Below are 72089 nucleotides of genomic sequence, written 5' to 3' on the forward strand. Positions count from 1 at the left end.
TAAAGGTATATATGAAAAAGGGAAAAAATACTACAATTATAAAATTATTGATTGGAGCACAGAAACATCAGACATCTGTGATGATTGCTTGTTGGTGGAAGTCATAAGCATTATCATTAGCAAAGCCATTTGCAATAGCGTATGAACATACAAATGTTTCCAAATAAATCTGAACATCAACTTCTGCCTTCTCTAGATGTATTAACTGTAACTTTATGCAAGCTCCCGACACAACCAGACGCAGGTTACATTTTCCGGTGTATTGCATATCTTTAGGTGCGTGATAAGATTGCACACACAGGAATATCTTATGTCCATTACAATGTAGCCAAAGTAAAATAGAATTTAGAGATTGTAAGGTATTGTAAGACATGAAAGGCAGTTCGTTAAAAAACACAAGTAGACACTACAGTATGCACGTCTCAATTTTAGGTTAGTTGGCATTTTCTTGTTTATGGGGAACCCTAGAAAAGGCCAAATCCTAGATATCAATTCACAATTTAAATGTTCTGTTATTTGAAGACAAATGGAATACTCTTGCTTGGATTACCCATGGTTTCAAATACACCACAACATAGCAGTTTTTTCCAGGAGGTTCAGTTTAATTGGTCCACTCGGGACACGACAAAGAGTTCCTTCACATTGTTTACCTGCTGACCTATGAGCTCAAAATACAAGCAGCATTTTCTAAATATAGCTTGCTTTTAACGAGTAACGATGGGTAACACTGTCTTTATTTATTTCCAACTACCAGCAATTGTGGCACGTCTGTTCCCACAGAGGGTTGGTTGTCAGGCCACACACGTCCCTAACATGGAGGGGAAGTGGCCTGTTGGGAGAAACTATAGTTTGACACAGCTTCTGAGGGATAACTGAAGGGGAACAAAGGGTGTTTTTTTAGCACCTTTTCTAGACTTTTTACTGGGACAGAGATCCATTCACTGAAGCGAAAATGGGGGCGGGACAAAGGCACATAGCGTGTAGCGTTAGGTCCTTCCCAATGAAAATGTTTACGGCAAATTGTATCACACTCAACAAACACTGCAAATACAAGTATAAAAAGGAAACTAGTCACTTTTTGAGTCCCAAGAAAGAGCTACTGAACACTCATGTCCTATAGCCAACCAGCCATGAGGGTTCAGCATTCAGAAATAAAAGGCTATCATTATCCCAGATAACTGCACTCCTGGCAACAACGACAACAAAACACACACACTAAGTTATTTAGCACCAACCACATGCTCATTAAATCTTTTAGTTTAAAACACTATTGATATTTGAAGATTGGGCCTCACACCTCATTTTCCCTAAAGGCAAACTCCATCAATAAGAATAGGGTAGATAATTTGCCTTGACTGGATAATTACAAGCTGATTCCGATGGAGCATCTTAGCGATGCATTCATTGGTGAGCACTGACTGATATCCTAAAGTAAATCAATTGCTGAATTTGCTATTGCAAGATGAGGACAGATTAAACTGAGACAATGACAAAGTCATCATGGCATCATTTGCAGGACATCAAGAAACCGTTATTTAACAGTGCTCCCACACAGAGTCTCCCAGCAAGCCTGAGAGCAAACACAGAGTCGATTTGGATAATGCCCAAACAAACCCTATTCCAGTTTACCCAACCTACCCCCCCCCCCCTCAACCCCCACCCCCAACAAAATAAAAACAACCATCTGACCGGCAGCACATTGGCTGGAGCCCTCTGAACAGAAGAGGTTCCCACTGCCTTCTTTAAAAAGGGAAAAGTTCTTGATTCATACCAACAAGTCTCAGTTCATAAATAGCTGGACTTGAAGATGTCTGTGTGTGTGTGTGTTCTTTAGGCCCCTTTGACATTTTTGGTGTGAGGTCTTGATGCCAGGCTGGCATAGTAGGCACACTGTGAAGGGTCACACTGGCCAGGGGGTCCCGTGGGCCCGGGCTGCCCGTGGGGTCCTGGGTTCCCGGGCTCTCCCTGAGTTCCTGCCGCCCCTGGCATCCCGTCTTTACTGTAGCCTGGCATACCAGCAGGCCCTGGTGGTCAGAGACATTCAGAGTTAGCACGTCATCCCCACCCATGGAGGATACAGAGTGACACAGTGATATCGGTCATGGATGAATGTTCCTACAGTCCTACAGGGAACTTTACCTATGGGACCAGCCGGACCAATCTCTCCTCTCTGTCCAACTCCAACTTCTCCTTTTTCTCCTCTGCTTCCTCTCTCACCTGGGATGAATACATTTATTAGAAGGTCTTTGATACTGCCCAATACCACAGGGTTGGCCAATGATAAAGGAATGCATTCAAATGCATTCACTTCTATAGCTATTTTCTTCTACTTCAACTCCAGTAGGTCGTGGGTGTACCTTTAGGGCCCAGGGGTCCCCTGATGCCGTCTCCTCCGTTCTGGCCAGGCATGCCGGGCTCCCCGGGGGGCCCTGCTCGCCCAGGGTTGCCGTCTTTGCCTGAGGGTCCGGGCGGTCCCGGGCGACCGGCTGTGCTCTTCACATGGGCTGGCTGCACCTGGGCCATGAGGTACGCCAATTTGGCTGGGGGGTGTAGCACACAGACACAGATTACGGATAATTATATCGGGTAGATTACAAAATAGTCCACAGTCACTATCGACAACGAGCCTTACCATCTAACTGCTTTGACAGTTCTTCCTGTATGAGTCGTCTCATTTGCTCCAGTGACACCGACTCTCCCTGTGGAAGACCTCAGGGTGATTAGTTAATCTGTACATTGTATCAGGTGGTGTGATGTTCACCAGCCCCACCAGGGCAGGCCCAGTGAGGGTGTTTCTGATGTGGGCAGTGAGAGTTAGGATGGTACTCACTCTTGGGCCTGGAAGACCTGGGTTTCCTGGTGATCCTTGAGGCCCATTGGGGCCCGAGTCTCCAGGGGGTCCTGACATGCCCATCATCCCTGTGTGGCCCTTGCGGCCGGGGGTTCCGGGGTTACCAGGCATACCTGGGTCTCCTGTGGGGCCTTTATCTCCTTTGGTACCCGAATCGCCCTTGAAAAAGGTCACAGTCACAATTGGTGGTCTGGCTTTTCTAGAGAGCACAGTGCAATTTGAAATGGTGTTGAAATATGAACTACAGCCACTGTGTTAAACACAGTAGACCTATGTTGAGGTGGGAAACTGTGGAGCCCTCTGTGACTTGCTTGTAAAAAGGGCTATACAAATAAACATTTTGATTTGATGGTTACAGGTGTTATAGTCTGTTTCTCTCTGACATTTAGTTGTTGTTTTATTGCACTCACCCTCTCTCCTTTGATACCCCGATCACCCACTCTGCCTTGCATCCCCTGTGAAAGAGACAAGGAGATGAGTATTAAGTAAATAATAAACTAAACTATTTGTTCATTGTTGTTTTTTTTCTAAACAGCTGCTTACCTGCTTTCCCTCTGGGCCGATGGGACCAGATGGACCCTGGACGAAAAGACAAAAAGTAACTCTGAATTCAATAACCAGCCTGACCCCATCAGAATTACCTGGACAAATCTGAAATCTGCTTATGGTCTGACATCACTCTGAACATCATTCTGAACATAATAAAGAAGACTGGTGATAACATTCATGTAAAAGGAAGCAAAATCCCTACTTACCGCAGGTCCTTTTGGCCCACTAAAGCCTGGTAATCCAGGGTTTCCAGGCTCTCCCTTCACTCCGGATGGACCCTGTATTTAACAGGAGGACATGGGACTTATCACATGGTCTGCACATGGTCTACTGTAGCCTACTGTAGCTGCATACCAACAGCCACACTCATTACGAAGGATTCTGTGAGATTAAAAGTTGAGCTGAGGTTCTTAGGAGTGTAGCACAAGCTAGATTCAGGTCTCGTAAAACAATCTTGCGGTGGGACATGCCAGCTGCAGCAGATTAATATTAATATTTACAAGAGACCTGTGGGTCTGCTTTATACGTGCAAATTCACCTCACATTTACTATTATTAAATGCTCCTGTAATGTAGAATAGATTCACTCACTGGAGTTCCAGGAGATCCAGGCTTCCCTGATGGACCTGGTTCACCTGGTTTGCCCTGGAAATAGAGAGGAAAGATTGGAAAGACAGAGAGAGAGAAATGACAGCGGAAACAGAAAGACAGATGTGAGTGACATTTCAAAATACAGTCTGTCATCAGTGTCTCAGACGTCTCCTCTGACGTCTGCCTGGCACTGTGCTCTACCTGCTTCTGTGTGTTAGCCATCAGCTCAAAAGGTTGTTGGCTGTAGATGATGACTCACCGATTCTCCTCTTGGACCCATGAGGCCCTCTGGTCCTGAGGCTCCCTGGTTACCCTTCAGAAGCAAACAAAATGCTGACAGTTCACACGCTTATTGCATACTGATAGCGACATCATTTCAAAGTGAATATTATGGCTTCTCTCACGTCTTTTCCAGGTGAGCCCTCCCGACCAGGAAGTCCCTGTTTTCCATCTTCACCCTGTTTAGCGTGTGAGGCAAACGCAGATGTAAGTCCATCGATTTGTTATGCAACAGAAAATAGTCTACAATCCATTGACGAAGGAGGGGAGGGAAAGGGTTTCAAATCTACCCTTGACCCCTTTGGATATATGGATTTATGGTGCTGGGAATTGCTATGTGCCACATTCATCTGATCCAGTCTATAAAATCTGTGAGATTGACATGATTTAGACACGGCGTGATCCTCTCTTATCTCTGAGGGATTTGGCGGTGAGTGCACCAGGAAACTGCTCTAATGAGTCGTCTGCAGTCAGACTGGAGCCTGGTGTTCAGAGAAGGCCGCAGGGCTGTGAACCTGGCTGGGGCTGCTGTCAGTGACTCAGTGGTGTCTTTAATGAGCCATGGTATTGGTCACACTTTTGCATTGACAGAAACGTTTCCTGAGGGGAGTGAGATGAGCAATGACAAAGCAGCAGGTGCAGTAGGATTTCACAAGAGCGGGCTGGCTTGGAACAAAAAGGGCACATGACATTGCTAGTCTTGATCCTGACTCATCTTATTTTCGGTGACAGACGGATATTGCTACATGGGTGTCGACACACTGACCTTTGACCCTGGCTGCCCAGGTTCTCCTCTGTGGCCCTTGAAGCCCTGCGAGGACAGATGAGGAACGTGAATCATACTGACATCTTTATAATATGAGTAACCACATAGAATCAGTATTCTGATGGCAGGTCTGGACTTACAGGCAGTCCTCTGAGTCCACTGTTGCCTGGGGGTCCGGGTTCACCCTGCTTACCCTGCAGAGAGACACATCATTGAAGCTCCACGAAGAAACAACGCACTTCTCGAACAGTAGATCCCAACCGTCGTAAAAACCAACATATCAATGAATTGAGCTTCAGCATCTACTTACATGCTCTCCCTGTTCCCCTGGTCGGCCATCTTTGCCCATTTTCCCAGCCATTCCCTGCAGAACAGGAGAACGAAGCATTGAGCCTTAATACGACACCGCCATGCATGACCCGTAAACCGATCCTCACTCGTTGATTAATATTGTTGTCTTACCATCAACCCTGGCAGACCTGGAGGTCCCTGGATGCCTTTGAGGCCCTCCTTGCCCTAGTAAAGCCAAACATAAACACAGACAGGCCGCAGTCTCAGAACCCTGGTGATTAATACCCGATGCTGCCAGGAGCTTTGGCCCAGTTGACACACCCCCCAGAGGGGAGGAAGCTCCGACAATGAAGACAAGTGTGTAATAGGTAGCCCAAGCATGTGGCATCGTGACGCTAACCAGACCTTTTCTCCGGGGGATCCCGGGGAGCCAATGGGTCCAGGCTGGCCGTCTGCACCCTGGATGGCGGGACAAGAGGAAGTCAGATGAAACAAGTGAACGTATTAACTAGGCGTACAACAAGATAATAAAAAAAAGAAACATTATTTGTGAAAGGTGATAGCACTCACAGGTTGGCCCGCAATGCCAACAGGTCCTGGGTGCCCAGGGGGTCCTGTGTGTCCCTACACACACACACACACACACATAGATGTAGTGACATACCCAAACATGGCATGACATGACCTGAAAAATAAACATGAAACAAATGACAACAACAAGAAAGTGAAGTCTTAAGTATTAAGAAGCTGTCCTACCTTTTCACCTTTGTCTCCTGGTGCTCCTCCAGGGCCTCGATCTCCTTTCACACCCTGTAGGAGAAAACCATTCACATTACCTGTCTGTGGCCTGAGTGTGCAAGGCACATACTGTAGCATGCTAAGACGTAGGCTGTAGCATGCTATGTCTTTGGGTCTCTTGTTGATATTGAACTCGTTAGTTTTGATGTCAGGGGCATGGTGGAGAGGGTGTGGTACTGGCCTTGGTTCCATCAGCTCCTGAGGGGCCCGGGGGGCCGCTAGGGCCCGGCTGGCCCTATAATGACAAAGCAGCTCATCAATCTCTGTCCGGCTGAAAGGGTGTGTCCAGACCCCTGAGCCAGACCATCAAGAGGAGTCACGTCCTAATCATTCACTACTGGCCCCAGAGGAGTCCAGCCTAATGATGCAGACACAGATGCCTCTCTCTGTCGCTCACCCCAAGTATGATTGATGTCCAAGCCAAGCCGATGCTTCTTCTGAGGTGTGAATATTCTACTTTTGTAAGACAGGGTGAGTCAGTCATGCTTTGGGAAATGAGCGCGGTCGCTCGTTAAGTTCTTACTTACTTGGTAGCCATCTTGTCCGTTTTTCCCCGGGGGTCCTGTGTGTCCTTTGTCTCCGGGGGCTCCTGGGAGCCCAGGGGGGCCTGCGGGGCCTGGGGGACAGTCTGAGCACACATCCTGAAAGAAACACAGTCACTTGGCAGTGGGGGAGGAGTCTGTTCGAGTGAAGAACGCACTGTTGAACAAGATGGAGGGCATAACAGAAGCCAAGGTCCACTCACCTTCAGATTCAAATCGGACAAGTCTGCTGCCTTCCCCTGAAAACACATAACCATACGTTGAACCGGTTACCATGTTCAGATGAACCAGATCACTGGCTACCAATGCTTCAATGGGGCTGATTTGACCTAACAATGAACTGTGGCATGCTGCTAAAGTTATTTCTTGCCCATCAAATAGCAGGGTGTACTCACTGGCTCTCCTTGAGGTCCTTTGTCCCCTGGTCTTCCTGGCAAGCCCTGCAATCCAGACAATGGAGAGACGTGAATCACAGCTGTCATCCTTCAACCCCACAACCCAAGTCGGTACTATCTCCAGGTGATCAACAAAGGACATCTTAAACTGCCAATGAGGACTCGTTGGCCTAATGGTACAAGTGTTTTTCAGTGTCCGCAAGGTGGAAGAGGAGAGCGGTGAGAGACGAAGCCAACAGAGGGTGAGACGTTCAGCTGTGTGCTGATGCAGTGTACGTACGTTGTGACCTGCAGGACCCTGAGGACCAGCAACCCCTGTGGGTCCTCTCATGCCCTGAATCATAAAAACAAAAATACAATGTAGTCGTACATCTGACAAGTCCTAGTGGTGCCAAGTTCTAAACATCACAATGATACTTACCTGAGATCCAAGTTCTCCTCTGGGCCCTGGGGCTCCCTAGAAAGGTTAGATATATATCAAAACATGTCAAACAGTTTGACTATGTGTACTCTGTTCAAGCATATTACATTGTATTTTTTTATGTACCCTGTGAGAAGCCTCTTTGAGTATCTACTTTACAAATTGAATGTATTATTATGAGTGAGTGTGTCTTCTTACCGGGGGGCCAACTTTGCCTTCTCCTTGGGCACCCCTGTCTCCTGGCAACCCCTGCAGTCCTTGTGATCCAGGTTGACCCTAGAAAGTAATCAAATCGATGTCAGTTTCTCGCATTATCTGATGTTATTAGCATCATTGCTATATCATTGAATTAACTGACTACCATAACACATACTCCTGAGGTCATAACATCCCATCACACAGAAAGTATGGACGTCCTCTCATTTGGACAAAATAAATGTATAAAAAGACAGAATGGTTGCAAAGTTACTAGCCCAAAACCACTGTCCATTATGGTTGACATAAAATAATTCCTGCGTCTCAGAAGGACATGGCTTAGATGTCGGGCTTCTGGGGAGGCCAGTTTCACAAATAACAATTTTGCTTTCATCTCTCTCAAAATAATTCTCAAACCAACTTGTGTATGGTAATTGTGACATGTGATCATGGTAGATGGTCTGACAACACTAGTGCAGTGTGATTTTTCCCTGTCTGCCCCCTCTAACACAAAACCCCTCTCTTCCTCACTTGAAAGTTCTGGCATGGTCACAGTGGGCTGGTCACACAAATTGCTTTTGTTCCCTTTTGAAAAATTGATTTGTTTTCTTATACGTGCAAAAAAAAGTGGATGGGAGTTGCCATGCATGCCAATAGGCCACCTCCAGGAACAATCTAAACAGGCCAGTCTCTCTACCCCCTTGTCATCCTCTATTCCCACACACCTTAAGTCCAGGAGGTCCTTGGATTCCCAGTGGTCCAGGTTCCCCCTGAAAAGTTACAAATTGCCAAACAATTATCCTACGTACGGGCAAGATCTAAACAGATTTAAAGATTGACAGCAATAACATTTCCTCCAATTTTCACATAAACCAGCCTGAATTGTAAGTGTAACATCCTTGTTCATGTATAACTTGTGTATTGTTGCCTGCGGGGTTGAATATTATTGGCTTGCACCTGACAACAGTTAAAAGGGTGCGTGTGGACATCCCTGCTGAGGCCCACAACAGTTTAATGTGATCCATTTAAACGGTGTACTATTTGTGTTTTTGCTTTTTCAGCACTGTCACCATATGTTTGTGGTTGAAAAAATTAAATAGGTTTGGCTGAAATATGCTTACTCCAGTCACTGGTATACCTGCCATGTGAACCTGTGCTAATACAGCATGCCCAGCAGCCAGTATTAAACTCCCTAAGCTGATCCAGCACTCTCAGCCTGTACTATTACGGACTTTCCGTACCAGTAAGGTACTGTACTTTCGAGATTGAGGTTGTAAGTGACGCAGTTGCTTGATTCAGAAGAGAGAATTCAAACTATTTCACGTCATTGAAAGGCCAAGGTGAGATGTGCCAGTCTACCTTAGCACATTTGCAAGTGAGATACAACATTTTTTATTTCATGACTTACATTCAGTCCGTCTTTTCCCTTCCCCGGTGGCCCAGGAGGTCCGACTACACCAGGCTCTCCAGGGGCCCCCGGGGGGCCTGCACGTCCGTCCTTTCCCAGCTCTCCCTGCAACACATCACCATGCAAAGAGCCAGTGACTCAGAAAAGAGATGGCCCTGTTCTATATTGAGAGTTCCAGTCTCCACTCTTGGAATAAAGATGCAATGACTGAGGTGTGAGCCTGGATAACATGACAATGCACCAGCACACCCAGAGAAGATGTGGGTGAGTTTAGAATATGCTTGCTGTGAAATCCAATTTTGGCATGAAGTCCTTACATCTACACATAGAAACATAGCATGTGGCACTGGCTATGCATCAAATCAATTGTAAAAATCAAAGGTCGCACTTATTCTACCCTATACAGTATCTGTTCCAACTATAATGGTTCTAACTTTGATCAAATGGGACATTTGGATTCAGACAGGACGAGGTGACCCACCCTGTCTCCTCTTTGTCCTGCTAGGCCAGGAGGCCCGAGGGTTCCAGGGATTCCCTAGAAACACAAAGGTGAAAGTCAAGAAAGGCAGTATGGATCGCATGCATTTGTAATCCAATGAATTTTCTATCTGCCAAAAACGTCAGTTCCGAGGAAATCAACCTACCACGTTGCCTGGTAGTCCGCGAGAGCCTTGAGAACCAGTCAAACCAGGAGGACCCTGAGAGCACAATGAAAGTCAATAACAACAGTCGACAAAGTCAGAATATCATAACACAAACAATCACAATGGTAAGACAGAACCCAGACTCACCGGATCTCCCACTCGCCCTGTCTCGCCTTTGGGGCCGATGTCACCTTTCGGACCCTGGGGTGAAGTCAAGAAAGATCATTGTAATAACAATACTTTTTGAACAAGCTAGTACAATTATCATTGATGTCATGGCATTTGATCAATTATAATATTTGGTTGATAATGATTTGTATACGGTAGTGCTACAACTAATGCAGGTGTACAGTATCAGGAATAAGATGTTTACCTGAGACCCAGGCAGTCCCTTAAAGCCTTGTTCACCAGGCAACCCTCGTGGACCCTTTAAAGAACAAAAATAAGTTAGCTAGTGCCTGTACATTGTCGACTCTGTGTACAGTAAATACTTACATGAACAAATAGATGACTAATGTTAGCAATGACAAGATATTTGATTTTTGGAGAGGGCCACCTGTTTAGCCTGGAATTATTTCCTTGAATCAATCGCAGTTGAATTTAACTTTGGAGTGAACAATAGCTAAAGAAATGTAGGATAGGTGGCAAGGCTTATGTCAGTGTAGCATGTTGAACCACCTTCCATATGAGTTTCATTTACAGGTTCTAGACTCTTCTGACATCTAGTGGAAAGATTTAGACATTGTTACATTAGTGACAACTCACCAAGTCTCCTGGTTTTCCTTGTTCTCCCTTTACACCTTGCTCTCCAGGTTTACCCTGTGAAGAGAATACAATATGCTGAATCCATCTACAAATAAACAATCACATCCAGCTAAAACTGACATATGTATGCACTATTGCAAACATTAACTTTATGCTGTAATGTTCATTTTTAATTGTTCCCTCAGTACAGTTGCACATTACAGTTGCGCAAATGCATACAGCTATCATAGTTTTGGATTGCCACATTGAACAATTCTTCCTCATAGAAACAAGATATTGTTTTAATTTATTATTTATTACATTGTAATGTTGTATTGCACTTACTGGTTCACCAGGCTCAGGAATTACATTGGCAACCTACGAGAAAATGAAACACACAACTGTTTTATATGTCATACAGCATACGCCATTTTGAAAATGCAATTTCGTGATGAGCAACGCTGCATGTTGGTGTTACTGTCTGTTAATTAAGTAGGATTATTATATCAACATCCTCCAACACGACTCACGTTTCCTGGTATCCCAGGAGCCCCTCTGGATCCTGTATCACCCTGAGGAGAAAGACAGAGGAGCTAGTGCACCATCACTGACTAACACTAATGAACTCATTACATCCTGTATCACCCTGAGGAGAGAGACAGGGGAGCTAGTGCACCATCACTGACTAACACTAATGAACTCATTACACCTTCATTAGGGTGAACTGATGTAGCGATGTATTTAAATACATAATGAGCAGCACATGCTGTCCCTGCCACAAACTGTCTCTCACCTTGTCTCCTTTGTCACCTTTTGGCCCGAAAGAACCATCTTTTCCCCTGTCACCCTAAAACGAGGGACATCAGGATAAAACAGAGACATCCTTAAAAGTAAATTAGCTGAGGAGAATATGGTGCTTTTCAACACCGTCACAGTGAAGAGATTTTGAAATGGGTGTCAACGTACGTCGCTAAATGAGTCAAATGTCAACAATTTCAAATGTGGTCGGAGACCGAACCCACCTGGCTTCCTTTCTCTCCTCTTGGCCCAGCAACACCTTGTTGTCCAGGTAGACCCCCCTCTCCCTGCAACATCACACACAGACACGAGACAAAGGGGGCATCAGGTGACCAATTTCCTGAAATTCTTAGCTTGGAATACTGCTGTAACATAAGTGGGCAGACACGAACATACCCTCTCTCCTGGAGGCCCTCTGGGGCCAGGAGGTCCATCATCACCCTGAAAGTGCAACACAGATATCGGAATGACTCATCGGAAAACACATTGAGATAATCAGTAATCCACTGACTGGAGTGAGTGCTCTCACTGCTAGACAGGTTCATTGAGCAGTGGCACTTTACCTTAGGTCCAGATTTACCAGGGAAGCCATCTGTTCCAGACTCTCCCCGAGATCCCTTGTTGGAGATATAAGGGAAGATGATCATTTGGTTTTCAACAGAAGGGTGTGGTAAATATGTTAATCAAGAAAAAGAAAAACTGTAGTGATGGAAAACATTATGAAAGGTAAGTTAAAGTTACATATCTCTGTGTGTATGTATGTACTTATGTATCCATGCATGTACATTATTGTGTAGAAAAATGTTTAATGGTCTCCAAAGTGGGGTCTAATGTGAACAGTAAGGAATAGGGAGAGCAACTGACCTTGGCCCCATCATTTCCTGGAAAACCATCCAGGCCATCTTTACCAGGCAAACCCTTAGAAAAACAACAAAGAAGGATTTCAGTGAGAGGAAATAAAACGTTAAAGCATCAAAACCATGGTGGGAGTAATCCTGGAACCGACAATGAGGAAGCATGAACTTACGGCTTTTCCTGACTCCCCTGGTTTACCAGAAAATCCAATTTCACCAGGTAGACCCTTAATAAGGAAGAATGAAAAGAAGGTTGACCGTTTCCAAATAGAGTATAGTAACCTAGTATAAGGAAGAAGTGATTTGAGTGAATGCAGGACGACTGTAAATCTTGTCCTGTGTTGTCTTTCACCCACTTACAGGTGGACCTGTTTGTCCAGGGTTTCCATGTTGCCCTGGAGGACCCTGTGCACCCTGTTGATAAGTGATAAAATACCATCAATAAACATGGTTGTCATCAGTCTAGCAGACGTTTGTAATAGTATGTCCTTTCATCCACCACTAGAGGGCAGTGTAGGGATGTACAATCTTTGCAACTTTAAACCACAGGCGAAAGTAGGGGCAGTAATTATTGTTCTCGTAGCAATATGGGATATTGATGGCAATGTGCATGAGTGTAGGTCCTGAGTTGTGCAATTTCCTTAAGTTACTGTTTATTGGAGATACTGTTAAGAGAGAGGTCAGGGATGTCTGTGGTCTGCAGTGAGTACTTAAAAACCGCCAAGATGCCCAGATAAAAATGCATAGACTGGAATGGAAGGAATGGCAGCCATATTAAAAAAAATCAAAGTCTCCTTACAGGGGATCCAGGTAGGCCATCAACACCTGGTAATCCACTCTCTCCTTTCTTTCCCTGTAAAGAAACAGATACATCTTAAATGGCCAAACACCAACATGATGAGGCGGGGCATACATTCGAGTGACTACAGGATAATAATATAGGCACCTGCCCTGTAGTTGTAACCTTGCGAGAAAGTTAATATAATAATCCATCTTGCCAAGTTCCGAGTTATTCATCTGATCCCGAACCACAGCGGTTCTGATCAATCAGCATCATATGAGGAACTACTGGTAGCTGCGAGCTGGGTTGAAGTTAGCCCATGATGGACGGTGATAGACGATGACTGTTCACCCAATCACCTACCAAGTATGTTTTGAAAGTGCCTGCCCTTTTACAAACAGTTTCCAAGGTCAACTTCCCAGATGTGTGGGAAGTGTAACAAACCATCTAGTTACTTTAGTTGAACCACCACCACCGATTTGCTTTCAAAGACTTCCATATCAACTGTAATATGCCGCCCTCTGCAGGCTGTCCTGCGACACTGCATGTGTTTCACCTGGAAGGCCTGTGCCGTCACAAGGACATGGGTGGGTGGACAGTTCTCAGTTCCGGGGAGGGACACAGATGACTGTTGATGAGGGCCACAGTGAACGTCAGAGCGTCTCGTCCCGTGCCTGGTCAGCCAAGCGGCCGGCTCAGCTGGTTCTGTCCGCCCCGCTGGTCGAGCAGACATCCCTATTATCACAGCTAGCACCCTTCAGTGAGCTCACATCCTCCTCACAGACTCAGACCAGCCCCCCGCCACGCTGGGCTTCACAGCAACAATACACTGAGGCACTTTTAAATGCAGAAGCACTGGCGAATCAAGCCAGAGAAAATAAAAAGGTGAGGAAATAGGTCAAACTCTTGGTCTGTTTTCTGCATCCAGTGCAGGTCCATTATCTACTCTGGAGACTTTCTGCACGGCACATTCTGTGTACCTGCTGAGGAACCTACTGCTTCTGATTACCCTGCTGGAAAACCTACAGAACATTCAGTAGCTATGACTACAAATTTCTACCCGAAAAAAGGGGTTGCTGAACATGTGACATTTACAGTATCTGATTCTGCTGATGATTGTGGTGGAAGAATTGCATTGGTTATTCCCATGCCTCCAACATATAAACGTACCACTAGCAGTTTCTTATGTGAAAAGAATAAGATGAATAATCTTGTGTTCAAAACACTTACCCTTTGTCCAAACTCTCCAGGCTCACCAGGTAAGCCTAATCGTCCAGGTTCACCCTAAAGAGAAAAACACATTTTGAAAGTAAGTACAAGCTCACTGACAGACATTAATCGCCTGCTACTATAGATTTTCAATAAAGGACAGTTGAGTCCTTTAGCTGAGTAGGTGAGTCTTAAAACGTGAGTCTTACAGGAGGCCCTGGGGGTCCGTCTCGTCCCTGGGGGCCAGCAGGGCCAGGGGGCCCCTGAAAAACAGTCAAGACAGGAAATTTGTGAACATCTGGCACAACGTATGTACGTAGGTCCTCTAATAACGTTCACAGTTCAGTGTTCTCACAGTTCAGTAGACAGTATATTCCAGAAGTAAATTGTTTGTTTAATAGACACAGAAAAAAAGGACAGATAAGAATAATAATTGTATTAACTCACAGCTTCTCCTTTCAAGCCTTCTTTTTGAACCTGTTGAGAAAGTGTTGTTAAGACATGTCAGCCGAGTAGATACATTTTAAGATTATTTAAATGCTAGTGTACCTGACATTTAAATATATTTTTGGGGACTTACCACATCTCCAGGTAACCCGGCCAGGCCCCTCTCTCCCTGAGGGAACATTTAAACAGTAAGAAACCCCCTTTCAAAAGGTGCGGTAAATCACAAGATGATTTCTTTGTGTGTGAGTGGTGTGTGTGCGTGTGAGTGAGTGAGAGATTGTAAACATGTACACTGCACAGTCAGTAATTACTGACAGACAGATGAGCTCAGCTATCTTCTGTGTCAGACAAATAAGGAGGCTGCCTTGGATTAGAATAGGGAAAGCAAAAGAAGAATGTCTGGAAAATAGAGACAGTGACTTATAAACTAAGAACAGCAGACTGGAGACGCTGGCAGCTCTTCACTTCTACAGAATGCTCTAAAATATGTTATTTTTTGTTCAGAAAAGGTGTAATAAGTACAGATGAGAGACCATACCTTATCCCCTTTGATGCCGCTGGGCCCAGGTGTACCAATCAGTCCTCTCAAACCCTATTCAACAAAAAGAAGGTCAAATAGACAGGTAACTGCCAATAAGATAAGTGCCTCATTCTTCTCGGGTGAACGGCAACTCGATAACTCACATCTTTACCAGAAACACCAGGCTTTCCAGGCAATCCATCCAGACCTGCATCTCCCTAGGAAACAAGGATGAGTTCAAAGAAATCCACATTCCACAGGAAACAGGAACAAGAACACAAACCCATGTTGTGTAGCAACATGTATTTATCATTTGGCAGTTTAGCAGCTGGTAGGAGATGATTCACATTACACATGTGTGTCAGTCAGGTTTCCTAACATACAGTACAGGCCCCTTGACCCGAGCCTCACCCCTATGCCCCCCTCTGTCTAACCACTTCCCCTGTCACCTCAGCTGAGGTGAGCGTTTCTCCAGGCCTCACCCCCCAGGAAGCTGACTGACTGGGGGACTGGTGGGTTTTGCACGGCTGCTCTGAATGCACGAAAACAAGAGCAGTTCCATGGAGCCCAATGTTATGCTTTCAGAACCTGCTACATGATTTAAAGTCAGGACATGACTGTCCATGTGCTTAACATATTTGTGTCGTGTACTAAGACAAGGACCTGCAGAGACATCCTGACAGAATTTCTTCACAGGAATTAAACACATTTCTTTCTGACTGGCATACTATAATGTATGTGTATTCTTCCTGTGTGCATGGATTACATGTTGATGTTTCTCAAGTTCTTCCACTACAAGTGAACAGTAAAGTTACAAGAGTTTGTACAGCCGAAGACAAAACATTCTCAAACCTGTAATAAATTCATGATCAAAAGGCACCCACTCCACATATGAACAAAGCTAGATCTCACAGTCACAGATGTGGTTTATTAGCAATTTCATACTTTCACAGATTAATAAATTGTGAACAACACTTTTTTACGATGAAGTGAGAGTGTATATTTTAGTATGTTCTTAGATATCCACAGAAAGCCTTCGACACATGCTGCAGTAGCCCTGAAAGAACCATATTTGAGTGGAACGCCCCCTCAGGTCCCAGACAGGAAGTTTGGCGAGTGCATCAAGGAAGCACATCTGTTTGCACCATTACTCCTCTAAGTTCCCCCTTCCTCTGGGATGAATGTGCTCTCTCTGGCTTATGGAATTAACCCTCTCAGGGATGGAGAGCCCACTGCTTGACTACATGAAAGACATGAATAACCACTGCTTGACTACATGAAAGACATGAATAACCACTGCTTGACTACATGAAAGCCATGAATAACCCGGGCCTACTGCAGATTTTCTGGAATTTAGGTATGTAGGCTCGGACAGAACTTACCCTTGTTCCTGATGTTCCTTTTTCTCCTTTCACACCACTGGTCCCCTAATGTTGAATAAAATAGCACAGTCATGAGGGTCAAGATAAAACCCAATAATTCTTTTATTTTATTTTAATTGGCAGATTGTAGTATGCTGTACTCACAGAAACACCTTTGGGTCCAGGTGTGCCAATAGGTCCAGAATCTCCTTGAACTCCCTGAACAAAGAGAACAATAGGATCAAACATTCAAACATAAATGCCAACATACATAAACTTAAGGTTTGACTAAACCATTTGCACCTTGAAACAGATTAAACAGCTGTAATGTTATTTGCTCTGACAGGGTTCAACTAACTTTGGATGCACATAGATCATGTAGGCCCATAAACGCCCAGAACAGCAACAACAGCTGTCACCATGGAGACCTTGGGTTAGAACACCCTCGGAGCTGACCTTGACTTGTGACCTCATTCTCATTCTCTTTGCTACTGGTCAGGGTATATGACCTGTTTGTCATCCAAGCTTTTCCTGGAGTGTTTCTAAATCGTAAGTCCAAAATTATTTAGTTTGTTATGGGGAAAACATGTGTTAAAGTCGTTCATCTTTCCAGTACTCAGTAGTGAATAGGGGGGCTATCATTTACTCTAGTTCTGCCTTTTTCTTTGGATCGGGCTCTCGGACAGAGACTGTGTGGTCACAGATCATTGGCCGACCCCATCAGTGCTCCACCTTCTTTCCTCTCTCCAACTATTTAATCTACTATTTGGTCTACTTTCCAGGGAAGGTAAACCAAGCCAGTCACATTTCACCTGAAATCGATAACAGGCAGAAAGGTATTTGTCTGTCTGAAGTAAGTACGCCCACTAACACAACAAGAACGTCTTTAATACAAAAACAGACTATCCGAAAACATGCTGTCTGCTTTGTTAAATTGCAAAAATACCCACAATTCTTCCAACTAAGCTGGAGATCACGATGAAGTCATTCTGAATGAAAGACCGCTCACTCACCTTTGGTCCCAATGGGCCAGGCAGACCTGGGTCACCTGCAGCCCCAGCTTCACCCTGTCACATGAATTGTGGTTAATACAATTAGATGGTAGACTTTCCACTGTAATCAAATAATGATGTAAAGAGAACGGTGTTTACTTTGGTGCCTCTCTCGCCCTGTTTTCCAGCAAATCCAGCTACTCCACTGGTTCCCTGTGAGAGATTTTAACCAACTTAGATTTTTTTCAGAAAAGTGATTATTTTTCAGAAAGCACAGCATTCAAATGGGCTTCGGGCAGAAGTCTAAACTCCTCACCTTCTCTCCTTTTTGCCCTTTATCACCTAATGAGCCCTTACTGCCACTGTCACCCTGTGGAGAAAAAGAAAGGTGTTGACTTTGGTTGGTACATATTTAATTTGAAGGGTCTGTGTGTTGGGACAAACACGTTCAAAACGACAACATGCTGTGAGAAAACAGGGTTAACAAGGTTAAGTCACTGAACACAGCTTAGTAAACAACTGTTAGAGAACTGGTTTACACGCAATATGACAAAATAACCGAACAAGAAAAACAAAGAATACTACGTTCACATTCAAAACAATCAAAGCACATAAAGAGACTAGGACATTCACACACAAGACTTTTGAGCAATGGTTCAAGGGCCAAACTATGTGGATGTCAGTCGGTTTGGTTCACCAATCACCACTGAGGTCAGTTCACACATGCAGTAAGGGACAATCTCAACACCTCAGCACCTCAAGGTCAATGGATTTCTATTGTCTTTAAACGTTGTCGTTTTGGTTTGTACTCTGATGTCATTTTCTGTGCTGAGGAGTTTCCCTTACTTTAAAGAATAAAACTGAAAAGGATGTTAATTACATGGTACCACCAAACCTTGGCCAACCAAGGACTTTACTGTACTTCATAAACCACTTCACAAGTCAAAGAAAGCTGCCCTTTAATTACTATGGGAGACGCTTTACTTTAACACACATCACTTCTTCATCAAAGAGACCATGAACTAAATAACTTCATTATACTACAAGCTTTAATGAAATTATATAACTCTAACCAAAAATGTGCCCTTGCTGCAAGGGAAAGTGGTTTTTAGAGATTCTAGCTTGCTGAAGATGCAATTATACATAAGTGGAGAAGGATATATTAACTTTCACCTTTTAGAAAGTGCGAGTGAGTTACGCGTCAGGGTGTAGCACACCAATGTCAGGGTTTTCATCATTTGTAATGTTACCCAGAACAAACAGAAAGCTTGAGGCTGGAAAAACAGACAAAGTAGATAGACCGAAAGATCGAACAGAAAAAGAACAGCCCACAAACATTTAGGAGTTTGTAGTTTCATGCTGTTTTAGCAGTAAACTCCTCAATGCACATCAATATGTTAGCCTGTCATTTATTAGAATTCATTGTAAAGTGTTGCTTTTAATTTTTAATTTTGGGCCAGTCAGTGCTAAACATGTCGAGAAAATTCCAGATGAAGTATAATGTCTTATGTAGTCAAGCAGGCTGCTTGTTTGTCGACGTAGCCTAAGTGCATGATATGAGAGTTTAGACTTGATCACAGTGAAGTGGAAAGTCAATACAAAGATATACAATCAAACATCCAACACCACACTATTGAGGTGAATCTCTCAACACCACAATGACCAAGTCCAAAAAGCATGTGAATATGGAGCAGGAATAGGCCATTGGGCCTGTGTTTTCAGCCCACACAACCATTTTAAGTATAACTCTCTGGACTCCCGAATGATACATGCCTGAGCTCTGGACTAAAGGGAGAAATTATATACTGAAGCTTTCAGCTGGTACTGCCAAACTACACAGAGCATTTGTTTTTGACAGACGTGAGGAGCGTCTGTGTGGGCCAACCTTTAACTCTGTTACACATCCTCTGTGGTGACCTGTCCTGTAATTCTAACAATGATATAGTTTTAAGTATTTTCCTTGACGCCCCCTCAAAGTATTTTCACAGTGCTTCTGAGGTTTTATGTCTCTATCAGCACACATTGGCAGTCGATGCCTGACAAGTATTAGTTACGCGTGTTGATACGTATGTATGTATTATATTGCATTGATTTGAGGAGTTTGACCGTTAAAACCATGACCTTACCTTGAGACCCCTGTCACCCTTGACAGAGATAACTTTGCCCTGCAAATAATCAATCAACAAGGATCAATTATTATCGAGGCTTTTGAGAGAAAACAGCAGAAAATAATATTATAGATGAGGAGAGCAATATCATAAAAATGATCTTGGCTAAAGTAAAACTACGAAGACTAATAATGTTGTACTATAGTCCACACTAGGGGACAATGATGTGTGTTCCAGTGAGCATGCTAGAACATGTGTGGCATTGTTTATTTTTATTCAAATGTGTTTATTGAAGTGGGATGTTAGCACAGAAGGATTATCATACAGTTTCTCCTTTTTGTCCGTTCAGGCCAGGAGGTCCAGCTGGGCCTAAACTGCCAGCATCACCCTGGAAACGCACGCATGTGGCATTACGACACAGATCGGTCGAGGAATTCGAATATATTGTTACCACACAAAAAAATGACTAAAGATGAGCATTATTTGACCTTTTCACCCTTGAGACCTGCAATGCCAGGTACACCGATCGCTCCCTGCAGAAAATAAACATAAAAACTTTGGAACTTCGGAACTAATAAACGACAAAAAGTCCAAGTTTTCATAACTACAAGCTGGTAGAAAAACTGTTTTTCGACAGAAAGTGGACACCGGCCTGCAGAGTAGGCATCGTACCCTTTCACCAGCGGGACAGGAACAATTGACTTCGGGTCCTCTTTTTTGCTCCCCACTTGTGGGGGTGGGGGTGGGAATCAGCACAGGGGGTGCCTCTGTCACCACCTGCTTGGGGCACTGAAAGGGCACCGAAATATCACTCATCAGCTCCACTCGTGATGCCCACACAATTGCAGAAAACAAAACGATCTACCTTGGTTCAACTGCCTAAGACAATCCAGTGTGAATGACATATCTTGGATTTGAAAGGAACACTGAGATGGGGGCCAGAATAAAGGGAAGTGTGGAAGGCCAGGCATCAGACTGACGGGACCCAGGTGCACTCACCGGCCCAGTGGGCAGATCACAGCAGGACTCCAACTCGGCATGCTTGGAATCACAGTAGATCATCATCCTCTGGAGGTCAAACTGGACGGAGGGAAAGCGGAAGACATTCAAACGCATTTCAGTTTCCTCGTTCTTACTTTCCAGAAGAAAATCAAAACTGACAAATGGGCCATCTCTGTGCATTTGCTAAATGTACAATACAGGGAAGGGGACTCACATCTATTGGTACACTGTCGTACAGCCTCTTTCCAATGACAGTCTTCCCTTGGATGTCGATATCCTCCCTGTCCTCTATGGGCAATGTCTGGATTTTCTTGCAGTCCAGGAAGAGGGTCACTTGCTTCGCCTCTACACTGAGAGCAATCTTGTGCCAGTTGCGGTCAAATAGGTTGTCCACTTCTGAATTCTTAAACACAGCTCTCACTGCATCCTTGGTCAATCCTACAGCGTTGTATTCCACTGCCTTGTTTTCACCGTCGAGACGGATAGACACCTAGCAAAAAGAGAGGGGAATTTTGTGCATTTTAAATACTGCTGCATAATTTTACAAACAACAGTCTAAAATGGGTTGAGGTTAACTTAAAACAAGAAGGGTTTGCTAACTTGATGGGCCCGAATATAGCTGCTTCACAAGGTACAAACCCCTTTGGCCATTACCCTCCAAAATACAACATACCTGAGGAATACCATACTTGTCATAAATCTGCCAGAGGTACCAATCTTCCCTTCGTGAGGTCTTTCTGAATTTGAATGTTGTCACAAAGGCATATTCATCTGGTAAGCCTTGGGTGAATACATCTCTGTACAAAGAAAGGACAAAAAATCATTAAGTCACAGTCAGTTTTTCAAATTCCTCTGTGTGGCTTATTTAGTCTTTCTCTCAGCTATTAACATGCATGTGTTTTGAATGATTTATGTAGGTCACAGAAAAGACAAATTAAGCTATTCTACTGGTCTGTGTGGTCAAAAACAAGAACACACTACAAAAAGGTAGGCCCTGGTGTGGGTGTCCAAAAGGCATATGAAATATTTCCTCATGTGCTTACTCTGTTTGCTGTACAATGGGCATGGTCCCCAGACGAACGTAGGAGCTTTGACCCTCGTCGACTCTTGTTCCCAAAACGTCATCAACTTTGAAGTAATCCATGAGGTCAAATCCTTCAGCACGGGAAACAGAACATGTTGATGAGTCAAATTGAACAATTGTTCATTGTTCCCACTGGACACCACTAGATGGGGCACTTGGAACGAATTAGTAACACTCCCTTTTGCCGTTTTTTGTGTCTCATTCAGGCTTTGTTTGAGCTATCCACGATGAAGACAACGTAATATATACATTTCTCAGAAAGGTAAGTTTCTTGAAGCTTTACGGCTTTGATATTCAATGAAGGCCTGCGTGTTTTTTCTTGTGCTACTTTCAAACAAATGCTAGTTCATGGAAAACAGAGTCAAGATATCAGACTCACTGATTATGTTCTGGTCTGCAATTTATCAGCTGCCAGATGACTTAAATACATCTGATGCCTTAAAAAGCTACCATATGTAATTATGACTTGGTTGTCCAGTGTCTGTGTGTGTGTGTGTGTGTTGTCCAGCAGCATGCATGTCATTTTAAATGGCTGAGGTTTTCTGGGTAAGCCACCCCGCTATATAAAGGTAGTTTAAAGAGGGCACTCCCTTATTCAACAAACAAGTTGCTATGGTAATCCCGGCAGTGACCAGGCGTTTACCAATGTGGCCAGTTTATCTACATGTGATCTCATCTCACTGAGGGAAATGGCCATATAGTTTGGCTTGGATTTACTGGGAAAGTCACGGAAGGGCTCTGTTAGCAACAAAGTGGGTCAAATGTTTGTACTTCAGGCTTTTCTTAAAGATGTGTCCAGTTTGTTCTGTCAGCATTAAGAAGATGTTGTCATATATATGTAGACTTCCCTTATCATGGTGTAGGACTGTAGCTAGAATCAGTAAGTCAGGTTCACACCGACAGTCCAATTGATCATTTATACCCATTCAGGAAACAAGGCACGTCTGTGTGATACTTTTTGATTCAGCTTTCTCAGGCAGATCATGAAGCCCATCATTATGACTGCAGTAATGTGAGAGCGCAATATGCAAACGCTTGCTCAGATCTTTGTAAATAGCCTGGAAACAGGTGGCAATGCACAGGCTGCCGCCAGCAACAAAGCGAAAAATAACATAAAACATGTGGCCGATAAACATGTGAAAGCCCTGCCACCTAAACTCATATTGTGGCCAGCTGGTAGTGCCAACTGCCCAGATTTATTTCTAGACTACCTCCAGTGATGTTTGGTCTTCTGACAATTGTTACGTTGCACTCCAGATCATAAAGCATGAGCTACAGGACTGTGTCTGATGCTTTTCCTTCTGGGTGAGTTGAAGTGATGGCCACTACCTATTCAGTGGAGAGGTTTTTACGGGGTCTGACTCCGTTTTTTTGGGTTGTCGCCGTGCATCATGCAAATGCTGTCCGTGCTGTTTCTGTGGCTTTCAGGGACGAGCTCGAGTGCAGACCTGTAATTTGGATTGGCAGCAGAAAGTGTATAATCAAGCCCAAAAGTTATTTTGAACAGCCAAAAAAAGAAGAAGAAAAAAAGGCCAATGGGGCGATCACCGCGGGAAAGCCAGATGAGTTCACTGACTGAGAAAACCAACCGTATAGAGTGCATTCTTCTGATGTGAACAGATGGAAGCCTGGCTCTAGACTGCCTAGGGACACCACAACACTTTGTCTTCCGACTTTCAGTATTCACTGTTGGTCACACCAGACTCCACATGTTATGGATCAGAAAACTCAAATTCACAGGTTGCTTTCCCCTCTGAAAAGTTACAAGCTTCTACAGCATATGATGCCATTAACTTCATCTAGTTGCATGGGCTCACTGACAGACAAAAAACAAAGAGGCTAACAGCAAACAACCAACTGTAACGCGTTCCTTATGTCACGCGCTGCTGAAGTGATTGACACTGACTGGACTTCCAAGACCTCCAATTCCCTTGCATATCATACATAGGATATCTGTATGCAGGCTTCTTAGAGCATGAATGTTGCCAGCCTACACAGTTAAAGTAATACTGAGAAATAATACCCTGAGTCCTTCACTGACTTCCTGTAAGTTCAATATTGTATAGGATTTTCACAAATAAGATAATTTCACGACTTGCAATTTATGTTGTTGTTTTTTCCAGACACTTCATAAAACAACCTTGGATTGCAGTGATTCATTTTGATTTCTCCTTCCATCATTGCTGTTTACAGCAAAGGGATAACCGCATAATTAGCACTGAGCTCAGAATGTGATATTTGTCTAGTCAGAAGTAACCATAAACGTTGTCGTCTACAGGATATCAATTTCTGCATCTCACTCCTGCATTTTATTTCTTAAACTGCTCTGCAACTTTTATTTCATTTTTAGCTTTTTGACTGTTTTTAATGTCTTATTGAATGTTATTGAATCTTATTGAATTGATGTGTTTGTTTATGTGAAGCACTTTGAATTGCCTTGTTGTTGAAATGTGTTATACAAATAAACTTGCCTTGCCTTACACATCAGAATCAAACAGCTGCTTTGCCAGAATTCCTCAGGTTTAAATCCAGCACTCGTTCACCTTACATGTCGTTCTCCATAGCCTCGCTTGGCACTTACTGGGCCTACTGTATGTTGATCACAATCAGCGATTGCCTTCTGTCTAATAGATCCTTAAGACATACTCTATGTGTCCCTACTGTAAATGTACTGATGACAGTCACAGGTCTATGATGTAGTGTCCACCTGATTGAATAACGAACATCTGTTGGCTGTGTCATCTATGTTTCATTATAAACAATGTCAGATATTCATATCGTTCCAGTGGAGACAGACAAAACGTTCCACTACAATACCATTTGAATGTTCAGCTGACAAATGTTGACAGTAAGACGTGCCTACTGTGACCAACAACCTGATATCCTTCCTGCAATGACTGACAACTCAGTGGCTTCAAACACAGACTCATTTATTTTGCCATATACACTGTTGATTCGTAACTGCCTCTGGAGATGTTTCGAAAATATGAGTGATGCAATAGCCTGACATTTGTGCTTCCTGTAGCAAGTACAGACACTGATGCAGCTACTGCCAAAAGGTTTTTAGGTCAATTAATGTTTTGGCAGTGAGACTAATACTGGTGTTGCCAGCAGCTTAATTAACAATACCAGTAATGACTTTGAAGTCTGTGTTGTTAAAGAGAGAGAGAAACTTTGGCTGTTTTTGACAGTTCCCTTCATTTCTATGTAAAGACATTGTAGCAGTCAGACATCCCTGTGTGGGTCTGTTTTTTCTCTTAGTGTGATGAATGTGAGTGGGAGGTATAGACAGGAACTGAGATCCCCAAAGGCCTCAAGACAACATCCTACTTATCTGGTTAAGCGCTTCCCTACATTTCTCAGAAAGTCAGCCACAGGTATTGCAGACAAAAAGAATCTGCTCATAATGTCATATTAATTATCCTTTGAAAGCAGCTACATTATTTACAGATAGCAATTGCATGTTCAATGGAAAACACCCAAAATGATGCGCTTCCTGAGAATAATAAATTAAATGTTATTATCCTGGCATTGAAAATGAAAAGATGATCAGGCTTTTGGGGTTTCTCTGATAAAAAGAAATGGATCCGCATAAGTACTAGGGTGCAGACATTTTCCCAAGCATTTTTCAAGTTCAGATGTGATTGAGAAGCTGGTATAGTAATTTATGAATGAAAACAATTCATTCAACATCTGGATCCTTGAAGACAAAAACATTTGTGTTGTACGATATATCCATTACTATGGTTATCATCTTTTGGTCAGAAGCGCATATCAGCCATTTTGTTCACAATTGTAAAAAAGGTGGAAAGAATTTGAATACATTTAAACATTTTACCTGGAACCTCCTGAAGTCCATAACTGGTGCTGTTGGGTTTGAAACGGTCTGGTTGTACCTTCATGTTTGGACACAGTACATCTGAAACACAAACACAAGACTTCGGTTGGCAAAGACTGTCATCCACCATTGGAACTGTGTCAGTTGTGAGGTTTGTTCATGATTTTGATTGAACAGACCGCATAATGTTGGATAGTAATTCTTGCATAGGAGTCGCCAGTTGAAAGACTGCAGTATCTCTGTTTGGAAATACCTCAGAGAAAGTATGGCACAATCAGGCAGAGAAGATGTGGGGACCATGGTTCCAGGAGAGTAGTGGGCACATGCTTTGGCCTCAGCGGTGACAGTTTTAGACTCTCACACACACATTTTTCAGAGGCTTGGGCCATCCAAGTGATGCCAGTGGTGACAGTGAGAAAGGGAACACCATCAGGATTCGTTTACATTGGCGCAGGAAGCAGGACAATTTTCTATTTGCGGGAAACTTCCCGCATTTACTACTAAGGAGCAGGCTCAGTTGAAGTAAATAGCAAAGAGATTGTTTTTCCCCTACATTCCCCGCCCCGCATTGCTTCATGCAACTTGTACATCTGTTGTCAGAGTCACTTCACTTGCACCAAGCAGTAAATGTGTGGTTCTGTCTGTCTGTCTCTGTCTCTGTCTGTCTGTCTGTCTGTCTGTCTCTCTCTCTCTCTCTCTCTCTCTCTCTCTCTCTCTCTCTCTCTTTCTATCTCTCTCTCTCTCTCTCTCTCTCTCTCTCTCTCTGTCTCTGTCTCTGTCTCTGTCTGTCTGTCTCTGTCTGTCTGTCTTTGTGCTTTATACAGGGCTGCAGTAGGCTGACACTCAAGCTTCTGTAGCCTTTTTTGTACCTGATATCACGCAGCATCAGACCCTATAATTAACTTTAATCACAGCTTGGAATGACTTTGTTAATTAGCCAAAATAAAATTAAACTTGACTGTAAAATCACTTTCCTACAGACGACTCTATTGACACTGACCTGTTTTGCATGATTAAATTAGTCATGTAAATTCGTCCTTGGGAAATTCTTCCTATTGTGAGTGTCACTAGAAAACATGTGAATATGTTTATCTGAAAACAGACCAGTAAAGCCCATTTGTTTATTTGATGTGGCTAATTGCGGGGGGGGGGGGGGGGGGGTCATGTTCAGTTATTACCTGCTCTGTGTCCTTGTTGTGTATTGTTCAGATCTTCATCAATCTTACAAGAATGTAAAATATACTTCTAACTGTACTTTCAAGTCTTTAGTCCTTATAGACACACACATGTAGTTAGTTAAAATGTGCTATAACCCTGGGTGCTATCTTGTGAATGGATGTCTGTGCGTCACTGTGTTTTAAGATGACACTGTAACTCAAACTGAGCATGCTAAACAGCCGAGCTTCTCCCTGGGTTTGTGGCTCTGAGGCTATAATTTAGAGAGCTTGCAAGTTAAAATTGAAGAAATACAGGGCTTTAAACTTTAAGGGCACACTCATTTGGTGTTGGTTTTTCATATCAGAAGCTACTGCTTAGTCACAGACTTATCACCTTCAAACTTCAACTTAATCTGCAGTATGAGTGTATACAGTACCAAGTGACTTCTACATTAGCATTTTGCCTATTTTAGTCTGTAATGTAAGGGTTTATATTCATATGAGCTTATTGTCTATTACAACAACTGCTCTGTATGATGTTGTGTTGTGAATGAAATTAAGGGTCACATGAGGTCATGTGTTGCTATACCAGTGTTCTTACAGGAAGCTACTGTAACTTAAAACCCTTTGCACTGAAATGTATTGTCCTGTATTACGTGAGGATAAATATAAGATCTTACATTGTATCATTCTTAAACTATTTTAGTGTAACTATTTATGCATGTTAAATGACAAGGACATCTTTTAACCTTAATTGAAGGCATGGGCATTGGTTTGTTTACAAAATTCTATACTTTTGGTTGAGATGTGGTAGATGAAAGGTGAAAACCAATGACGTAGATGTTAAACTGCAGTGTGGGGCCCACTTGAAACATAAGAACTGTAATTTTATGAGCGAAAATAACTTGTAGTACTCAGTGTGCCCATTGAACTGACCATCGATATTCTTAGATATGTAAACTTGGTTATCCAAGAGATTAAAGCATTAAAACTGTCCCGGGAATGCAGCTATGTCCCACAAATACCCAAAGGTATGAACCATTATGACAAGTCGTCATGATTCACGCACTCAAAAGGTTAGTGGAAGATCATTGGAATGTGTGGGCTCAAAGCACAAGGTCAGGGTTAAGGGTTAAGGGTTTTAAAATGAATCTAAAAGCTCTCTGCCAAACTCAAACGGTGTAGTGTCACTCTACAAGGTCACCTGATTGAAATAAAGAAGAAAGGCTCTAATTACAGAGTAAGTCAGGATACTTTCTCCAGGGAGTGATTGCCACCATCACCCAGTACTGTAACAATGTAGTATTAGAGCCAACTGTCAATACTTATCTCTGTAGGATGAAACCATAATCCCAAGTGACAGGAGTATAATTGTAGCATTTAAACATCCTTATTTACAGTTTGTGGCCAAGACTCCAGGCATCCTTTGCTATCCTGTCCGGCTAATTTTAGTTGGGAATGCAAACTCTGGAGTGTGGAGCATCCACTCTTCCGCCTAAACATACAGACACACACTTCTCCACTTTAAGTGTTGTTAAAGGCCACATGATATTGAGAGACTTGTATTATTGTTTTCAGAATTATTTACAGTGGCTACAAAAATAACGATTGATTCTTTTCTCTGGAACAACTTCTTTGCTGGGTAGGTTGTGTTGTACTCTGGAGTAGACATTGAGGTTAGAATAGCTTAGAGTTAGACTATCCAGTGTTCAGCACCTCCTAACCAAACTTTAACCCGGCAGTTGGTGGGGCAACTGGCCGCAAAAATGTCTTGGTTAGAGAACTGTCATTTACAAGCAATTTCTGCATCTCGCCCACCTCAAACATATAACACCCTGTCAGTGACAGGAAGGTTAGGACGAAGCAGGCCCAAGGGAACAAGCTGAGTGATATTGTGCGTGTAATTGCAGAAAGGTGTTGGGTGGGGTTTTGGTCAGGGTCTTAATGTATGGTTAAGCGTTTAGAGTGGGATTTAAATGGGACTCATGTTCAGAGAGATTTAGATTCAACACTTATCTAAGGCTTTGAGGTCTTCTTTTGAACACCAATCCCGTAACTTAGACGTTCTGCTGATCTACTGTAGACAGTTTTCCTGGTTGTTCTTGTGTCTATAACTTTTGGTGAATAATCAGTGATGACTCACTCTCACACAGCCTCCTCCTCAGTCTGCCTCTGATCTTATCGATGGCATTGAAATCAGTCACATGGAAAACATGGGCGTTCTTTGGCTCCGCCGCGATCTCCTCCAGCTCTTCCTTAAGTGCCTCCCCGATGCCCACTGCAAACATGCGGATCCCTGCCTTAGCGGCTTCCTTGGAAGGTTCTAGAACGTAATCCTGGCTTCTGCCGTCTGTCACGAGAATGGCCACCTTCTGGATGCCTTTGGCCGCAGGCCTGGCCCCGGCCCGCTCGGTGAAGATGTTTTTGGTCGTGTAGCTGATAGCGTCCCCAGTCATTGTATTCCCTCCAATGTAGCGGATGTTGCGGGCGGCTCGTTTCACCTCCTCCATTGTCTTGAATCTCCCTAGGTTAAACTCTATAGTAGGCCTGTCACTGTAACGGACCACACCGACGCGTGTCTTTTCCTCGCCCACGTCAAACGAGTCCACCAGGTTAGCCACCCACTGTCTGATCTTCTCAAAGTTCTCCTTTCCCACGCTGGAGGAGGTATCCAGAATGAACACCAGGTCATAATTTACATTTTTGCACCCTAAAAGAGAAAAACAAGTAAGTAGTTAGTAATTAATATTAACAAGTAAGTCATATTTTGATCCTTCCGTTTGATTCTCATTCATCCTTTGTAAGTACGGCTGGTCTTACCTGCCCTTTGGGCATAAACCCTTTCTCCTGAGAGGGTTAGGGCCAGAATGAGCAGGACCAAGGAAGCCCTAACTCCCAACCGCAATTCCATCTTGACCTTGATTATTTTTCTTGGTAGCTTAGTTTGTGATCACCATTAAGGTCACCTACTGTATTGCACCTGTGTGGATGACAAATAAAACCATGAACTTTCTCAATGTTCAATTGCAGGTAGAGTAGAAGGGGTCTACATTCTTCATGCTTAACTTGTGTTAATATGTTGTTAGTGAGATGTGTAAAACATGCCTTGTATTTTACTACCATACTGTAGGTGTTATGGTGGTGTAGTGACAGGTGACAGTTCTGTTAATAGGTATCCTATAGTACATCAAAAGTCTTTTCACTCACGTACTGTACAGTGCATGGTAGCATGTGATGCCTGAAAACACTGTTTGTGGTGTTTTTCAGACTCCATGATAATGCTAGGTCATGCTTTCAGGAAACTGGTTTTAACCCAGGTCCAACACTACTCTGTCATCAGTGGCGTGAACGTCAGTGATGTGGCAAACTCCAATCAGACTTACAGTAGCCTAGAATACGAGCATTCTTTTGGATGTCCCCCTTGTGTCCCCTAGTAGGTACATCTAGCTTGTACTGTATGCTCATAGTACTTGTATGTGTTACCAAAGTGACTGACCTGTTTGGCAGTAAAAAGAAAAGTAGTTTTGATGCTGGCTAGGCACTTATCTGATATTCCACTGGGCTATTTTTGCTTTAGACCACTTGGTTTTAGTTGCTCTATAATGAATAGAAAAAGGGCTCCTTGCTGAAATTGATGTAATTAGTGTTTAAAATCTATGAATATCTTTCTCCCCACAGGAAGAAAGATATTCAAGGAACTCAAATATGTCCCTCCCAAACTATTTAACTTTACAGTGGGTAGTATTTGGCTGTTAATTCTCCAGGGAACTACATCCCAGGCACTATATTACACTGTCCACAGTAAATGTGTTTACTTTAATCATTTACTCATTCGGGACAATTTTGTTAAGTGAATGTTTAAAACATGCTCTTTTGACTTTGTCCGCAGGTAAATCCAAGGCAGATTTCCTGTGTGAAAACTGAAAACTGTTTGGTCTGTAACCAAAGGCCTGGTTCCAGTTCCTCTTTCTATGACTAACCTGGGATTACAACATAGATGTATCTACCAGAAACCTGCTGTCCATCATCAGCCAATGTATAAAACAGGAACAATTTTTCCATATGCAACCCAAAGGAAAAAAAACAAAAACTGGAGATACCACAACCTTCTGTCTGGAGGAGCATGTAGACTGCTTGAGGTCAACAACACCTCTCACAAACAACACCAAAATAATCCAAAGACACCCATGGAAGTCTGCTTTCCCAGGGACCATATCGGAGAAATTATGATCGATCTAAAAAAGAAAGATTTAATTCCTACCTGGATTATCGATTCACCGGAGGTCTCTTTCTCTCCTTACCCCCACCTTCTGCATGTGCACTTGCTCCCTTCGCGCAGTATTAAGGAAACATTGTTCCTCAATGATGAATCAACTCTCCTTCCCAAGTGCCAAAAATGAAGATCCAAATAAGTATAAAAAATCCAGGGTGACAATCCAGTGTAAAGTGTTGTTTAAAAAGTGAGGTGAGCTCAAGCAACAACCTTTTGGATGGGAGGAGGGAGTGGGAGGAACAGAAAGGGAAAGTGTAGGGTTTCACTGGGGGAGCGAGGAGGCTCACTGTGCTTTGCTGCTGTGCTCCACACACATAAAAAGGCTGACAGGCCCAGCCAATTATAGACCCAACTTTCAGGATATTTTGGTCTCTTTTTTTTCTTCTTCTTCCTTTATGGCTGCACCCATCTGAAGTGTTGCCCTCAGAGACAGGCACAGCTTCTTGGCGGCCACATGGACTGTCCAACCCTGCCACTGTGATAGCCACAACGGAGCCGCCCTGGAGATGGTGGTGGGCAGGGCCGGCCTCTGCCTCCCTCAGCCCTCAGACAGACACAAGCTCATGGGGAAGGGTGTGTTTAAGACTCCATGATTGAGGAACCCTTGTGCTTAAAAACATTGTCCTATGCACAGCCTTATCACTGAGGGCATGAACAAATGTAAATAAATACGCTAAATGTCATGATTATTTTCACTGTCTAATGATGTCAGACATTGCTTAATCACTTCTCAAAGGTAATGTGTCAAGCATATGGAAATGTAATATTTGCTGTTTTAACTTCCATGTGGAGTCATAATGCCATGTTCCAGGGGAATAATTTGTCATGTAAGGGGAGTCAGGTGGCTGAGAGGGGAGTCAGATGGCTGAGCGGTGAGGGAATCGGGCTAGTAATCCGAAGGTTGCCAGTTAGATTCCCGGTCATGCCAACTGACGTTGTGTCCTTGGGCAAGGCACTTCACCCTGCTTGCCTCGGGGGAATGTCCCTGTATTCACTGTAAGTCGCTCTGGATAAGAGCGTCTGCTAAATGACTAAATGTAAGGTATGTTCCAGCTCCAGATATGTTTCTCTGTGAACTAGTTTCCTGTTAGAAAAGCCCCAAACAGGGCACGCTGAAGCATAGTCTACTATACCGACCTTTACAACTGCACCAGAAAAGCATGAGCCAAATCGTCCCCTCGCCTACAGTACATTAGACATCACAATGCATTCTGAGTGCTGCCTGCCAAACTTTTGCAACTTGGCAAGTGAGCACATGTAAATCTATGTATAGCAACAGTGTAAAGTGGATGGGAAGCGTGGTGACGACCTGGGGCAGATGCATGTTATGAGCGATGGTGTCACTGTGAGGAGCCGTCTGCCGCCTTTTGCAGAAAGGGTCCAGGAGGGGATCAGGAGGCCGTGTGACTTCAGGCTGCCGGCGTTGTGGAGGAAGTCTCTTGTCATCTGCAATCCAATTTTGGATCTCAGATGTCTGGCAAATGCCATGTCGACAGTACAAATGTGTCATCATATTTCTGCTAGTTTGGAAGTTTTAATCAATGTTTTACCTTTTTATTTATGTTAAACACTCTTGTAAATTGTTATTAAGTTAGTTATCTATGGGCCATGGATAATGCTGATAAAGGGATTCTAGCAACAGGATCTGACACAGCTCTCGTGGCTGAAGCCTAGCTAGACAGTCATGGTCTTTCAAAGAATGGCCGACTCTAATTAACCACAGCTGTCAATACTGTGTCAGCTTTACTAAGATGGATAGTCAGCTACTGCAGTATCAGGCTACATTAGCCTTTTGTTGTCTGATTTGGTCTTGGCTAAATTATCTATTTTTTCCTGAGAAACCACTTGCCGTCAGTGTTCTCTCATTTATATTGTATACAAAAATGTTATGGAAATACAAGCAATGTGCAGATTAAGTAATTTACCAAAACATCTCTTTTAGAGGACATTGGTCATGGCAGTAGAAACCGTTAAACAAGCTCATAAACCTTAAAACACAGCTGTTGAAACAACTAATAAGTCATAAGTAACTTGTCTACTAGACTTTAAAATCTGGAAACTGTAGGCAATTTGTTGCTTTTAATTAAATCCTAGATTTTGGAAATGACTCAAGTGATGACTTCAGTGATCAGTAAGAGTGTTTGGATCCTGGACAGATGATAGAGACCATGTATGCACATTACACTATGTCATTCCCTCTTTTCACAGAACAGTCATTTTCTGGAAATTCAAATAGTGAGATAGGTTTTGGTGTTCAGACTGAGTACACTGTACACATGAGTTTTAGACTAGTTTGTCCCATTTGCAGGCCCAAGCACAAAGAAACAAAATACAAAGAACCTTGTCATGGACTTTATTAGAGGTTACAGTAGAGGTACAGTTGCTGCTTTGTTTGTGAATCATGTAATACAACAATACCATCGCTTGGTCCAGATCTGAGCTGTAAAGAGTGAAGCCATCATGTCTTAGCCCTCAATGCTAGTTAGTTTGGCACAGCTTTAATTAGCATGTGATGCAAATGGAATGTTATGCTGAAAAGCAACTGCCTTAAAATACATATTTGGTCTCTTACTTTCTTACTTTATCCAGCTGATATACAGTAGAGTTTTACAGAGTACATTCTATTTATAGAATAGTGGGTACATGGAAGTGTCATGAAATTGCTACTGCATGCTTTGGGAAAGTTACAGTGGAAGCTGGGCTCTCCTATGTTTCCAGTCAGAAGCATCAGTAAGTAATCTAGACTCAACACGGTCATGTTTTTTTATTTATTGCTACAGCCCTCAGATTGCTCAACGGTCATAGGACTGCGTCCTGGAGATCGCTCACAGCCTTCCTCCTGATGGCTCTTCCTGACACCTCCATATCCCCAGACTGCTGTGGTGGGCCTGCATTCCTCCGTGAAGCCATCTCCAGCATGCGGCTGGCCTCTTTCAGAGCTCTCTCCGCCCGCTGCCCTTTGCTGTGGCCACGCTGGACCAGCTTACCTTCCTCCACAGATGATCCCTCCGTTGACATGTTTGATTTGCTCTGATCCTCTTCGAGGCGCTCTTCTCTCTTCAGCCGCAGCCTCCTCCCGCCCGCCGTCTCCTGCTGGAGCGTGCCGGAGTTTTGGCACGCGCTCCCAGCGCCACGCGTGGCTGGAGCTTTCACGTCAGAAGCCAGGGTGGGCGGGGCCGGTTTACTGCTGACAGGAGGAGGGGCCGCTTGGCTTGCTGCGTCCTCGGGGAGTCTCGCTCCATGTTTGTGATCGTCTGTCTCTCTCCCACCGGCTTTCACCTTCCTGGGGTAAGGCTCATGCCCTGCCACATCTAGCTTGCGAGCAGCAGCCTTAGCCTCTAGCTGGATCCCTTTGATTTTCTGCCTCTGAGCCTCCCTCACCTCCTTGGGCAGCTCCAGGGGAGCCAGTTTTTGCGGCCGCCTGGGTGGCAGATTCGCGCCCTCCCTCTCTGAGTCAGGCAGGGGCGACCTGAGCAGCAGTGAGTCCCTCTGTGCAGTGCCCTCCTGCGTAGGCATGGTCGGAGTAAGCTGACCCGCCGCCTCGTCCCCATGTGTGGCTGACAGAAGGAGGCCAGGTGTTTTGGAATTGGGGCCATTTTTAGCTGCCAGTCTGAGGTATTGGCCATTTACATGCATCGTTGTATTTTTAGCCTGAGAGGTCAAGGGTTCCTGTGACCGAGGCGCCACCTGAACAAAAGAGACATCACTCATCAAAGGATCACCACTGTCTCCACTGAAAAGACATTAGACAGAAATGACAATAAATAGCATCAAGTATAGCATAGGCAGATGCAGTTATGGTGCCAAAGGCCTATAAAATACATGTTTACACAACCATAAACCATTCAGTTAATTCAAACACGTCATAATTATTTTTTTATATATATAGCATTATACTAATAATTTATCCGACAGGACATATACTTAGCTTTATGGATTTCACATTGAACTGTGAGTGACACCATTTAAGGACCCATGAATCAGCCATTATGCCTTTTCTACTGTTTGCATTCTAGCACAGACTTGTAATACTGTGTAAAAACAGCAAGTTTACACTATCACTGCTTCCTTAATCAGCATATTAATGTTCATCCTACTGTCACCAGAAAGACAGAACACACACTCTCTGACAGGTAGCTGAGTAAAAGGATAGAGCAAACATGATCTATACTCACAGGTTTAGCAAACATTTCTTGCTTGTATTTTTGCCGAATCATCTTTCCGCCCGTTCAGAAGAGAATGTTGTTGTTGTCCCTGTGCCTATCCCTGCCTGCTGTCAGAACCATTTGGCTGGAGATAATGACAGGGCAGTATGGGGTTGGTTTTAGCTCCCTCACTAAGGTAATTAAGGAGATTAGGGTCAGTGTGCAGCAGGGTGATCTATAATGAGCTCCAATCCAACTCATAAGCAGCTGGAGTGCACGCGGCCAATCAGCTACCTGCCATTTGTTTGTTGTGATTCAAAAGTACTGTTTTACCATCGAGCAATGGAGCAAAGGTGTTTTTGTTGAAATGACCAAATTGGTCTGCTAGGGGCTGTTTTATGAGTTCCACTAGATGGCGCCAGAGTCCACCTTAGTTTCCAGCTGGCCTATGTGATCACATGAAAGTTGTGTTGGTCTGATCAGTAAGACAGTAGAAGGCAGAAGCATATTTTGGTGAATGGGCTAAAGGACCAGTATCTGTGTACATTTGTTTTACAAATCTGTTTATTTGAGCACATACCAATGTTTGTTCATCAGTTCATAGACAACAGGAATGTCTACTCTGCAGGTTTCACAATTTACCAGAGGCAGGTATGAAAGGATAACATGTTTTTGGAACACTCTGAAATGGATTTCTCAGGGTTCACAGTCCTTTCTTCAGCCTGATTTTAAATTCTCAGCCAAAGCCAAATGTAACTATCTCTCTGTGAAGATGAGAATGGGGATTTTGAAGTCAATCCTTCTGGGTCATAGTTGTTTTTGTTCAAGATACCTTTTTGTCCATTTTGTTGTCTGTTATCTAGTTAAATAGGCTGGGATTACTGCTGTATAAAATGTTTGCCTCTTTTCTCTACTTAGGATTCATGTCCCTCTCTTCAAACATAGGGGGGAGGTATCAGGTGCAGAGAACTCCAGCTCCTTGCCTCTGGTAATATTGTTAGATATAAGTGGCTAGCATGAATCACATTTCTTCGATTTCAAGAGGCACATCATCATTCTCAACCAGACCAAGTTCTATGGTGTAGACTGGCCTCTAGTCTGGTGTAAGCTGTAAGATTTCTATGGGCTTTGCTGTATCTTCAGTTGCTTCCTCAAACCTGATAGATAATGGCAATGAATGAATGCAGTGAAACCCACAGTGCTTAGAACTAACATATTGTGTTTTGAAAGATCTGACTGTAATCGTACCTTCATCGCAGCACCCTATAACCACTGTATCTGTGAAAAGTAGTCTGGACAGTTGAAATGAGATGTGAGACTGCCTGAAGGCTGTATCTTCAAATTGGTTACAGCTGCGTGTCATGGCTTCACTTTAGTCATTTATTGTCACTTTAGATTGAAATAATCAAATTTTAGGTTTTCATAACAGTATTTTTCCATGACAGTTTTCACTCCCGTCCTGTCTTCCCATTTGTCAAGCAGCTTCCATTCAGAGCTGTCAAAGGATATCGGCAATAACCTCTCAAAAGACTCAGTGTCACCATCCTTCGTTCTCAAGCCAGGCTTGAAAAGACACACCAACACCTGCCTATTTAGCAGCTCTATCATATCACTGCTATGGGGGATAAGAAGAAGAAGAAGAAGGAAAAAAGATTTCTCCAGCAGACCAACTTGGCTCTGCTTACATGATCATTTGAGATGTGGTGAAATTACAGGCTTAATGCTGGGAGAGGGCCTCAACGCCCCTCCACCACTGTTCTTATTGTGTCGCCTTCCTCGCTCCCTGACGTCCAGGCCTGACAGTATAATTACTGAGGTGTGGGAAGGGATAAATAAGGATTCCGTGCTGATGCTCCCCCACCTACTGCAGAACATCCACAAGAACATCCAGCTGAGATGCCAGCAAAAATGCGCTACTGCACATTTTTTCTGTCCCCCTCCACACACACACTGTACGCATATCAATAATCTGTGAAAAGTTTCCCGAGATGAACTGCAAACCAACCAGAGCTTTTAAAAATAGTTGATGGTGACTCGAGCCTGTGTGAGATTGATGTTTATTTTGTCAACTCGATCTTTTGATAGACTAGCATGCATGCATGATGCGAATAAATATTGTAGGCATACTACTGTGTTAATCAAATCTCACTCAGGCACATCTTATTTCCACAAATACACCTACATTAGGGCACAAAGCAATTTACAGGAGACGTCTATGGGTTATGGTCCAATATGTGCACAGTCAATGTGAGACTGCAGTCTATCACTGGGGCTCATTTACATATCACACCAAGCTTAGAGACATCTGCTTTGCAGCTTATTTCTCTCTTTCTGTCTTTGTGCAATATGGTAGCTCTGTCAGTACATTAATATTTCACACCAAGCTTAGGAAACTTCTACTTACCAAGCTTGATTCGAATTTAGGTATTGGTGCGGGGTGAATTTCTCAATGCTTTTCTGTCTTGTTTGCTTTACATCACATTGTATCCTCCTGTGGCATCCTAGCCACGTATTAAAATTGTGTAACTAGATGTCATTATAGTTAATGTTTTGGGAAATGTTTGATGGACACGTAAGGATGGACACGTCTCTGTAATTAAAAGTCATAAGACTACTTATAAATCTTATACATATATGGATTATTCTGACTGTTTTGTCCCAATCAGATTAAATGTATCTTTAGAGGTCTAAATTGCAATTGATATTTGACGATATGAAGTTTATCAGTGTTTTCAATGCTTGCTGTCCTTAAAGTATGCTAAGGTATAAGTAGCCAACTGTGTAAGGTAAGGTATGTCACAATGTACCTAGAGGTGATATTTAATTTAGTGTGAGCCCAAACACAGACTTGAGTCAGAAGGCAGAGAGGGTTTGGGGCATGTCAGAAAGAGGCTCATAGTTTATTCAAGTGTGTCATGGCTTCACCCAGGTCATGTGACCTAGGGAGTCATCCACACCAAATCATGCACACACATAAATGAAAACATACAAACGTAAATGGAAATATACTCTCTTAACAAGGATCTCTTTCCCATTTATTGAAAAGAGAGAACCCATATCTCTGAATGTGTTGACATCAGGAGTTATAAACCAAACCATGACATAAAATATTTATTGGCTCAATATGTCCATTGAACTATCATAATATAAGATAAGATACTAATATTTCCAAGCTTTCAACGGAATAGTGTACATATAATTTGTTCGTCTGACCTAAAGAAGAACTTTCTGCAACACTTTACCATAAGGTTAAATGAACTACCATTTAACAACTTAACGATACCTATGGTCACATTGTAGTTACAAAGGAAAGCCTATGTTGATCATTACGGTTTAGCGATACAACTTATTCGGCTTTCCAAGGGGAAGTGGGTGTTGATGTTGATATTGTTTTGGTAAAACAACCTTCAACTGCCCCTTTACAACATCTACTTATCCCTTACACCCCTCACCCATACTGTGGCTTCTTAGATTTAAGTAATAACTTGTACCCCTAACACTTAACACAATGTTATCATTTAGTAACTCCTATGTACCTACAATGTTGTTACTTTAGGTACTGCTATGTAATCACATGGTAGTTAATGTAAACTTGCTGTAAAATGTTGCTGAATTTTCTATTGCAAAGAAAAATATCTGAAAAAGAAGATGTAGAACAAGAAAATTAATTCATACAAACATACTGACAGTTTGTGTGACACTGATAGTAGTGCAATTGGTGTCTCTTTGTCCCTGTCATAGGAAAACATGGCACTGACTGTTGATGGAGGAATGGATAGCACATGGAGTTGTCTGCTAAACATGTCAAGTCCAAATGAGAAACATATTGAGACCAAACGCCATCTAGTCTCACATCCACTTCATACAGGTACTGTTGCCGTAGTAAAGCATGGAGGTCAAAAGCCAAGTGTACAGTAAGGCTGGACACATGTAAAAGTGGACAATCCTAAACATTGTGTTGAAGGCGAAAAAAAAATAGAAATACGGTATATTGTATATAATATGTCCTTGTAACATGTCTGTCACATAGAATTTTTCAACACACATTTCGAAATGGCATCTGTCGTTAAAGAAGACACCTTCCCTCCAGCTGAATGTTGCCATGGAGATATGACATAATTTGACCTACAGCTCATGGGGAGCAGCATAGAGTTGATTTGTTTGTTTGGAACTCCAAATATGGCTCATACATTCCCCCCAGGTGTGGCTTATAGATTTAGACTGTATAGCTTCTTGTTCAAGTGCAATAAAATCACTTGATTATACTGTTAGATAGCTACCTCAGTGGTATAATCAGCCATTGATATGCTGGTAAATATTTCATTCAAAAGCAAGTAATACAGAAAGCAGAATTCAGGACAGGAGTACTGGAACTTTCATCTGTTGTGTTATGAATGACGACTAGAAAGTTCAGTTGTCGTCAATGAGTGTGCCAGGAGCAGTTATTTCACAATAAACACTGTTGAACATTGTACTTTGAAACTGTTGGGCAATGGGGTGGGCTGAAAGTGAATTTCTGCTTTGGTTTTAATGTGTATCATTTGCACTGTAGAAGAGATCCAAGATGGTTGTTTGGTAAGTTTAGGTATTGAAAATATTAAAAGCCTAGACCATGTCATGTTTGTACTTATTCCAAAAATATCTACATTATGACTAGCTATTCTTGGCTCAAGTACATGCAGAATAGATCTGAAACCAGGCTTGTAAAATGTGCCTAATATCATAGAAACATCTACGGGGTTTTTTTTAAAGGCACATTATGCTAAAATGTGTAAAAATGCTTACGCATCTGAGCTGTGGAAAGGCATTGTTTATTCCAAAGGATTTTATGAATATACTGTACAATATATTCATATCAATTTATATAAGTATTTACACAATTTACATATTTTCCATCGATGCTGTGACATGGCTGCAGGGACTAAAACAGAAAAGTGTGACATTGATTATGATGGGATGTTTACTTGCAGTCTTAGATCCATTGGATTGTTCTGTTTCTCTGATATGTAGTGTAACTAAGAAATACAACCACTTTAGGAACTGTATTATAAGAGGTCATGAAAAGTTGTTGGTGGAATCATTTTGTATTTTGCTTGATGAAATGGTAACCAGTAACCCATTGCTCACTCACAAAGAAAACATTGTTTAAAACTGAATGACATAATTATTATTGTATTCACCCTATCATGGGGCAAAATGTATACTCTACTTGCTGGAGACCGGTATCTAAACTATTGTTTCACGTTGCACACTAGCCTGTCACCCACAATAACATGCTTTATTGTCACTGGTCTTTGAAGGCTTCCTTATTGTTTCCTTATTGTAGAGCTGCTGTGTATTGTACCTTCATGTGCTCTGAGACCAAACAGCCAAACTGAACAAGTTTCAACAACTTCTTGTAGTAAGATGATGCATCTTAAGGACCTTCTCTTGGAAAATGAGAACTACTTAAAAATAAAAACTTGATATGTATCATGTTTAGTTTGGCAGATGTATTCGCATTTCTGGTATTCTTTAAGTAATTCGATTTTGGGAGGAAACCAGAAAGGCTTTTCATTCAAACCTGAGAGCAAAGACTATTTTACAACCAAACGAACATGTGTAAAGCATATAAACACAGCTTGCACAACAAATGCTGGAATCACTTTCGGTGTGGCACAATGTTATGTTTTTTAAACAATTCTTGAGATTACTTGCAATCAAAACTATTCAATGTAATTTAATCCCAGGATGATATTTTCCTCATTTGTCAAGATGCATTTCAATATGTATAGCCATACTACATGCACTTATCAATTCTTCCCAAACTAGATGACCTCTCTGACCCCATTTCCTGTCCTCATTTTACACAATCTCAAATTCAAAAGACATACACAACATTTGGAAATTTACTTCGAATTTTGTTTTGAAAAATAAATACAAATGATGACAAAGTAACCATGGCACACAAATGCACATGCTAATTTTAGCAACAATATTTAGGCATGACGTTTTGTGATCACTTATTTTCCAAGATATGATTGCTTATAGAAAATCATACCTGATGCTTTTAGGTCATTTCAAATTCTTTGTCTGCAGTGAGGCAATGGAATATTACATAATTGCAATCATTTCAAGTTAAGGTGAAACAGGCATATCCCTTGAAAAATATCCCCAAAATGTCCAGTGTGCATCATATGGCATGTTACCAAGGTAAATATATAATTTGTGTAAGTCCGCAATAAGGAAGGATTTTATGTCCTGGTGGTTTTTGTTTTGTATTTCTGAAATGGGCCTGTTTGCTGAAAAAATAAATATCCATGCATCATGCTTTGAATCCCCCACAAGATAACATGATTCTTGTCCAAGTTTGGTGTAATGTCAAACACTCTTGGCCTCCTCCCCGTTAATCCTTTGTATATGATTTTTTTTGTATCAACCGATAAGGAAAACTGCTAAAAAATTAGATTTGGTTAGGCGCAGCAATAGAGATGCATTTGACTTGCTGTATAAAAAAAGGAACGCTTTCTTTTCTACTGATTCAGATAGATTTCCTTCTCTTCATGAGTCGGTGATTGTCCGTGAAGCTGTGGATGCCTGGGGACACAGAGCTGATTGGTGAAGGGAAGAAGCTGTTTTTCAAGGTGCTGGGAGAGATCTCCTCGATCCTATAGGAGACCGAATGAAAGTACTGATGGGGGTTCAGCTGTGAGATGAACGAGTTCTGGTGGGAGAAGTCTCCGCCCATTCCCCCAAGTGCCCCTCCTCCCCTGGAGCTGCCGAACTCATGTGAGTGGTAGTGCATGCAGGAGCACACGGACTGCAGGTCGGTCACCTCCGACCGGTACTGCTGCTGCTCTCTCCGCCGCCGGCCGCGCTGCAGCGACTCCTCCTGGACGTGGTTGATCATGCTGTTCCTGTTGCCCGCCAACGAGGCCCGCTCCTCCGCGTCCCGCCGCTCGTCCTCACTGTTCATGGTCAGGAAGCGCAGCACCACCAAGTTGAGGAAGGCCCCGATGACTGTCAGGCCCACCAGAATGTACATGAAGCTGAAGGCCACGTACAGGGGCTTTCTCTGCAGGGCCCGGTTCTTCTGCAGGGCCACAAAGTCCCCAAAGCCTATGGTAGTTAATGTGATGAAGCAGTAGTAGTAGGACTGAAAGAAGCTCCAGTCCTCGTAGTGGGAGAACGCGGCCGCCCCGATGCACAGCGTGCCGATGCAGGAGAAGAAGCCCACGGTCACCATGTTTTCCATGGACACGTCGGTGATGCGCATGCCACAGCACTTCTTGATGCGCTTCAGGAGGTACTTTACAAAAGTGTTCATCCTCTCGCCCAGGCTCTGGAACATGACCAGGGTCAGCGGGATGCCCAGGACGGCGTAGAACATGCAGAAGGCCTTCCCTGCGTCGGTCCCTGGTGCGGCGTGGCCGTAACCTGTGAAGAGACCACAAACTGCACGTTAACAGCGTAGAAGACTGGAATGATGCTGCCAACATACAGCGTCGGTATTGCTACTACAGTGAGGTGATGCTCTACAGTGCTACGACAGTGAAGTGGCATCTTCACCAGTCTTATACTGTACCACCAGACCTGCATTTTTCCTTAAAAATTCCCAAGAAGTCTATGTTTGGCTTCGATTCATCAAGCAGGAAGTCTCCAGAAGGGTCCTTTACCTCTTCTAAAACAAGTATTGAATACAGTGGAGGCGAGGAGAAATGTGGCCACCCCATTAATCTTATTTGGGCCCAAAGATGATATGGGTGTCCAATTAGCCCAAACTTTGTTGCGCAGAAGTGCAGTGTGGGAACTCATGTAGGAGTTATTGGATGAGAAAGGAGCCAAGGAGACGCCAATAAAGCTTTTAGCTAAATTAGACTTCATCTTTAGGCCACAAGTTTCTGGCTCCAACACTAATTGAACCAGGCATTTGAGAAGCAACCTGCACTGGTAACAATAGGTGTCATCTCAATGATTGACTGTACAGATACAACACATGATCAACTCTTGCAGAACACCTGCAACGCATTGCACATGATGTGCAGCATTGTATGTACAGTGCATGGTAATGAATGAGAGCCATAGTGATTTGTTGAATATAGAGAACGATGCAAACACTCTTAGAGGCCTCCCTAGTGTCTCTTCAGATGCTATTATCAACCGCCAAAGCGCTAAATAACACCCACCTACAACAGGCCAACGCAACACGCTGTCTTCCATTTGTTTACAGTACAAAATCATCCCTTTACAAGGAGAAGCAATTATTTTCCTATGCTACGGTAATATTTTTTTTACATGGATCTAACCTAGGCAAGTTTAAGCCCAAGTATTGATTCAATATTTTCCCTAGTGGGATGTCCACCCACTCAATCACGTGTCCATGGGTTCTTTTTATAAACTCTGCTTTCAATCAATGTGATTTGCAGCATGCAGTGAAAACAATTTTATGTGCATATGAAATGTGCTCTCGTGACCCCTTCTGTTTATCAAAGATTTGAACTTCTGCATGGATGGGAAGGTTCAGCTACAGGTCAAGAACAGCAGACTTATACAGCAGACTTCTGCAAGGACGGGAAGGTTCAGCTACAGGTCAAGAACAGCAGACTTCTGCAAGATGAATCTCTCCACTTCAGCATGAACTCATAGTCTTGGACCATTTTCAGTGAGATACAAAAAAAATTATGAGGAGTTGCTCTTACAGACATATTCAGACATACACACACTATATCTTTTTTCTTATACTTGTCTTTTGCTGCACTTTGTCCTTCTGTGTTGTCAAAGTGTGATTGCTGGGGTATAATAATGGCAAGGTGTGAACACGAGGCTGAAATTGTCAGAGGAAAAGTGTCCTTATATTAGTCTCACATCAGTGAAACATCTATAGTTGTCTCTCTCTCCTCTTTCCCTCTCTCTCTAGCTCTCTCTCTCCCTCTCTCTCCCCCACCTCCCTCTCTTTCTCTCTCTTTCTACCTATGGCTTCCCAAAACAGACATGTGAATTTTCCTTTGCAGAGTAAATAACTGAAATCCAGCTAAGTATAATTCAAGCTTGCTATGGGGTTTTGTTTACAATACCTTTGTGAAAGTACACATTTGTAAAGGTATTCATACAGTATCTTACTATAGTGAGCTCTTGCATGCAATGTTTTTGTATGTAGGAATACACTTTTTTTCATTTCATAGTACAGTCATTAAAAGATTAATGAACAGTTTTACAATTTGCAAGCTTAAAGCATGCTGTCTCTCTTCCTTCTTGCACATTAAATAGTCAAATTAATATAGATTTTTATAGCTCAAATTATTCCTGCAGGGTAATTAGACAATTATGAATTACACTGGCAGCCATGATGAATTATAAATCATATTTGATTTGTGGCACTCATGACTGTGCAGAAATGGGCTCCTCAGCCCAGTAGTATACCCAGTGTGACAGGAATAAAATGTTCCATTGAAGTCTTGTGAACAGCTGTTTAAATAACGACTCCATAGATAGGTTTGTCTCAGAACCTGCATCTTGACTTGATGTGTGCGTTCCTGCTTTGGCGTTGGACTCCATAATCTATTGTCCCGCTGCAAGGACTGTATCGTCTCATGTCGTCAAGGGAACTGCCACTCTTACTGGGCTGAGATCCACAGGTGTTTATGTGCATGCACAGGTGCGTGCACATGCATTACACTGTAAGCATGCTGTTCTGCTGACACAGCTATTTCCTTTGGTGTGTGTGTGCGTGTGTTTGGTTTATTCATTGCACGTTCTTGACATCCAGCATAGTGTTGCAGCGTTTGTGGTTACCCAACAACATCCAGGTTCCTCATTGGCATTCACGTCACAGACAGGTTACCTACTCCACAAGAATAGAGCCGAATAGAGCAGAACAGAGCAGAACAGAGCAGAACAGAGCAGTTGCTTGAACGGGTGGCTTTTCTTTGCTCATCTCTTCTGGAGGTTAATCCACCTTGAATTATTTCAGTCGCCTGGCAGCATTAATTGCCATGAGCCATGGCGTTTTAATGAAGGCCAGGAGAGGGGAACAGAGAACACTGTGTGAAGCCCTGCCAGCTCTTCCTCTGATAGGAGCTATCTGGGACTGGGAACCGGGCGGCTGTTTATGAGCATTCGTTTCTGTCAAATGCTACTTGTCTCCACAGCTCCCTGTTTGTCAACTGAGCGCATTCTTGGGGTTCCAGCAAACACGTGATGCCTCGCTAATTGTCACTCAGTTGAATTATCACTCATTCACATCGGCTTGTCTCAAATGTTTTCACTGAATGGTATTGGTTTGTACTGTAGTGTAACATGTCAGGCAAGTCCACAAGCAGTGACAGAGGACAAGAGTTACTGAAATTGTCCTTTTCTCTGAGAATCCGGCATGCATTGGGCAGCACTGCAGGTTAAGAACTCACATAATTTGCTGCGTGACCTGTTGAGCAAGGTAAACAAACGGTGCTTAAGTGCAGGGCAGACAATGCCTTCTCATTTCAGTCCACCACACAATCCACACATACAACGGCACACACACGCAAGCAGGGATCTTCACGCTAGGCTGTGAGGATCCACCTGCTGCTCTAAAAGCTCATTTTATTACCACTGTCTCTTTTACTTTATCAGCTAGCTGTTCATTCTCACAGCTCCAAGATAATATCACTTCACCTGTAGGCCACACAGCATTAGAGATACTGTCTCAGTAAGAACATTGTGTGTGGGTGTGTGGGTGTGTGTGTGTGGGGGGGGTTACTTATACTTCAAGCTAACAACAAAGGACGGCATAATTCTGTGCTTAATTTAAAAGGATGTTTGACTAATTTTCACCGTCTGAATACAGCTGGGATCTTTGAAGTCTCTCCTCTGAGACCTGTTTGTCTCCATCTTATTTTTGAGCTCCTGTAGCTCTCGAGGACAGCTTCTACAGTGGCTTTCATAGCCAGCGTGAGCTCTCAAGGAGAAGGGAGGCACAGAGAGGGCGGCGACGGCAACACTTACAGGGTGTTCATAACAGAACACCCAGACCAGTACAACAGGGTTCAGGTTGGAGAAACAGACAGGATCTGGTTCATACTACAGTAAATCAAATCAGAATTCTGGTCATTTAGTGTACTTTTTCTCCACGCGACATAAGGATCCTAGCCAGAGAGTACTGTATTGACAGAGATCGCAGTGATATCTAACACCTGTAAGTGGTCTCTGTGAGAAAACAGTGTTACAGCACCATTCATTGACAGTTTAATTCCAAACAAATGCATGTAATTGTGAGACTAATGGCTGGATGAATGAACAAATATGTGGGAATGACTTTGGAAGAGATGATTACAGAATCTGCCTCCCTTGGCATTAAAAAGGGATCACCAATACACAGTTTGGGTTGGTATTGATGGGAATGTTAAATGCCAGTACTTATTGCAGCTCACTGACCTTATTTGCTATTGGCTGGCAATCATAAGCAGTTATAGCAGTATTGATTTCTTTTAATAAAGGTTCTCACCTTACTTCTGTTTAAGGGCAGGGGTTTTGAATTCCAGATATGGTTAAAAAAAAGACCATGACATTCAGCTATCTCATTCTGTTAGAGAACGATTATGTACACACACACACACACACACACACACACACACACACAGAACAGTCTTGCTGTCAGAGTAGCCACCCTTAAAAGGTGCTGCACAAATGTGAAAGGTTTTAATATAGTCTGGCATTACTCATCACTGGACCACTAGACTGACTGAGGAAGAAAAATAACAAAAGTAACCGTCTGTAAACTTAGGATTTCTCTGCTCCTCTGCTGATTGCATTGAGCTATATCCCCCACTGGGTGTTCTTCAGGCTTGATTATCAACCTTGGCCAGATAGCGGAACTGGAGAAAATGAGAGAGCTATGTGGAATATAACCAGCCTGTCAGAGCAACAGTACTGTATGCAACTTTGTGATGTGTCTCTCTTGAAATTTGTCCCAAGTTGTCACTCTGTCCCTCTGTGAAGGCACACGTAATGATGTGCAGTGCACACATAAGCCAAAAAGGCCGTTGAGGGCTGCTAAGCAACAGGCATTTGCACACCACCTGCCTGGAGACAGTGACACCAGCTTTGGTTTCTGGCCGGACTGTTCCCAGCCCCCCCTCTCTCTCGTTCTATCCCCCCCCTTTCACTTTTAATGAGGATTTGCTGTATGTGTCTCGAAGATTACTCCAATATTTTTATGACAAAAAACGTTGTACGGTGTTCCTCCCTGGTGGCTTCTCTCTGACTGCTGGTCAAGCTTGTTTGTTAGCCCCTGCTCTCTGTCTCCCCCCTCGCTTCCTCCCGCGCAGGAGGTTATGCTACCAGGCCAGGCGAGCCAGCTCCGGACAGTAGACCTCTGCTTGGCTGTCTGGCTCCTCAAGGCGATGTCCTGCAGTGCATGATGACCTATCTGTCATGTTATCAGATAATCATGATGATCAGGTATTACCCTTGGAAGATTGTAAGGGGTTTTGCGCTTGGAGACACCTGAACAAGTTTAGGTGTTTGGTTATATTTCAATTAGTCAACATTTTCTTAAACATCCTAATCATGGTACAGTGTGTGTTACAGTGTGTGAAAGCGCACATTCAGTCCATTTAATGCCATTTATTTATCTATACTGTAGGGGGCGCTGTGCGTGCAATGTTCGGAGACTACTCTCTCACTACTTTGTGTGAACAGTATTTATTTAACAATCCCCCAGGGACATACTATTTAGTATCAAAGAAGCCACTTGTGGATCGCAGTGTGCAGCCACTGCTTGCCTCGTTCTGCAGAAACTCAGATTACAGGACCCGACTCAGTGGAGACCAGTGGCAATGTGCTTCAGGTATGAAACTGCACCACAACACACTGCTAACCCTAGAGCAGTTACTCAGGGTGCTTTATCATTGGTGTTTTAGAGCGAGGAGAGAGGAGTTACGGATAGACACACCTTGTCCAACGTACCGTAGCTATCTGGAAAGAACAAGGAGGTAGCACAGGGCCACTAAAAGACAGTGGAAGAGTTCCTGCGTCTTTTTCCCCGGGGAACGCAGCCCCAGGGGGAGACACAGGCCTTGTGGCATGCTGACTCACAAGGCTTGGTGTGTATAGTGGGGGAGAAATTAACTTCATGGATCAATAGTCGACTTACAGCCAAAGGATGATTACAGGTGGGCTAAATGTCACAGCTCATGCTGAATCGCCCACTTGCTACAGCCAGACATCTAGGGTGAACAATGTTTGGAATACTTAAAAGCAGGGGTGGTTAGTCGTACCATAATAAACAGATGTTTGAGTTTAGATAAACATGCAATTGATGACTAATCCTTCTTGTCTTAGATATTTTGTTATTATATTTAATATATTAATAATAATAATTGTAAAAAAAAAAAATTGGTTCAAATGGATAAGAAGCTAGTTAAAAGTCTTCTAGGTTTTATAAGTTTAACATTTCACATCTTTATCCCATATTCACATAACCCACTGTATGTTTTAAAGCATTTTGCAATATTTAAATCACTCATGTGAATATTTCAAACAGATTACGGCATAATTTGTGTCTATTATTAATAATCATACCCCTTTATTGCACAAATGTTAAAGGATTCCTGCACATATTGATGCATTTTTCATGAGAAAGGAGAGCCAAGTAGGTTTCAGGCCTTTGATACATCCATCTTTTAACATGAATATCAATCTTATTATAGTCTTTTTTCAACCATGCAAAAAGGTAATGATTTTCAACTGCTATGTTGACTTTGATGTTTATCATGCATAAACACCATCTTGGTGGACGACTTTAGTGTTTTGATTATTTTTTTATAGTGTATCTTTCTAAACATCCCAACGAATCAACACAGCATTTTAGAAGTGTATTCATGGAGATAAATGTATAATCATTCCAGGCAGTGTCATGGCAAGATTGGGTCGTACTTGATTCTCCAACCCTCTGTAGAAGTACAATTGTTATCAATGAAAAAATATCTGTAATCCGTTTGTCCAAATTCGAGAAAGCAAACTTGTAGCTATTAGCATTAGTCAAGGCAATCATCAAAACGCTGGGCTATGTGCAACCCCCCCTCCCCCCACACAACACTTCTCCCCCCCTTCAAACCCCACAGAACACGGCTAAGATTAGCCTCACGAATCCCCACTGACCCCCTGCGCACACTCCCTGTTTCTAGCATACTCTCTCACACAAACACAACACACTCTCTTTCTCTCTCTCTCTCTCTCTCTCTCTCTCTCTCTCTCTCTCTCTTTCTCTCTCTCTCTCTCTCTTTCTCTCAGTGACAAAACAATCACCTTCAAAACCTCACAACCCAATCCCAACCCCCTACGAAACCCAATCTACTTCTGTGATGACAGTCGAGGAAACAAAGTGCAGTGTCAATCAAATGCCTGACAGTGTCCTGCTGTTGCCTTGACACGAAAAGCTACAACTGTGGCAAATGAGCCTTTCAACTCATTTGCTATAAAGACTGGCCACATATGGTGACAGAAAACAAGTGACACGCTCACTTGTATGTCTGCAAGTGGCCATGGAAGAGAGTGAGCTGTACTGATTGTCAACAAGGAAAGTTTGGCCCTCATGAGTTTGGCAGAGGGCCAATATAAATGCCACCCAGTATGACATAGTATCAATTAATGTTATTCCTACCCACTGTTTCCATTAAAAAGGCACACTTACGTTTCAAATTGGCTCCACTGTGAAGGTAACGCTGGTAGGAACGCCAATTAGAATCTATAGTGCTGAGAAAGGTGTGATGGAGTAGTCGCTAATGTCTACATTTAAAGCGTCACCTCGTAATCAAATAAATGAGAAGAGACTTCTAGATGAGATTTGTTTTCTGATTGTTGGATATTAAATGGAATGTCTCATGTCTTGGGTATTTCTTTACAATTAATTGTTGCGGTTGACCTGCCACTTTTGTATATTTGTGACGTGATCCCTGACACATGTTGTAGGTCTTACGCAGTATGCAGTACATCTGTCTGGTTGTACTCATAATGTGTAATACCTACAGTACCTTGACTACAGTATTGTTCAGAATTGAATGTCCGGCGTAGTGCACCTTTGATGATTAGATTAGCTCTCGTATGTCCTCTATGAAGTAACTCAGCTATACATTAGACGCAACAAAACATGAATGTAGCCTACTGTATTTTGTATTTGATGGAGCGGGTCAAGGTCGCTTGCAAAGTAGGTTTGGCGAGTGACATGTACACCGATGTGGTTTACTTTGTTGAATGACAGATAGACAGATCAGTCTAATGATTTCTATCGTATGTCAAGCCTCGCAAGGTTACCCCATTAGCCTGGCCCCTGACATGACACTGCATGATGCAATTATGATACAGAACTCTCAACATGGGCTAAGGAAACTACCAGAGTGCGTCATGTTTTGGGGAAAAGCGTCCAGTAACCCAAATTAGTCCGTTTTTTTCAAAGAGCCGCATGCTTCTGTATGCTCTAATCAGCTGAGATGACGTGCGACAGTTTCTGAACACATCGATCCTGGACAATTTACAGTTAACGCCATTTTCAGTCATCTAGATCACAACAGTCTTTCTACTTTAGCCTACTCTTCGAAGAACGCTGAAAGAACGCTGAAAAACGTTGAAAGAACGCTCTCCACGTCATCGTCTTTACCCGTTAAAGGCGTGACGAAATTAGCATTATACACATTCAGGGCAAAAAAAAATATTTCTAACCAAAGTGTCCCTACCAAAGCTGAGACCAAACCTACGCCCTAAGCCTACATCATCTGTACTGGACTTCTGAGCAATGAAATCATATATGATGCATACATTTGGGCATAACAATTTATAGCACCTTTTTACTACAAGTATAAGTGTGAATGATAACATTCATGGGTAACATTGTCTAAACATCCCTTAAAAACTGTAATTTAATGCAATCTTTACCAAAATGGGCAATTCAACTTCTCACCTGAACCCCTGATGCTGATGCATCACCAACCTGCTCTACATCTGTATCTTCAGGGTGCTTTTTTTTCCTGCACAGTAGCTAATTCATCAATTTAATACAGACACTAACCATGCTTAGTTGACTGCTGACATCGGTCAAAATTACAGGGATAGGCATATTACAAGAGCCTCGTTAGCGCCCTCACATGGAACTGCAACCAGTTCAGAACCCGGAAGTTTCCCGAGAGTGGCAGTTCTCCCTATATTAGATATTCTCTGATATTACTATCCAAGGGATCATATAGGCCTACTTATTATCAGTTAATATCACTTTTGAGTTGCTAGCCTGCTGGTACTAGGCTAAACTAGCACGGTCCCATTATGTGGGTAGGTTAGCTTTTATCATTCTGGCTTCAACAAGGACACACTGGTCGAAAGATTGCAGCGCTAGGGATATATTTAATACAAGCAAAAGTCACATGCTCTACTACACTAACAACTTTCAAAACATGTTTCCATTGTACAATGGGTGGCGGTGTAAGGCTAGCAGGTTTGCACTGTGTGTGTAGTTTTCCTACTAGCTAGCTAACTAACAACGACCTTCTTGATAGCTTACTGCTATCAGGGTGCTGAAAAAACTTCGGATATCTCTTTTCTTTTTGGGTGACATGTTCCTATCTATAAAGCACAAAAGGGTCAAAAATATCAATGCTGAGACCAAACTAAATACTAATGAGGCTTTATAATTCCTGGCGTACTGCCAGCTCTCTTTCTGCAAGTCACGATTCACAAAGTGTTTGACTCTGCCACTTCAGCCAATTAACTTAAATGACATCATCTTGTCTCGCAGGCTCGAGGGCGCATTGGTTAACTTGGAAATGTATTTTTCACTTTTCTCACCGACAAACATAGTATAGATAATAATACGAATGAGTTTTGCAAATAGAATAAAATTCAAATTCAAAAAATTCAATTCAAAAATTAATAAAATATTGGTCGGGACGATTGTTTCTCCCAAACTTTGGTCGTGACTATAGTCCCTATGGTCCCTATGCAAACCTACGCCCTTGTAAATTGGGTCACAAGAATGTGGGGAAGTAATTTACTGGACCATCAGGACGGGTGGAAACGTGAAGTTGGAACAGCAAACATAATCAAGATACTTTACAGTGTCGCCAAGGCAACTAGGGCTTGCACCTTTCCACAGCTGCGCTGTCATGTGATCACAGTTTCTCACCTAGTCTTCTATTTCAGACATATTATTTTAATTATAGCTCCTACTCTCACGTTGATTAAAACCAGGTTCTTCGTTTGCAGGTATACTCTATTTAAAACTTATCCAACTGAATTTACTCAGATCAAAGAAGGACAGCTAGCAATCTAAACTTATTTTTTCCCCACAGCGGGGCACCTGTAGGCTTTTACTTGTGACAAGGAGAAACAGATTTTTCAAAAAGGCAAAAGGTTATCCTTTAACGTCCTTTGAGACATGGTCACATTTTCAGCCACATTTTCAGCAGAACACACATATCTATGTGTGTTCACTCATAGATATTGACTTTTCTTACTTATGTTCCACACATGGGCCATGTGACAGGTCCCTAAGGAGTGTTGAAGTCTTTGATGCAGTGGGCCTGCAGTAATGTGCACAGCCAACATGGAGGTTACATGGACATAATGTATACCCTTGGTGTTTAGTGCCAATCACATGATTGCCCCTATTAAGAAACCATTAAGCCAATAGGCCTACTGTAAAAGTACAGGCCCACCATGTTTCTAGCATCCTTCATCTTAAAACTACAAGAGAAACACCTGTAGAGGACTACAGAACCGGTGTATTCATTTCTCCTTCATCAGTTTGAATGATGAACTACAGCTTTCAGGCCTTCTAAGAGCTTTGTCTATCTATTTAGTCAGAAATGGAAGATGCATATAGGCTATAGGTGATGTATATCCTACATAGGTGTATGCACGATAACACTCTATCACATTTAGTTTCAATCATGCAATTATTCATCCATAAATGCATCCTAATGTTTAATACTAGAAATGCTGTTTCATCATTGAATCGATTATTTTAACGAGATAAGATGCAATATTGTCGTGGACAACCGGTCTTTAGTGGTAGGTAGGAGGAGGGTCTGACCAATGTTATTCGATTGCAGGGTGCGTCTTGTAAATGTATTAATCATTTAGTCTACTAAACAACAGGCATTGATTATAGCCTCGGTGTGAATGTACAGTAAGCACGACTAACAATTTGGCTGTAAGGGCAAACGTTTAGGCGATCTACAACTGTTCAGACATCATTAAGCATCTGTTGCACGCAATTGCTTTTATGCTTGTCCAAAGATTTCTTCATAATTCTTCAAATTCATAACAAACTGTTTTTTTTCCCAACTGGAGCTTATTGTTATGAAGATTAGGAGTCTGACATTTCTGCTATGTCTAACGCAGATACTCCCCCGTGACTTGTCGGTAGTCAAACTCTGAGGAGCTGTTCTTTCAGCACCACGCTCGTGGGGTACAGCTATAGCTTATGGGAGATCCTGACGGCCCATAGCTTCACAGTTTGTGTTTAACCCTCACTAAATCGCAGATGTATGTCTCTTAGTAGACAACGGACTTGTTATAAGAATGTGTAAATATTTAAATAATTAAACTACGTCTTTGAGGCATTTACGATAACCGATCAAATCTTAGGTCGACCTCTTGTGCTTGCAACAATCAATTCACGTGATGAGTATTCTAACCAATATTTTTCCTCTTAGGATTTTGTGGTATGAGAGTTGTAGAATACAGTTGGCCATTTAAATCCTGAAATCATACATCCTTAATATGGATTCACAGACTGTGTGTTAACACAGTATTTACAACTTTTCGTCAACGTTCAATGTAGACAACGTCAGTTAAGGGTTAAGGATGGGAAGACATGTTGCTCGACAAGTTTGTTGAGGGGTTTGCCTGCAAAGTATGTTCTTTCGGCTACAATATTTCTGTCCTGGAATGATTTTAAGTCTATACATGCATACATTAAATTGTTCACCTGACGTTGACGGACACGACATCAGTTACACACGTTCTAATGCCAGTAAAACAGGCCTGTCTTCGAAACAATGGTGTGCGTAATGCCGTTACGCAATTAAACTCGCAAGAAAACTCACCTATGGTAGTTATGACTGTGATGGCAAAGTAAAAGGATCCCGCAAATTTCCACTGAACCCCGGCTCTGTGGGGCTCGGCCTCCAGAATAATGGTCTCCAGTTTTTTATAGTCATCATCGCTGATGTTGTATTTCCCTTGGAGACGCTTCTCCTCGATCTCCAGCTGCTCCTTCTCCCGCATTTCGAAATCTGATTCCAGGGCATCGAACACCGCGGCCCCGACTAGGAGGTAAGTGAACGTGCAGATAATCAGGGACAAGGTCCGCACGTTCTGCCGCTTCATGGCCACCAGGAACCGGCGACTGAGGGGCTCATGTCCCCTCGGATCCCCCGGGAAGGCGCAGCAGTCAGGAAAGCGTTGGCAGCGGTTTGAAGAGGAGTGACAGAATGGTGCGTGTTGGTGACAATGGGTGCGGTGGACGCTTGAGCAGTGGATACTGCTATGATCCCTGTAACAGGTCCCCAAATCCTGCTCCTGGTTTGCAGAGAGACACAACAGACTACTCGATCGCCGGGACCAGGAGCCCTGTAGCCGACAGACTCTGCGTAAGACCTGTCCAAACCAAGTCCTCCCGTTGCGTAGTGCCATCAACAAGCAGCTTTAATATTGTTGTTGTGCGATCCAAAGTAAACTATTTCATCTGATGAAAATAAAAACATTGCAAAAAACTTAGAAATTCAACATTTGGTCAATCTTTTATGGTTTGATTCAGTGCTCTCTGTTTGTGATGCGTTCCACGAAGTTTAAGAGATATGAAAAGACCCGAGTGAGCTTTGCGGGCAGGGCATCCTTCGCATAATTGCAACTTTTAGCATAACACCAACCTGTTCGTCGTTGCCTCATTGAAGTATGTTGCGTCTTTGATAGGCAATCCCCTATCTTTCCAAAGGTTTACCCCCAAATCAAAGAACTGTATATGGAATCCAGAAATGTTAAAATACGTGGCATCCTCATCAGAAGACCAATTTGCTGAGTCGTCGGTTTGAGTGAAGAGGGGGTGAATGAGCAGTTGAATGGAGGATCCGTCGAGGAGGCAAAAGCTTCTCACTGGATTCGAGCTGTGGGCATCGGAATCACAGGCGATTAAATAAGAAGATCAGAGGTTTTGTAAAGGGTTACCTTGTGCTTCACTTAACCTACTAATCTCCTTCATGATTATCTGACCATTTTTCCATCATTTCAAAAAGGCAAAACGACTTATCCAAACGCGGACTTAACTGACTGTTCGCCTTAGTCATTATCAGTAGGCTAAATCAGCATCTACAACAAGTTCCATTTTCGTGAAATCGGGTTTTAGTTTTACTGGACAATACAAAGATAACTGAATGTGACCATTCGCTCTTCGGCCTGGCAAGCAGAATAAGATATTTTGAGACTTCACTAAACTGAAAAATCTACATCATTCATGGTCGCTCCGTCAGTAACACACGGAGCTGCGCAGATCGCGCGCGCTCCGTGTTTCTCCACGGAAAGCAAATCAGCTTTTGTAAACAAAAATCTTTTGTTTGTTAACAAAAAAATATGTATTCTGTCCACCTTAAAAAGTTAAGTAAGGCCTTGTACCAATACTTTTAGTGTGATATGTAGGATTCTTTAATAAACCCGAACAGTCGTGTAGGCTTTCATTAGACACCCAGTACTTAGCGCATTCCTCTTGGTTCAGTTAAGGTTATCTCTTATTAAAATCCCCTCCATTCAAACGTGAGAGCATTTCGACATTGGTCTGTCAGTTTATATTTTCATTCCAGTTTTCAGACTTATCACACCGGTCCATTCCCTAGGCACGTCTGTGCGTCCCTTTCCCACAAACCCCATGATGACCACTCCCACCATAATGAATAGCGTATGAGAGGGCAGTTAACCGATCACAAACGATTTATTGAAAAGCAAACGACACAAAAATGCAACACAACCGCTTACCAAACATGAGGAGAAAATCACTAGAACAAGCGCCATTAGGAGCGTCGCTGTCCATGGTACCTCACAATCAATTCTCACAAGCAACTAGTGCTGAGTGTGGCCTGCGTGCTGTCATTACTGTGACTGGAACTAAAAACACATTTGCCCACCACCAAGGCCAACGTTGTCTCATCATTTATATATTATTGAGGCATATACTACCTTTAGACTGAGTAAACAATAATAACTATAAATTAATTAATGTTTACTTTCACAGGATCTTACTTTAAAACAGCAATCGAGACCATTTAAGACATGGAGCAAATAATTGTAATCGGCAATACGACAAAGGATATAATTCCCAGCGCTGGTGCAAAGTCTGCAGTAGGCTACTGTGTGCCTAAACGTTTCATAAATGCCACCGTTTGAAGTCGAAATAACTCCATCACTCTGAACGGTCTAGATCTCTGTATCTATATTTAGCCATTTTGTCTCTTATAGACATCTCAAGTCTCTGCTCAATCCACGCATACAAATCACACGCTGTATTTCACGACGTGCTGTAAAATTACGTTTGACAATAGAAAATACTTCAGTGTCCATGGCAATGACAGTTCATTGCATAAATGGTATGATAATCAGGGAGTCAGATGGCTGAGTGGTGAGGGAGTCGGGCTAGTAATCTGAAGGTTGCCAGTTCGATTCCCAGCCGTGCCAAATAACGTTGTGTCCTTGGGCAAGGCACTTCACCCTACTTGCCTCGGGGGGAATTCCCCTGTACTTACTGTAAGTCGCTCTGGATAAGAGCGTCTGCTAAATGACTAAATGTAAATGTATAATCAATCAAGCAGACACAAACAGCAGGAGAGAGCAAGCCTGGCTTCATTATCTATAGAAGAAATGTCTGTTTACATCACTGGATTTCAAATGGTTGAAGTATTTAATCTCCTCAGGCTTGTGCAAGGAGCATCACAGTGTGTCTCTTCTTCTCTTGTCTCACTCTTCAGAATGTACCTTTAAACTTCAAACTTTATTTGTATAGCCCTTAACCATTCTCCTTCCTGTGCTCTTTATAGACTGTGTTATATTTGCAACAAACAATGGTTTCCTGTTCCATTCCACTCTTGGTTGACATGGCAAATGACATGCTGAGCAGATTCTATAATGAGCAGAACCACTGAAGATGCATCTGGTGCACATCTGAGTCAATCACAGTAGGCAGGTATGCCATGAAGATTACCCTACGTGGTGGCTGTTTCAGGGGTTAGAGATTAGGGATGGCTAGTCTTTCGGTGTCTCAGCTTAATTCTTAAGCAGGTGATGCACACAGCAAGAAGTCACATACACAGGATAGTTTAAACTTCTATCCCATAGAATCTCATGAATGGTGTTTACACTGTTGATTTGCTCTGCTAACTGTCATACCAGCAATATTACAAGGTTTTTGTGCAACTGTACTACTTGTCATTTTCAGTATCAATCAATCAATATATCTTTGACTATTATAAGATACAGTACTGCATGAATAAATAAATAAATAAATTTGTCATGTAGACCCAATCATTTTTTTCCCCATTTATTTGTAATGGATGCTAGAAGGTAAGGAATTCTCTGCTCACTGACAGCTTCCTTGTTGTTCTGCCTGAAGTCTAATTCGGTCAATCCACTTCCTCTACACTTAGCTGGGGCATGCGAAGAACAAAGTAGGAAGGACAAGTAACAGTTTAGAAGTATGATTGCATTCCACTAAATAATAACAACTCCACTCATCCTCTTGAGATAATTTACATATCAAGATTATTGAAATGTATAAATGGACGTCACAGACTTCTCAATTTTGAAATAATGAACATAGTTATTACAATGAATGTAATTGTAATAACTATGTCTTCTAGTCCCATCACACCTTTTTTAACCTTTAATAAATTGTTCTTAGCTAAACTGAACAATATTGGATTCCATTTACAGGAAAATAAATAATTTACCTTTTCTCTGAGACAAGAACTCAATTTCTTCAATTGTCACAGCAACACGAGCAAGGTGGAATGTCCCCTAGGTTCAAGATAAATTGATTCACGGAAATTGTTGTCTCCCTTTTGGCAAATTTAAAGGTGAAAAGGATTGTGAATATTTCTGAAGACTAAATCTTTCAGTGACTAATCTTGCTGGGCTCCCACACAGACGGAGCTCTCAGTGGATTTTCACTCTCGTCCTGTGTGGATTTCACAGGACGAGAGATGCTAATGTGACTGGTCTTAGGTCACTACCTAAACATCAAAACAACAACCTCATCACAGCCATTCATTCATTAATTTACAGCTGATTATTTTTTTGGTAAGATTAAAGACTAGAAATCCTTCTTCTTCGGACTGAGGCAATTGATCAGGTTTTGTTAACAGCACAGCAGCATCGGTGAGAGCTTCTGTATTCGCTGCAGGCAGATGTGTATGAGGAGGCAGAATGTTTGGCTTATCAGCTGCACCAGACAGATGATGCATCCAGACCTTGCTGCGCTCCCTGCCAATACTATCCCACAATGGCTATGTGAGTCCACATTCACAGCCAAACAGAGGAGAGGAAACTGCTTTAGAGGCGCGATGTTTCACTTTTATTGTTTGTGTCAGAATCTAAATATACCTTTTTTTAGCTTGAGTAAGAGATGGAGAGAGAAAGAGAGAGAAACGCTTTGTGGTTTATCTCAAAGGGAGAACTGGACGGAGGGAGGGAGGGAGGGGGAGAGTGAGGAAGGTAGAGACAGTGAGAAAGAGAGATGATTTTATTCAGTATGACCCAGGGATCTGTTGATCCAAGCTATCCTTACCGTTACATTCCACCTACCTTGTTCCCTTCCCACAACACCTGTAGGATCGTTTCTGAATCAACAGCGTAATTAACATCCAACAGATGGAATACAGCTCTTCCATTTGTTTGGTGATAGTGCTCTGTAAAATAGCCATGCATCATTTACTATAAATTTGTTTGACATCAAGACAAGGTTATTATTATATAATATTATTTTAGGCGGGAAACTTAATGTAAAGAAAATGTGAATAAATTGTTTCTTCGTTCTCTTTTGTTCTAAAGCTGTACGGTAGATTGGGTGAGGGGGAAGGGTACATATTTGTTCCTGAAGGGATTAAAAGAGACATTGTGCATATAGTTAATTCTCTGGGAGAAATCTCTCAACAATTAGAAGGAGCAGAGATAATGACATAATTAAAAAGCTACATAAACCGTCGTTTCGCTTTTTTGATTCTCTGGTACACTGCACCTCCTTCAAGCCTGCATGCATTCAGTCACATGCATGCAACATGTTATCAGCTATAAGCTATATCACTTATAAGATCATGTCAGCCTCTCTTTCTGTGGTCCTCCATCAAAGTGTATTTGAATTTACATACCCCCTAACAGCAGCCATGTGTCCTTCGGATCAGAATTCATAGCGGCATGTCATGCAAACGCACTGTACATATTCAATATTCAAATTCAAATTCAACATCAAAAGATCACATCACGCGACCTGGTGAGAAGTCCTCTACACCCAAGGTGCTAATGAGGTTTGAGAGGCTTCAAATGGATCTTACTGATGTCTGCTCCTTTGAAATGTTCTATTGCAACGACAGATATAAGAGCTTAGGAACTACAGTTAGGTCCATAAGTATTTGGACATTGACACAATTTTCATCATTTTGGCTCTGTATACCACCACAATGGATTTGAAATGAAACAATCCGTGATGGGAAGAGAAGAGTATGGAGAAGGGAAGGAACTGCTCATGATCCAAAGCATACCACCTCATCAGTGAAGCATGGTGGAGGTAGTGTTATGGCGTGGGCATGTATGGCTGCCAATGGAACTGGTTCCCTTGTATTTATCGATGATGTGACTGCTGACAAAAGCAGTAGGATGAATTCTGAAGTGTTTCGGGCAATATTATCTGCTCAGATTCAACCAAATGCTTCAGAACTCATAGGACGGCGCTTCACAGTGCAGATGGACAATGACCCGAAGCATACTGCGAAAGCAACCAAAGAGTTTTTTAAGGCAAAGAAGTGGAATGTTCTGCAATGGCCAAGTCAATCACCTGACCTAAATCCAATTGAGCATGCATTTCACTTGCTAAAGACAAAACTGAAGGGAAAATGCCCCAAGAACAAGCAGGAACTGAAGACAGTTGCAGTAGAGGCCTGGCAGAGCATCACTAGGGAGGAAACCCAGCGTCTGGTGATGTCTATGGGTTCCAGACTTCAGGCTGTCATTGACTGCAAAGGATTTGCAACCAAGTATTAAAAGTGACAATTAGATTTATGATTATGTTAGTTTGTCCAATTATTTTTGGTCCCTTAAAAAGGGGGGGGCCACATATAACATGTGTTGTAATTCCTACACCGTTCACCTGATTTGGATGTAAATACCCTGAAATTAAAGCTGAAAGTCTGCACTTAAAGCACATCTTGATTGTTTCATTTCAAATCCATTGTGGTGGTATACAGAGCCAAAATGATGAAAATTGTGTCAATGTCCAAATACTTATGGACCTAACTGTATTTAGGATTTGAAGAAGCTCAACAGGCTTGACACATGAAATATGTTTGTGGCAATAGCGTGTGCAAGAGAGACCGAGAGATGGAAAGAGACAGAGTTCTTTCAACAGTGTGTCACGGAGGTGGGAGGCGTCTTGTAAGAGAGTGGAGATTTAGCGCTGAAGCTAGGGGGTGGCGAGGGCGGGGTTGAGCAGGTGATTCGCCCCACCTCTGGTGTTCCTCTTCTGACAAGATGCCTCATTTCAGACTCACTTGTCCAAGGAAAACCTCAAAGCACCGCCAACAATTTCTTCCACTTGGGTTCCTCCCATCCGAGGCCCAAGGGTTGTTAGACAGCCTCAGAGCCTCTTCGCTGCAAAGCCCGTCTTATCTCTCAACATCTCCTGTTTGTCCAACAGAGCTTTGGTCTGGCTATGATAAGGAGGAGGGGCGCCTGGAATGAGTTCAGCCACAAACACACTCCCACTTGTATTCTGCTCTGAAATGGCTTTTAGTCCCCAAGCTAAATACTAAGGAGAGAAACATTTATTATGAGGGGACTGTGGATAATACCTATGGTATGAGATGGTCGAGTTTTCAAAAGCATTCGTTCAGTTTTGTTATTTTAATATCATGTTAGATTGTGAACCAACATAATGAAAACACTAAAGCATGTGTCTAAAGGCACAGTGCCTTTCCCCATCCTCCCTCTGCTCACTTAGGAATTCTTTCATTTCAACCGGCATTAGAGAAGTGCATGCCTCACTCACTTGTAAATCATGGCTTTTCGTTCATTGCCGTAGACAGCCTTGCCTTGGGCCTCACTCTCAATCGAAGACAAAACGAAGACATAAATTGATGTTTGTGGAACATTCATCCGACCCACATCTTCTCATCTCATCTGGATTATATGTGGACACTTGCTCTTGTCTTAATCCTTACTCTTATTAAAATCTCCAAGCATAATATGAGAAATCCAGTCAAATCTGGTAACATGCCCTTTCCCCCCGCCCCAATGTTTCACATACTTCTTTTTAACACATTTTCTTTACCAACGATTCAATGACACTCTAGTCACAAACATTTGAACATTTTAATATTGATGGAGGGACAGTTGTTGTAGATGTTTCTGGAAGCTTCTTCATGTCACGTCCTGTGGTTGCCTGGCCAGAGGGATAACGCCTGCATCCTGCCCAGGACACGGGCTTCACTGTAGGGTTCAGGAGTTTATGGACCCTTCTAGTACTCTTAAGACACACCTGAGCCCAGAGCAGGAGGCCGCCCACTGAAGCTCATCTAACACTACGTGATTGTGTGTGTGTGTGTGTGTGTGAGAGACAGAGAGAGAGAGTGCCAGAAAAAAGTACTTACATAAAACACAAGCATGCACATTTCAAAGGAAAGTTCCCAAACATGACTTGGAAATACTGCTAGAGCCTCTATTTACACATTTGAATAATGATATAATAAAAAAAGAAATCCTTACTGTTATAAGATCCATTTGACTTTTTATTTACATATGGTGTGAGATTCAAATGTTACACAAGTGTGACTACAGAAGACCATGGCCGTGTGCTATTTAAAAGAAAAAGATGGATACATTTTGAGCAGACTATTTTTATCAGGTAAGAAACCATTGTGCCTTGCAGAATATAATATCCATGTGGAGTCAGTATATGTGGTTTTACAGATTGTCACAATAAAGGACTTCTCTAAATTCACAATATAAGGCCCTGTCAAAATGAAGCCATTCAGAGCAAAACATGATTATGGCAACAAAAAAAACCCGAAATTGGCTTTAACACATGAACCACTTTTTACTCCACCTAAACATTCTCCTTGACATCCATCACACACAGACCTCCACAGAGTACAGTAACAGCACATATGTACATCGCATGAACGAATGGCTTAGCTAGCATAGTGTCAAGTCCATCCAATCACCATCCTCATCTCTCGCAGTTCCTCCAGCCACCCAGACTCTGGACACCCTCAAGGCCCCACCAGGCCTCTCTAGGCCCCACCAGGCCCCTCTAGGCTCCCGCCTCCATGGGACCGTCCTGGGCCTTGATGTGGACGCTGGGCAGGCAGAACCAGGCCAGGGGCAGCTCACGGCCGGCGCTGTCGTCCTGGAACTTGATATTGAGGTAGAAGTCTCCGGTGTGGAGGAACAGCAGAGCTCCCACACAGACGGAGCTCTCAGTGGGTTTCACCTGAGGGCAAGAGATGGGCTCCATCACTCAGAGAGTCTACTGCAAAGGTCCATCTACTGTAAGAAGGGATACGTATATACTGTTGAAAGTATAGAAAGCACATAAGAGTCCTCAGATTGCGTCTGAACAAAGAGAATCGACCTTCATCGTTCATGGGTATTTGTGATTTGTTTGTTTTCTTAGACCCAAAGCTTGCGGAGGCGATGCAGTACATCACGAGAAGAATTTGTGTTAGTTCACTGATAAGACTGAATAGGACTAAAGAATATATACAAAGCCACAGTGTGCCACACGGTAAAACAACCTTGCGATTACAAGCATCCTGGTTACCCGAGGATTGTCCTTGGACAGCGGAGCAGATAAACGCAGATTTAGCCTCTCACACAAGCTCCCCTGGAGGGAGAAGGAGGGAGGGCAAATGGGTGCTTATCTGCGATCAGTTATTCTGACAGTTCAGTAACTTCTGGCAACACACTCTGGATCCTTTTGTGTCCTTCCACAGCAGAGAGAAACCAAAGAGGCTTGTCAGAGACCATGATGTCCACCGGGTACAAGGTGTGCTACTCTATCTTCCCTGCCTGTCAAGCGTGAGCAGCGACAAGGGCGCTCCCTGTCTGGGCACTGCTGGGTGGCCACTTGTGTTAATGAGCTTAAGTTTAATAACTAAGCTTTATTCACAGTTGAGTTTAAAGCAATAATAATAATAATACATTTGATTTCTAACACACCTTTCATCTGAAAACAGATCTCAAGGTGCTAAGCACAGTGACTTGGTATAATTTCCTTTCATTCCCCTCATATTCTTACAACTAACATGGACGGTCGACAACTTCACCTCAACAAGGCCCATCTCAACGCCCAACCTCTTTAAAGCAGCCAAGCTAGTGGTGTTCAGCCTGCCTTCACAAGTACCTGGTCTTTTCTGATTGCTGATTGGCTGAGCGAAACCCAATCCAAGACAACGGGCTACACCTCCTGTCTCTTCAGGTGGTGAGACCTAGCAACAACCATCCCCAAGATAAGACCCTGCTGTCAAACTCTGTTTAACTCCGTCCCCATGGCAACAGCGGACAAAGCGTTGTTCCACAATGTGAACGAGCGCTTCGGACGGCCGAGCCAAGGGTAACTGACCGTGTCGATGTAGAACGTGTTGGAGCCGATGAAGGTGACCGCGTCCTGGAGGTCGTAGTTCTGGACGCCGTTCTGGTAGTCCTGGAAGGGCACCACGGTCAGGGCGAAGGGGCCCACCGCGTTCCTGCTCCGATTGGTCAGTTTCACTTCCAGGGGCACGGCGTCGCCCACGTTGCAGCTGGCGATGACGTCGCAGTCGCACGGCTTCCCGTTCACCATCACGTCTGCAGGCAGGCAGCGAGGGAGAGAGGAGGAGAGAGGAAAGGAGAGAGGAAAGGAGAGAGGAAAGGAGAGAGCAAGAGAGAGATAAAGGGCCGAAAGAGAGAGGGAGCAACGTTAGGGTGTTGGGGTGGGAGGGCACGAGGCCTGCAGAGGACGGTGTTGGTACAGTAGGCTGAAACCCCCATGGTCTTTAACATGACCACACAACCCTTGTTCTGTAGCAAGACAGGGCCTCTGGACCATCATGCTGCTCCTGCACACAGTCCAGTCCACACCCAGGGGTCAAAAGGTCCTCACAGTGGGTACAGATCCTCAACCTGTCCCAGAGGGTCGGACACTCGTCAGGGAACCAGACGGATGCATTGTCCACCATTGTGTCTCTGAACAACAAGAGCTGGACTCCCTCCCTCCCACACACACGTCCTCTCATTAGCAGTCAGCCGAACACAACCTGCCCCACGACAGGCCGATCACATTGTTTCTTGTGAAGAATCAATGGGCTTGTTCGTCCTCTAAAATATTACAATTTATTGACACAAACAGGGGGGTGTTGGGGGCACGCAGGAGCTGGGGGTTTGGAATGAATTCTCCAAGGCGCCTTTATCAATCTCCTGCATGACTAATTTCTGTCAGGAAGGGGACAAATGAGCTTGTTGGAAACACTCGTGCCCCACGGGCCCTGCCTCCCTTTCTGGCGCCCCATCGGAGGAGTCCGGTTTGTGCGGCCGTGTCTCAGGGGGGTCAGATGGCTGAGCGGTTAGGGAATCGGGCTGTTAATCAGAAGGTTGCCGGTTAGATTCCCGGCCGTGCAAAAAGGACGTTGTGTCCTTGGGCAAGGCACTTCACCCTACTTGCTAGGGGAATGTCCCTGTGATTACTGTAAGTCGCTCTGGATAAGAGCGTCTGCTAAATGACTAAATGTAAATATGTCTCGCCATCCCCGCGGTGGAGGAGCCCCTATCCACCTGAGGTGTAGGGGGAACACAAGACCTTTAAAACCAGGTCGGCTGTTCCATTTCTGGAGTAAGATACCATACCTGTCGGACCAGGGAGAGGACACTCGCCGACAAGAGAATGGAGACCACAGGGCTGGTCACCCATGGAGATCACCCACGGAGCGCCATTTTCTAAGAATAACCCTCGAAACACAGACACAAAGAAACGCACACTCGTACAGTGCTAACACACACACACAAAGTGGCTGGACATCCTCTCTGGAGTGCCATGCCTGGGGCTGTGCTAACCATGGCTAGTCAGGGGTGTGCTTTCTGGACAACAGCAGTGTGGGGGGGGGGGGGTGGCCTGAGAAGCGGGTGGAGGAGCTGCCTCCGTCTCCATGGCGAGCGCCAGGGTGGGCGTCGGCCCCTGATGACTGCTGCCACTCAGGGTGATGGGAGGCCAGGCAGGCTGGGACTTACATCAGGGTGACATTCAGCTCCAGCTCTGCCTCGCCTCCACAAACCTGACCCTGCTGTCTCCGGGCGCTGTCCTCCCTCCCTCCCGGCCTCAGTCCCCCCCCACACGTTCATCCTCTCTGCCCCGCTTGCCCCAAACACACATTCACCTGCTCTCTCCATCCCTCACACTCAACTGTTCCCTCCCTCCCTGCCTCACACTCACCCACTCCCCCCCTCCTTCCCATTCACCCCCTCCTTTCCATTCACCCACTCCCCCCCTCCTTCCCATTCACCCACTCCCCCTACTCACTTGTTACCCCTCCCTCACTCCCTCTTAAGCCACTGTAGCTAAAAATACACACACAGGTCCTCGACTAAGCTTCACCTACGGGGATAATTTTAATAATGTCTGTTTGAGAAATGTTCTGATTGAATAATGCTTGATTGTGTCAGCAAGGGTAAGTGAATGGAAAATCAAAAAGCCAAATGATTATCAGTCAAACATGACACAAATTGTCACTGTCAATTGATCTATCCTGTGTTTTTCCTTTGGGTCCATCGCTCTCATAATAGTGCCAAAATTATTTTCAATTGCAATAAAAGGTGGGAAATCAAAACGCACTTATTTTACATTTGGTTCAGTGAGTTCTTTTCAAGTAGTTCTTTTTGGGTCTTGTGTTTACATGTGTATCTATCCTGCATTCATCAGGGGACATGGGAGACAGTGTATTCATTCACACATTCTCACACACACATACACAGTGTATACACGGCAACCTTTCTACAGTCATTGGTTCTGGACCATATGTAAACACTTTAGTACGTACAGTAGTTATATTTAGTTCCTCAAAAGGCTTGTTGCTAGGAGATGTGGTTATTGTTACATTGGTCCTAAAGAGAGATCCATTCCGCCACACTAGAAGAGAACACAAAGGAATGTGTGTGAGCGTGCGATGAGCTGAAGAGCTCACCCACAGACTCCTGCGACCACAGCACATCCTCGTGTTACTTATCCTCTCTGGTACTAAACAGCTGATTAACAAGAGAACACACACATGAACACACACACGCACGCACACACAAAACCCACACTGACGGCAAAGTGAAGGCAGTGGGCCGGGTGCACTGGGTTCTGAGGAAGCGACATTACCTTTTGAAACAGATCTCTGCGCTTTATTGTTATGTAAATAGAACCAGGTGAACGTGTTCAGTGTTTGCTTGAGATTCCATCCTTTCCATCTGTAGAAAATCTGCTTGCTTCCTATTTATTGTCTCGCCAAACAAACACACAAAAGTGAAATAGGTTCAGAAACAACACTTTAGAAGTGTTCAATCATGTGCACAGTACACACACTCCCTGGAACACGGAGGTGCACAGACACTCTCTCCACCAACACCACGGTAAACATGTCATCACCTCTAAATAAATAATGGTCTCTGATTTGTGCCCCTTATAACCCAGTAAACAAGCCCAAGGCGGCCAGACCCGGCCTTCTGATTGGCCAGCATCTCCCAAGGCCTTTAGCAAGCATTTCTCTTGCTCCTCCTGAGACAGGTTTTACAAGGACATGATGAATAGCTGCCCACTAATAGCATATGCAGCATTCTGCCACCTCGGGAACCAAATCTAAAAGTGTTAAAACACCCAAAGCCCTCCTCACCTGGCCGGGCCGGGCCCCACCCCCTGAGGCACGTGTGTGATTGAATGCAGAGGCCCCAGGAGAGAAAGATGCTTAGTAAATATGCCTACCCTTGGGTCCACTGGGTTAACAAGGACCCAACAGGGAAGAAGTAATGGTCTGTACTAAAGAGCACCTGGGTTTTCATGTGCCAGCAGAACGCGTGTTTATGAGTGAGAGATACTAAGACAGAGAGAGAGATACTAAGACAGAGAGAGAGAGAGAGAGAGAGAGAGGGAGGAAGGAAGGAAGAGAAAGAAGGAAACAAAGAAAGAGAAATTGAATAAAACAGGCCAACAAGTATATTCAGTGCATGGATAAATGTCAGCAAACGAGCTAGTAAGGGAATGAGTGCATTGCTGTAGAGCGAGGGAGAGAGAGAGAGAGGGAGGGAGGGAGGGAGGGAGAGAAACAGAATTATGACTGCGACAAACCGCTTGAACAGCTGCTCCGTTTGCTGCAGCAACAAGTGGCTGGTTGCTTTACCATCTGATCAACAGGTCACAGGGCTGCCACTTGTTACACACAACTACTTTTCCAATGGCTCCCCATCATCCCTCTGCATCTCGAGGGGCACACGGGGCTGGAACGCCACACAAACACCCCAACATAGTAATAGTAACAGATGGACGACGGCCCCGTTTGCACACGTGCTGCACGCCTATTGGCTTGGTGGCGTGCCATCCGGCACGATCTTTCAGAGTCCGCCTCGCCCACACTTGTCGAATGTGTACCGTGGCACGTTGCGTAACACGTTGAGCCGGTGTTGCCGCGGCTGCCGCAGCCCTCATGAGGGCCCGCTCTAATGTGTGCACACAGCAGCTGGAGGAGACACACTGCCGAGGGGAGGGGCCGGGCCCCCGCGCCGTCACCACAGCAACCAGGCTCGGCCACCGGCTACAGCCTGCCTCTGTCAGAGCGGAGCAGGGTGGGAGGGAGGGGGGGGAGGAGAGAGAGAGAGTGAGGAATAGAAAGAGAGAGAGAGACAGACAGAGAGAGAGAAAGAAAGAGAGAGCAGAGAGAGAAAGAGAGAGAGAGAGAGAGAGAGAGAGAGAAAGAAAGACAGAGCAGAGAGAGAAAGAGAGAGAGAGAGAGAAAGAGAGAGGAATACACAGATCAAACTAGCCAGTGGGAGATAAAACAATCTCTGGCACTCATGTTATCTCAGGCAGTGGAGGGAAGATAAGGTCTCGATGGATGACTGCTTGTGTTAAGAGATGTGCCTGTCCTCCTGCGTTCATATATTCACATATTCAAGTCGATTCAGCTCAACATGATTCAGAGATGAATATTTTACGGGAAGCAGAAAAACGGAGGAATCAGCACAAACAGCCAGTTTCCACATGTCAGGCTCCTAGCACTGCAGCCATGGCAGGTATCCATATGGCATTCCAGTGCCTCCCTGCTCCTTAGTGTCGTGGACAGCTCAGCTGTACGTCCCTACAGTAAGTGGCTCGGGTCACTCTGCCCTCAGGGCCAAGGTGGGGGGGGGGGGAGGTACAGGTGCTCCTGAGGAGAAAGCTGATGTGATGAGTGTTAAAAGGGAGCTGCGTGCAGGGGTAGGTGACAGGGGTCTCATAGCACAAGCCGCCCGGAGGCCACTAAAGCCAGGAGGGCTCTTGATGGATGCACACTGATGGAACCCGAGCATGTGCTTGTAAAAGGTTCCAGTGTGCCGCCGTGCTGCTAAAAATACCCCGGCAGCCTCTGATAACCATCCTGGGCCATCTGCCCCCCCCCCCCCCGTTAATAATTATCACTATAACAACCACTCACTCTATTTCTGTTGTCTTTCACTTCCATGAACAATTGGCTTTTAATGCGTCCATCTGTTCCACCAAGGAAAAAGTCCACATGGGTCTCCTTCCATTCTTTTTATTAAGCCTGCAGATTTTTTTTTACACCTACACACTCTCTGGACTAACTTCTAAAGATATATTATAGAGCAACGGTGTTGGCCCCTAAAATAGTGGTATATGCACTATGATAGATATGAAAGTCCAGTTTGGATATTAATGACTCAAACTGGCAGATTTAAAACTCTCATCCATGGCAAGGACCTTTGTAATTGTGGTCCAACTGCCCCTCGGGTTATAATACAAAAGGTGGACTTTCGAATTTTATGTCACTGTTAACGGAGCAAGGATGGGTTATTTCCCATAAAGTTGTCAGTTTATTGCACACTGTAAATCCCAGTGAGTGAGAGTTGGCTGAGTGAGGCAGTAGAGGTGGATGTAGGGGCCTCTCCGCTCCCCTCTCTGTAGTTCATCAGCTGGGCAGGCAGGGGCCCTACAGCCCCCAGGCTGCACGGGTCTCCTACTGACATCATCCCACCCCACCTCCCTCTCAGCCGGCCTGCAAACCACCACGAGGGAGAAGAGGCACCTCCACCCCTCCCACAGGCCGCAGCGGCAGGGCTCATCCCACACACTGCTTTCATCCTCCGCCCACCGGGAAAGAGGGGGGTGAGGGGAGGATGGAGGTGAGAGAATTAGAGAAGGTGAGGAGAATTAGTTTGTGTGTGTGTCGGGGGGGAGACACTGTAGTTTCTGTAAATAAAAAGACCGTTTTTTTTTCTTGTTTTTCCTTTCTCGCTTGCCAGTCTTTCTTTGACAATAGAACAGGAGAGTATATCGTGCCTGGTGCTGGCCCGCCGGGTCCCAAGGTCGATGCTGAGTAGCCCTGATAGTGCTTCCTCCCTCTAGCTCTGGGGCTCTGCTCTGAATAAGTCTTTCACAGCAGCTGGAGTGCAGCGCAGAGGGGCTCGTGAGATGGCGATGATCCAACATCTCTTTCAGTCCATAATACTGTAGCTGGAACATTCAACAAACATAGTCAGTGAAAGGAATCAACTCAACCTTTCAAGAAAGCTCCGCTGTCCTCGCATTGTGGCTGCATTTGTTGTAGACCATCGAGGCTCGTCTAGACACAGGCTCGTCTAGACCATCGAGGCTCGTCTAGACACAGGCTCGTCTAGACCATCGAGGCTCGTCTAGACACAGGCTCGTCTAGACCATCGAGGCTCGTCTAGACACAGGTATATGTGCCAAGTACTTGAGGCTTCACAAGCTCTTGATCAGTCCGCAGATACAGGGAAAGCTAGAGAAAACTAATGTTGTTAACGGAGCCTGCATTGCTGGATGGTTATCAGTTAATCTCAGTGAATGTGATCTATCTACAGGCAACCATGAAACTGCTATGCTAACTCTACTATGCAACACCAGTATCGTGTGAGATGAGAAGCCGGGGCAGCAAAGACTAGGGACAAACGTGTTTATAAAGGCACAACAGCAGATCTTAGGTCAATGAGGACTCTGGCTTCTCCTGTTGACTGGCAGCTTGTCTCCTGGCTGAAGACCAGACCTTAATACCCTCACAATAAATATGTGAGGGGTTTAATTAGTTCAAAGGCTTTGAAGCATGACTACCTTTCAAAACCCTGTTCCCACCAAACAGAGATAATTACAGCTTTCTAATTACTGTCAATCGTTACGGAGAAAAAAAATACAACTCTTGAAGCTGATTGTTGACATTGTTATTCATTATAATTTATTCAGTCCATTCCCCCTATTATGTTTTTTTTGTCAGTGTTGATTTTAACTGGCAATGTCTAATCAGTGGTAATTCAGCTGGTTTTGGACCCAGTAGGACAGGAACTATTGCACATATGTATGGGCAACGGAATCTGATTTTGAGGGGAAACGGATGAAAAAAAAAGCTTAGGAATAGTTTTAGGTTATCAACAGCCACACACACACACACACACACACACACACACACACACACACACACACACACACACACACACACACACACACACACACACACACACACACACACACACACACACACACACACACACACACACACACACACACACACACACACACACACACACACACACACACACACACACACACACACACACACACACACACACACACACACACACACACACACACACACACACACACACACACACACACACACACACACACACACACACACACACACACACACACACACACACACACACACACACACACACACACACACACACACACACACACACACACACACACACACACACACACACACACACACACACAGGATTGTTCCACAGGGTGCGGCATCACATCCTCAGCTCACGAGCCACTACATATGGAGACTGTTGATACAGTCCCACAGCCGGACATAAGCTGTCCCTGCAGAAAACCCACAACACATTTAATACGGTCATTACTTTCCTCAGTACTGTATCTACAGGCCTGTGTGAATCCATCATCATAACATTTGTGGTGAAGTGTGCAGATATGTCCCTGCGGATGCCATCACTTCTACTGTACGAGCCTCTCTCTCGGAGTGTAAAAAATTATTCATTCTGCCTCATCATCATCATCTGTTTGTTTAGGCGCTATTGACCAGCTGACTGTGTGGGTTTTTTAAAGCATTTGCACTCGAGGCATCTGAGCTCAGATCCTGTCGGCTGAGCACGTTTTGGTCTTGTTTGCTCTCATCCGACAACTTCACAGAGTGTTTACATATCCAAATGAACCCCCCAGAACCAAGATCAGTCTCTTTATCTGAACCAGGATCTACCTTTGGATATCTATCAGGGGGGGAAAAAATCATGTTAATATGTAAAATGGCTTGGTGAAAGGCAGGCTGAATGCTCAGAGTTAATCGCATCATCTTTGGTCACTCGGACCATTAGAGGACTCTCTCCTCTTGAAAGTCCATTCCAGCTCTATCCAACAGCGGCTGTTAGCAAGCTAGGGTCTAGGCCAGTCTGCACGGCAGCATTAATGTGAAAACAGAAAAGGGGCTCTTGCTATTCCCCTATGATGTGTTTTTAGAATAATTTCCAAAATATAAGAGGGAAAGAACATTTGACGAGTGACACACTCGCAAACCTGATGACACGACCAAC

General features: G+C 43.6%; 3 protein-coding genes across 3 annotated transcripts in view; all 3 read right to left on the reverse strand.

Annotated features, from left to right (window-relative positions):
* Positions 1-1683: 1683 nt before the first annotated feature.
* col22a1 (collagen, type XXII, alpha 1) lies at positions 1684-29535 on the reverse strand. The gene is made up of 64 exons (XM_067255735.1): positions 29445-29535; positions 28768-29334; positions 25468-25548; positions 21589-21700; positions 21219-21342; positions 20760-21035; positions 20543-20623; positions 20216-20332; positions 20032-20076; positions 19869-19931; positions 19562-19600; positions 17752-17805; positions 17595-17648; positions 17457-17510; positions 16609-16662; positions 16465-16509; positions 15247-15300; positions 15101-15154; positions 14696-14731; positions 14563-14592; positions 14325-14378; positions 14137-14190; positions 12925-12978; positions 12486-12539; positions 12299-12352; positions 12136-12189; positions 11835-11888; positions 11668-11712; positions 11496-11558; positions 11267-11320; positions 11004-11045; positions 10819-10851; positions 10495-10548; positions 10103-10156; positions 9877-9930; positions 9730-9783; positions 9567-9620; positions 9086-9190; positions 8403-8447; positions 7681-7758; positions 7483-7518; positions 7342-7395; positions 7062-7106; positions 6870-6905; positions 6652-6765; positions 6306-6359; positions 6083-6136; positions 5897-5950; positions 5732-5785; positions 5498-5551; positions 5346-5399; positions 5176-5229; positions 5036-5080; positions 4395-4448; positions 4250-4303; positions 3991-4044; positions 3607-3678; positions 3395-3430; positions 3262-3306; positions 2831-3010; positions 2633-2699; positions 2358-2540; positions 2140-2217; positions 1684-2024 (listed from the first exon to the last, which is right to left on the reverse strand). Exons 1-64 carry the CDS (start codon positions 29533-29535, stop codon positions 1831-1833), a joined length of 4869 nt encoding a protein of 1622 aa, XP_067111836.1. The 3' UTR covers positions 1684-1830.
* Positions 29536-41562: 12027 nt separating this feature from the next.
* kcnk9 (potassium channel, subfamily K, member 9) lies at positions 41563-54683 on the reverse strand. The gene is made up of 2 exons (XM_067256194.1): positions 54095-54683; positions 41563-42458 (listed from the first exon to the last, which is right to left on the reverse strand). The coding sequence occupies exons 1-2, from the start codon at positions 54681-54683 to the stop codon at positions 41563-41565; spliced, it is 1485 nt and encodes a 494-aa protein (XP_067112295.1).
* A 7335-nt stretch (positions 54684-62018) lies between these two features.
* Positions 62019-72089, reverse strand: part of trappc9 (trafficking protein particle complex subunit 9) — a gene marked incomplete in the record, with an annotated part of 109879 nt that continues 99808 nt past the window's right edge. The window contains 2 exon segments of the mRNA XM_067255484.1: positions 62019-62730; positions 63862-64085. Of these exon segments, the coding sequence (XP_067111585.1) occupies positions 62551-62730; positions 63862-64085 (404 nt within the window).

The sequence above is a fragment of the Osmerus mordax genome, chromosome 18, assembly GCF_038355195.1.
Source record: "Osmerus mordax isolate fOsmMor3 chromosome 18, fOsmMor3.pri, whole genome shotgun sequence".
Classification (NCBI taxonomy): domain Eukaryota; kingdom Metazoa; phylum Chordata; class Actinopteri; order Osmeriformes; family Osmeridae; genus Osmerus; species Osmerus mordax.

Bases quoted from the DNA above. Each gene is read 5' to 3' on its own strand.
- kcnk9 (XM_067256194.1), bottom strand. From the start codon at position 54,683: ATGGCACTACGCAACGGGAGGACTTGGTTTGGACAGGTCTTACGCAGA. The intron at 42,459-54,094 runs GTGAGTTTTCTT...GTCTCTTCACAG, and splicing joins CACAGTCATAACTACCATAG to GTTACGGCCACGCCGCACCA.
- col22a1 (XM_067255735.1), bottom strand. From the start codon at position 29,535: ATGGAATTGCGGTTGGGAGTTAGGGCTTCCTTGGTCCTGCTCATTCTG. The intron at 19,932-20,031 runs GTCAAATAATGC...GTGCGTTTCCAG, and splicing joins CAGGTCTCAAGGGTGAAAAG to GGTGATGCTGGCAGTTTAGG. The intron at 19,601-19,868 runs GTATGATAATCC...GATTATTTGCAG, and splicing joins ACGGACAAAAAGGAGAAACT to GGCAAAGTTATCTCTGTCAA.